Raw genomic sequence first — 72,089 nt, 5'->3', positions numbered from 1 at the left:
TTTGCTCCAGATGTCATCAACTCTGAATGTCTGTGAACAAAGGGCTCCGTTTGTTGTAGCGGAAAAATTCCTTGCATTCCTGACATCGGTTGGGATGTTTGCCAGGTCGGATGGACCGTCATATTAGGATCTTGGTGTGAGTAGTTGCTTGGATGGCTATGTGGTGTCATGCGACTACTCTGACCCACTCGATTCGTCTCTCGAGATGACTGCGGAAGCGTAGATACGGCAGGAATAGTCGATGGTTGTGTCGAAATGACAACGGGTTCTTGTGGGGCAGCCTCTACAGCGGTATTGTGATCTGCGATTGCAGTTAATAAACTAATCATTCGATCTCCAGCCGCTTGGCTCATATTCGTAGCCAAGACCTGTCCTGCCATTTGCACAAACTCACTATTCGACATCTCCATCTCAGTTTGCACTTGGACCTCCAATAATGGACTCAACTGTCCTGAAGGATTCGTCGAGCTGGGTATCACAGGCTGTGTACTCGCAGGCTGCGAACTCACAGTCCGTGGACCTCTTGAGTTCATACTAGTTGATCTGGTTGTAACTCCGGTTGTTCGTGATGGCTCTGACATGTTCTTGGTGTACCTTTAACCAGATGTTGGTAAAAAAGGTCCACCTTCACCGCACCAATGATAACTTGCCGGATTTGATTTGATGATCCTCGTCGTAGTTACCTGCAAAACAAAACCGGAGACAGGATCTCCGGAAAAACTCTCCGACGATCAAGTCAGTTTTATGTGGAATTCTAGTAGATTGATAATCGTATTGAGGAAAAATGTGAACTTACCCCTCTTTTGGCTTTCTTATCTCTTTTATAAGCCTTTCTAGGTAACCACCGAGGGCGGTTACTCTTTCTGTGCCACGTCCTCTACGTGGCCACAAACGTGGTCTCGTTTGTTTGAGTGGGTGGTTTAGTGCCTTGTTAGGATTTTGGGGCGGTTAGCCTCCTCCTTTATTAGGAGCCCATTTAATCTTGAACCGTGGGCCTAAGTTTAGGTTGGGCCCGTGTTTATGATCCGGCCCGGTTGGCTTCGCGGATCATCAATTAAGGATAATAATAATAACCTTATTGGATAATAATAGGAGTATATTAATCTAATTAAAACTCCTAACTTAATTATCTCTTAATTAATTTAATTCATATTCCTAATCTAATTAGGATTAACAAAATCAAATTAATTGTTCATGTATATCACTACATAAATTTCGACCCCCTTATGTCCATGGGCCTTATTGGGCTCAATTGGGCTTCTATCAATTAATTAACATCTATCTCTCTTTTAGGTTCCAAGTCTTATGTGTGATCCATTAGGTTCTTATTGCTTCTAGCCGTATGCAACGTTATTAAATTAATTTTCAAAGAATTATATTTAATCTTTGCATAATGGAATGATGTACAGAGTATGTGATTAGCAAGTCTGTAATCATTCTCCCAGAGCTATAAGAAGACAGGTTGATTCTGTCGTTAACCTTTCCGTATTAGTTACAGTATAATTCGATCCTTTATCAACTACATCCTTGAACTGAATCTTATGACTATGGGTGATGTCAAGTCACATATAGCGAGACGTTCGTTTTACTTGTACAGGCCGAGTCAACTCAAAAAGATAGGTTAAGTGAAATCTGTATTTCTTACTCTTAAGCTATCACCTTGCAAGGATTTAGAGTCGAGTCTTCCACAAACGATCCATGGATGTATCTCCCATTTATCGGGAGTGATAAATGCTCAATCCAATATATAACGACTCCGCAATTACTTCCTGTGATACCCAACATCTACTGTTCACACCCCAGAGTCATCTCTGTTAAGGATCGTGTTACAACAGAGTCAAAGCATCACATTCCGTAATCCAGAATACCAATTAATATTCCTTTGAGTCTGAGGATTAGTTATACCTATTAATACCAATGAGATGAACAGGTGACAAGGATGAATCTACCCATCTTGTTATCTCAAATCGGATCCCCAATCCTAATAAACAATGTTTCATCGGATCTATGTAACTGTCCAGATATCTATATATATGAAGCTTGTGAGATCAGCTTTCTGTCGGACAGAAGACATTGTTACATACAAGTCTCAACAGTGATATGTCAATCCCAAACATATCACTTGACTTGGGGTGGTTTTAAGTTTATCAGTTTACTATAAAGTTTTGTCTCACTTCATGCTTGTATGAACACTTTATAATCACTTTAAATAAACTTACGGATTTCCTTTTATTAGACTTTATTTAGTGCTTAAAAGGGATTGCCTTTATATAGTTATAAAACATATATCTCATTAAACAAATGATATAAAGAACAATTCATTTACATTAAGTTTGTATCCTAGAACAATTGTCTATAGGACACTAAACCCCAACATGACCATCATCAGCTGAAGTTCGGCCAGCTTGACCATGAATTCTTGCTTGGGCTGCTGAGAGACTAGAGATGTCATTACACTCATCAGCTCCTTGAGACCTTTGAGTTCAGTCAAAAGTTGCGTGATGGAGGAAAATTGAGTTGGCTCAGGATGAATGGACCCAGCAGCATCGGCTTGAGATTAATGAATCTCATGAAGTAGAGTTTGAGTAGATTGGATGATTCGTCTTCCTGACTCAGACGCATCCAAATAAGTGTAAGCATCATCAGTACGGCTCTTAGGGGCCGTTTCTTTGTCAGCACCAGATGTTGGAGGAGTTTGGTGCTATCCGGAAGGAGAGGTGCCAGCTTGGTCATTAGCTGCACTTTGTCTATTGAGGCCAGCAGCAGGAGCTGACTGGTCTATGAACTGCTCAATAGAGGATGGAAGTATTTTCTCAGCAGTATTATTAACATGCTCAGTGTCAGTCTGAAGTTGAGTTGGAGTGGAAGGTTGAGGCAACTCAACACTGTCTTTAACAGGAGGAGTTTCCTTTGCTAACTCGTTGGGTTGAGCAGTAGGGACATCGAGCACTTGCTCAGTGGAGGGATGAGCAGAAGTGTCGGCAGAAATTGGACCCTTAGTGGCTTGTTCCTTAGTTTGAGAAACAGAGGCTTGTTTTTCCTTTACTTGGTCTAGAGTGGGCTCAGTGATCTCTGTGAAGAACTGGAATTGGAGCCCAATCAAGTCTGTGATTGGGTCCCTCAGTGGTGATTCATCTAGCAGATCGATTATGCTGGGCTTTTGAGCTTTGCATTTGAAACGCTTGTCTGCACTGCTCTTTTGAGGTTTGGTTGGAGGAGAAGGGCCAACGACAGGAGAGTCTGGTGACTCAGAAGAGAAGTTGAGTCCTAAGCCAGCATAAAGGGTTTCTCCAACCTTGTCCTTTACTGGAGTCTTAACTCCTTGGTCATCAGACTGCTCAGTAGCAGCTGTCTTACTCAGCTCGGTAGAGTGTACCTTGTCAGCTCGAGATAGTTCTTCAGTAGAACCTTGATCTTCCTCCTGATCACAAGGTGTCTTTTCCAGGTCGATCTCCTGAGCTCGCAGGAAGTGAGATTCTTTGGGAATGACAAAGTCAATGGGGTTAGCTTCCAATGGTGTCATCCCAGAGGTCTTCTTCCTCTTTAGGGGTTGCTCAAGAGTCTCCTCACTTTCCTCAGGGTCAGCTCGCTTCTGTTTCTTCTCAGCTGACTTGGGGTTTTCTTGCGCTGGCTCAGTAGCAGCAGCTTTCTTTCCACCAACTAGCACCCTGATTTTCTTGGCAGTTTTATTAATATCCCTGGCTAGTGGAGTTGGTCAGCTTTTCTCTTTCTTTCCTGCCTAGTGCACTCAGCAAGTTCTGCCTCATCTACAACTTTCTTTCCTTTCTTTGACAACTCAGCAGTTGTCTCTTCAACATCCATATCATCCTCAACAGGTTCTTCTTCAACAACAGCCCCTTTTTCCTTTCTTAGGCTTGATAGGCTGACTGTGGGCTAGCGCGAGTAGGATTCCTGAGGTGATTTCAGTGCCCTCCATGTCAATTTCCTCCTTTAGGCTGACCTTGTGATCCTGAAGGATCTTGGTGATAAGGGAACCCATCCTGAGGATCCCGGTGATGCGTTGGAAAGCCCCGATGAGAAAGACGGGCATATTGAGCGGCTTATAGTTCAGCATATGCCAGATGAAGCACTGCTCAAAGTTTGAGGCTGAGGAGGAGGCGTTGACCTTGGGAAACAAGAAGTTGGTCAGGATATAGTGGGCTTGTTTTTGAGCCTGACCCATGCTGGTACTAGCGATTTCTCCTTTGTGGTTTTTGGGTTTACAGAACTCAACAACGTACTTAACGTGCATGTAGTCATTCGTGTACCTGAGTTCTGATCCTTCTTCCTTCAGCTTTAGCAGTTTAGCGAGATAAGAAGGAGTGATGGTGATCTTCTTATTTTTGACTGTAGTGACCATATAATCACAGTCATCGTTGTCCACTTTGAGGTTAGTGTAGAATTCTTTTACCAACTGCGGGTAGGTTTTTCTAGGAAGAGAGAAGAGAGTAGTCCATCCGTTCTTTGAGATCCACTCGCAGAAAGGTTTCTTAGCTTCCACAAAGCTCTTAGAGAACCAGCCGCAATGGAATACTTTGAGATTTTTGACGTTCTCTAGGACTTGGGAGAACGTCCTTTCCTTAGGTTTTTCGTTCTTTTTCTCCTTCCTCTTCTTTGATGAAGTTGGTTGGTCAGCTTGAGGGTTTTCGTGAGGCATGCTGACCTTGGAAACAGATTGGTCATGCTGACCATGGGTTTGTTCTTGAGACTCTGTGGAAGTCTCCTGATATTCCTGCTCAGCAGGAGATGGCGGATTTACATCGGAGCGATTGTCATCGTATTGCTCGCCGGAGTTGTTCTGGGAATCGCTAGACATGGTGTTCTTAAGGATTTGAGAAATACAGAAGATTAGGGATTTGAGAGATAGAGAGATCGAAAGCGATATTTTTCAAGCGTAAAGAGAAGTTAGTGGGAAATCATCCACTACTTATAGTTGGAGCGCGTCGATCTGATAGGTCAGAATGGCGGTTTGGTTTTTGAATCGTTCAACGGCTTTAAATTCTGACATTAATGACACGTTCGGCGCATGGGTTTCTAATCATTATGCTTACGTCATCCTAGATGGCTACTTAAAATACGCGTGCAAGCATTAAATTTTGCAATTTGTCTTACTTAGCATCTAGGATACTAAACGTTTGAGAGTCTGAGTATATAATTTAGCGTAGAAGGGATACTTATCATGTGTAGTAACTCAGCATCTAGTAAACATTCAATATATATGTAGCAACTTAGCATTCATGTTTACTCAGCTTATGATAGTTACTCAACATGTAATTGTCACTCGGCATATTATAATCACTCAATATTCATTTAGCTCAAAAATTTATTGAATAGGATTAGACATACCGATAGATTCCCTTAGTATGCTGAACTGATCACGAGCCAATGGCTTCGTGAAGATATCTACAAGCTGTTCACCTGTTGGAACATAGGTCAGCTTGATCTCACCCTTGAGTACATGATCTCTGATGAAATGATGCCTGATGCTGACATGCTTCATCCTGCTGTGTTGGATTGGATTTTTAGATAAGTCAATGGCACTCTTGTTGTCGCATTTGACTTCTATTGTTTTTGTTTGCACTCCATAATCATCCAGCTGTTGTTTGAAACATAGGACTTGTGCAACACAGCTTCCAGCAGCAATGTACTCAGCTTCAGTGGTTGACAGGGCAACTGACGACTGCTTCTTACTGAACCAAGACACTAGACAGCTTCCAAGGAAATGACATCCTCCTGAAGTGCTTTTCCGCTCAAGCTTGTCTCGTCCATAGTCAGCATCAGTGTATCCAATGAGTGTGAATTCATTTGTGTTTGGATACCATAAACCTGCATTTACTGAGCTCTGCAAATATCTCAAAATTCTTTTCACAGCTATATAGTGAGATTCCTTAGGGCCAGCTTGATATCTTGCATAGTAACATACTGAGTACTAAATATCTGGCCTACTAGCAGTTAGATAAAGTAGAGAGCCAATCATACCTCGATATAATTTGCTGTCTACTGACTTACCTTTCTCGTCAGTGCAAAGCACAGTGTCAGTACCCATTGGGGTAGATATTGGCTTACAACCTTCCATATCGAACTTTTTTAGTATCTCCTTGGCGTATTTGGTCTGGCTAATGAAGATGCCATTCTTTCCTTGCTTGATTTGGAGTCCAAGGAAGAAGTTTAGTTCCCCATCATTGATATATCGAACTCAGTCTGCATCTGCTTACTGAATTCCTTGCACATTGATTCATTAGTAGCACCGAAAATAATGTCATCTACATATATCTGTGCCAGCAGGGTATCTTTACCCTTTTTCTTAATGAATAAGGTTGTATCAGCTTTTCCTCTGACATAGTTCCTGGTCAGCAGGAAGCTGGTCAGCGTTTCATACCAAGCACGTGGTGCTTGCTTTAGGCTGTACAGAGCCTTTTTGAGTTTATAAACATGGTTTGGGAATTTCGGATCCTCAAACCCTGGAGGCTGACTACTATAAACCTCTTCATTTATAACTCCATTAAGAAATGCACTCTTAACATCCATTTGGAACAATTTAAAGTTCATAAAGCTAGCATATGCACATAATATTCTTATTGCCTCTAACCTAGCTACGGGTGCAAAGGTCTCACCATAGTCAATACCTTACTGCTGACTGTAACCTTGAGCTACAAGTCTGGCTTTGTTTCTGACTACGTTACCTTGTTCATCTAGCTTAATGTGAAATACCCACTTTGTTCCTATGGTCTTTTGATTCTTCGGTTTAGGCACTAGATCCCATACTTCGTTTCTCTTGAATTGATCAAGTTCCTCTTGCATAGCATTGAACCAGAATTCATCGTGCTCAGCTTCTGAGAAGTTTTTCGGTTCATGAACTGAGATGAACGCAACATTACTGAGATATCTTCTGAGTTGATTTCTGGTCATCATGGTGTTCTCAGCAGCATCAAGAATGGACTTCTCTGAATGTCCTCTTGGAATCTTGATCTCTTTTGGTAGTGTTGAGTTTTCAGGTGTCGGTGTTTCAACAATCTCTGTAGGACTATACTGGTCAGTAAAGATAATTTCATGTTCATTTTTACCTTTGGTCAGCCCCTGAGGAGGTGACTCAGTGGCTCCAATTTGGTCAGTGGAAGCTGAGCATGGGTCATCTTCGGTAGGCTGACTTATCTTTCCTGCAGGGTCAGTTTCATCGAACTCAATATGTACAGACTCTTCTACAACCTGAGTTCGTTTATTAAACACCCTATATGCTTTGCTGTTTGTTGAGTACCCTAAGAAGATAGCTTCATCAGCTTTTGAATCTAACTTAGCAAGGTTGTCTTTCGTATTAAGAATAAAACATTTACAACCAAAGGCACGGAAATATCCAATGTTGGGTTTTCGTCCTTTCCAAAGTTCATATGGGGTTTTCTTAAGTATAGGTCTAACTAAAGCCCTATTTAGTATATAGCAAGCTGTGTTGACAGCTTCACCCCAGAAATACTTTGGAAGCCTATTCTCACTCAGCATTGTCCTAGCTATTTTGACTAAGGTTCTGTTCTTCCTTTCAACTACCTCATTTTGTTGAGGAGTTCTAGGAGAAGAAAAATTATGGTCAATGCCGTTGACTTCACAGAATTCGTCAAACTATTGGTTTTTGAATTCTCCGCCATTATCACTTCGGATGTGAGTTAATTTTAGGTCTTTGTCATTTTCAAGTTTTCTAATCAGTGTTGAGAACATCTCAAAAGCTTCATCCTTGCTACTCAGCAAGATGACCCAAGTATACCGAGAGAAATCATCTACAATAACCAAGGAAAATCTCTTACCACCCAAGCTCAGCGGCTGGACTGGTCCAAAAAGATCCAAGTGTAGTAATTCCAATGGACGCTTGGTTGAGACTACATTTTTACTTTGAAAAGACTTTTTGGTTTATTTACCTTGCTGACAAGCATTGCATAATTGATCCTTCTCAAATCTAAGTTTGGGCAAACCCTCTACTAATTGCTTTCTTGCTAATTTGGCAAAGAGGTCCATGCTTACATGACCAAGTCTCCTATGCCATAGCCAGGAATTATCTTCCTTTGACACTAAGCATATATTTTTTGAAAACTTCTTTTCTAAACTCAACATGAAAACGTTGTCAACACAATGGGCAGTTAAAATCAAATCATTTGTCAGTGGCATCAAATACAACCTTTCTACCGCTGTCACACAGCTGAGCTACGCTCAATAGGTTATATTTAAGACCCCTGACTAGGGAGACTAACTCAATAGTAGGATTTCCTCTAATAGTACCTGATCCCACTATCTTACCCTTTTTGTTGTCTCCAAAACTTGCATTTCCACCTCGTTTATGCACAAGTGTGATGAACTGAGTTTCATCACCAGTCATATGCCTCGAGCATGCGCTGTCAATATACCATAGCTTTGACTTCTCCGCGCACCTCAGGCTCACCTGCAATTGAACTAGTTATCTTTAGGTACCCAATTCTTTTTGGGTCCTCGTTTGTTAGATTTAGCGGGTGATGCATCATATTTGATTTTGTGACGACATACATTTATAGTGTGGCCATCTTTCCCACAATAGTCACAAAAAAACCACCCTTTTAGGGTGTTTCCATTTTTGGTCAGCACGATAGTGGTGAGCATACCAACACACACTTACAGTGTTTCCTCTCTTTCCACAACAATCACACTGACTGTTCTGCTGAGTGTACCGTCTTTGCTGACTAGTACCTGAATACTCAGCTTTTGGATAGAACCTTTTCTTAGCCGATGAACTCAGCTGGTTTTGTATAGATGTGATGTCCTTTCTCAGCCTCTTAGCGTCTGATTGGACTTCAGAGACAAACTCGTGCATGATTTTCAAGTTTTCATCTTGCCTGGTATTGTCCTGAAGAAGATGTCGGAGGCCACTGAGTTTGACCTCTTCAATCTCATCACACCGCCTGCTGAGTGCTCTTATTTTCTTGTTACACTTTTTGATCAGTGTGTAGAGATCACTCAGGGCATTAACCATTTCATTTCTGAGCAAGGGTATAGATTTTAACTCATTAGAGTGTTCCTCATGATCAGACCCATCGGAGAGGTCAGCTTGCTCAAATCGGCAGTTGTCAGCAGCTTCGTCAGCCATAAAACAGATGTTTGCTGACTCAGTGGCATCAGCTTCTGATGAGGTTGACTTATCACTGTCACTCCATGTGGCCACCATTGCCTTTCTACTGCCTTTATTTTCTTTCTTCAGAGTAGGACAACTTGACTTGATGTGCCCAGCTTGATGGCATTCGAAGCAAGTAACAGGCTTGGAGCTATCGTTCTTATGTCTGCTGTCGCTTGACTCAGTTCTGTATTTATCACTTCTTTTGAATGGCCTTTTGCTATTTTTGTCATTTTTCCTAAACAGCTTCTTGATCTTCCTAGTGAACATGTCCATCTCCTCATCATCTGATGAGTCAGCTTCCGTTGAGTCAGCTTTCATGACAAGAGATTTTTGCTTCTTGTCCTCAGTCTTTTCTTTGGCCTCAAAGTTTTTCATGGAGATCTCATGGGTCAGCAGAGATCCGATGAGCTCATCATATTTGTACGTGGTCAGGTCTTGAGCTTCTTCAACAACTGTCTTCTTAGCTTGCCAGCTCTTGGGGAGACTTCTCAAGATTTTCTTCACCTACTCTTCTTCTGTAAAGTTCTTGCCGAGTCTCTTAAGCTCATTTATGATGTTGGTGAATCTTGAGTTCATTTCAGAGATGTCTTCATTTTCATTCATCTCGAATAGCTCGTATAGCCGCATGTGTTGATTCACTTTGGACTCCTTAACCTTACTGGTTCCTTCATAGGTAACCTCCAGCTTCTTCCAGATTTCCTGTACTGACTCACAACCTGAAATTTTATTGTACTCTGTACCATCTAACACACAGTGAAGCATATTGATAGCCGAAGCATTATTTTGTAATTTCTTAAGGTCATCATCTGACCATTTATCCTCACTTTTGACAGACTTTACACCATCAATAGTTTCATAGGGAACAAACGGGCCTTGGACTATAGCTAGCCATGCACTCATGTTTATTGCCTGGATAAAGTTTTTCATCATGTTCTTCCAGAATGTATAATTTGACCCGAAGAACAATGGAGGCTGACTAATAGATAATCCCTCGAGGAGTATCTGTGTTGTTTGATTTCCTGGAAGGAAACGAGTGCTGTTCTCAGCCATTACAGGGATCAGTGAAGCTCCTTCAAAGCTTTCTACCGAGGAATTACCAAGGTCCGTCCTTAAGATTAAGTCGCCGGCTGCAGAGTAAACAAGTTCCCTGAAAGGGATTTTTGTATCTCCTTTTATCTTTCCTTGTTTGTACTCTTTGATACAGTTGCCGAACTTGACTTATTGTATCTTGTGACAATTATCTTCGCCTTTAATAATAATTTAGCTCTTGTTTTGTTCTATGATTATTTTTCTAATCTCTGTCTTACGCTTTATTCAATTGGTTTAACTCATTCAAAAGCCCCAAAATCTAGTAGGCACATATTGCGAGCTGAATCTGACCTAGTCAGAGCCTAGGAGATTGACGACCTCTTAGTTGATTAAGCGCCAATTTACTAAGCCTTAGACCTAGTTTCGGCCTTAGGGAATCACGCGCTAGGAACCTCAGGAGGGTAAGTAGGGTTAATCGCCTTGAATACAAGTGACTCAGATTAGGTTTTTATTCAATAGACTTGATAATCTATCTTTATTATTATCGTTCATACCATGTTCCTTCGAATAGTTTCATTAATGAAAGATCAATTAGGGGTAGAGTAACTTAGTTAGGCGTAGAATAACTTAGATAATTTAGTTAGAATTAGATAACTTAGCTAGGATTAGTATAATTCAACCTAGGAGTAGATTAATTAAACAAACCAAACTCAAAACCCCCTAAGCCTAGATAACATCCGAGACCGAGTAGCTTGATACTTGCAGAAATAAATCCTGTGGACGATAACCTGGACTTAAACCAGAAATTTATTACTTGATAACGACGGGGTACACTTATCCCTTAGTGAGGTTTCGCAGAAACCGCATCAAGTTTTTGGCGCCGTTATCTAAACTTGATGCGGTTTCTGCGAAACCTTACTAAGGGATAAGTGTACCCCGTCGTTATCAAGTAATAAATTTCTGGTTTAAGTCCAGGTTATCGTCCACAGGATTTATTTCTGCAAGTATCAAGCTACTCGGTCTCGGATGTTATCTAGGCTTAGGGGGTTTTGAGTTTGGTTTGTTTAATTAATCTACTCCTAGGTTGAATTATACTAATCCTAGCTAAGTTATCTAATTCTAACTAAATTATCTAAGTTATTCTACGCCTAACTAAGTTACTCTACCCCTAATTGATCTTTCATTAATGAAACTATTCGAAGGAACATGGTATGAACGATAATAATAAAGATAGATTATCAAGTCTATTGAATAAAAACCTAATCTGAGTCACTTGTATTCAAGGCGATTAACCCTACTTACCCTCCTGAGGTTCCTAGCGCGTGATTCCCTAAGGCCGAAACTAGGTCTAAGGCTCAATAAATTGGCGCTTAATCAACTAAGAGGTCGTCAATCTCCTAGGCTCTGACTAGGTCAGATTCAGCTCGCAATATGTGCCTACTAGATTTTGGGGCTTTTGAATGAGTTAAACCAATTGAATAAAGCTTAAGACAGAGATTAGATAAATAATCATAGAACAAAACAAGAGCTAAATTATTATTAAAGGCGAAGATAATTGTCACAAGATACAATAAGTCAAGTTCGGCAACTGTATCAAAGAGTACAAACAAGGAAAGATAAAAGGAGATACAAAAATCCCTTTCAGGGAACCTGTTTACTCTGCAGCCGGCGACTTAATCTTAAGGACGGACCTTGGTAATTCCTCGGTAGAAAGCTTTGAAGGAGCTTCAATGGAGGTTGAGGAAGATGGAGAAGATGGAGAGGAATTACAAGGGGAAAGCTAAAATAATTTACAAAAACGAAAGATGTTTAGTTTACAATTGAAAATTCCTATTTATAGACGCGTCTCGGGCCTCGTTTTGACCTATTTTCGTGTCCTAGTTGGTGTAGGAAGACGTGGGGCCGAACGTGGCTTCGTGGGGGCGGAATTGGTCTTTTTGACCAATTCCCGCAGGGCTGCTCGCTGAGCAGGAAAAGCTACTCGGCGAGCAGGGCTGCTCGCGCCGAGCAGCCCCCTGCTCGCCGAGCAGGCGCCTGGTGGCCTGCTCGGCGAGCAGAAATGGCCCGTGGGGCCCTGCTCGCCGAGCGTTTTCGCCCGAAGCACGCTCGATCCAAGCTCGATGAGTTCTGCGACCTTTTTCGTCCGATTTCACACCTGCACACGCATAAAAACTCCGGAAAACATTAGTCCAAAAGCCAAATTGATCCGTCAATCGCTTATTTTGAGCAACCGCTTCGTTTGGTGCGACTTTTGATCGACCAATTAGCTTCAAAAGATAACATAATTCTAATACGCATGCTATTTCGGCCGTATTTGCCTAAATTGATTAAAAAACGAGCCTAAACGACGAAAAGTAAATAGAATGTTCTCAATTCCTAACTAACTCACACAAAAGCATTTAAATGCGAGAATTGCTCGCTTATTAGCCAAATAACCCTAAAAACCGTCTTAAAACCGTACCCAAAGATAGGGGTTTTTGACCCCTATCAAACCTCCTCGCACTTAAAACTTTACTTGTCCCCAAGTAAACTAAAAAACTAAACCCGCCATCACAAGCAAGCTAGAAAACTTCCCGGTTTGACTAGGTGCTTGACACAATTTCGAGCATCTGTAATTACATGCATTCGGAAATACAAAGTAGAGACACGATATCAAAAAGCCGCATTTCAATTATCATAGGTCATAGTTTTAAGCAAAAGGACACATGTTCAATTAAACGAGCTTGAGGGGATCGCTAAGTAAAACACCTCACCATAGGTAGTTCACTCATTTCACACAATTTTGGTGGCTAAAGTGTTTACTCTCGGCTTATGTTCTTGCTTAGGATTACGTTGATTTTGCACGTTCATCCGCGTTCCTCTACTATGCTATATGATTCCGATGATATCAAAAACAGCCTCTAATCGGGGTTGTAATGTGGTTAGAGGGTTAAAGGTACAACAAGGGTTATTAGTTCTAGCGCTACAAAAACAAAGTTTAAATGGCTTTAGCAAATGTAAAGTGACTGAGCTTTTTATTCATCCCTTATTATTTTCTTTTTGGGATGTTTTCTTCGAGACGTTTTTTTGATTTTTTTTCTAAGAACTGGGGAATGGAGTTCTTCCCTTTTGTTCGTCTCTTTTCTTTTCTTTTTCTTTTTCTGTTTTTCTCTTTCTTTTTCCCTTTTTTTTTCTTTTTGGGGTAGTGATGCTCATTCACTTTTTAGCCTTTTGGCTTGCTACTGAAATGCCATAAACAAAGATAAAGCGCTAGAAGAAAACAAAGGCTCTAACTGAGCTTTGTAAAAGAAATTGGGTTAAATAGCAAACCAAGTTGTGGTTTGCAAAAACAGGTTAGAACGAAAGAAAAATCTATAAACTACAAAAATATAGGCTCAAAGGGGCTTCCTAGAGTGGATGAAAAAGAAAAAAAATAAGGTAAAGAAAAGGGTTAATTCTAATGAGGCTGATTCATCGTTTATCATCTTCAAACCATTGCATGTAGGTTCAACACAGTATTAGGTGCAAAATCTGTAATCTTCCACAAGTCAAAGCATTCACACAAAAATATCAAGAAAAAGAGCTTTTTGATGTTCGCTCTTAGGCTCAAATTCAACTCACAATTCTTTGGGTTTCAATTTTGTGTTAACTAGTTTTCGTGTTAACTAGTTTTCCCCAAACTCAAATTTAATGTCACATGCCTTCAATTCTTAAGTTATCTACCTAAGTAATGATTTTAGCATTTATTCAAAAGTAGGGTCTAAATGCAAACTTTAGCTCATGCTTTTACAGATACAAGAGTTGTGTCCTACGCCTAAACTAGTTGTCATACAATTTTAGATTCGGTTCTCAGCCCTCAAAGACAAATAACGAAGTTTAGATTCGAAGGAGGTTCACGGTTTTAGGTCCTAAACATGCAAAACATAAATAAAACCCAAAAAAAGGCTAAACTAAACTAGACACGACGCAACAAAAATTTAAAAATTATACAATTTTTGTAAGTTTGTCTACCCCTCCTCCTCACACTAAAAATATGCAATAAGTTCCAACATTGCATCACAAACCATAGAGTACAAGTGCAAAAAGTTAGGGTGGAGAAGACAAATTACTGATTTTAGCGCAATCGCCAAAAGCTTGACGATTTGCGGTGGCAAATTTTTATTTTTATTATTATTTATTTATTTATTTATTTATTTCAGCTTCGTTCGGGAAAAAATCCCGAACCGCTGCTTATCTCGGCCGAACAGCGGGTTGGGCGCAGTGCCCAGCTGCGCGCCAGCGCCCAGCGGCGGGCTGGGCGCAGTGCCCAGCGGCAGGCTGGGCGCCAGCGCCCAGCTCGCGGCGAGCAGGGCCCTGCTCGCCGAGCTGGGCCTCCTGGGGCCAATTTTTTTTTTTTTTTCTTTTTTTTTAAATTTTATTTTAAACCTGAAAACTTAAAAATAAAAATAAAATAAAAGAAAATAAAAGAAAACTAAACAAATAAAAAAAAACATTTATTTATTTATTTATTATTATTATTATTTTTTTTAAACGAACACTTTAAAAAAAAAACATAAAAGAAAACTAAAAAGACTAAACTAAAAGATCAATGTATAATCTAAATAAAACAAACCTGAAAAGTTTTATTAGAACTTGGGTCGCCTCCCAAGAAGCGCTACGTTATAGTCGGTGAGCTCGACATAGAATTCCCGCCTAGGTGTATGCTTCTACTCGCGTTAGGAATTCAAATTCCTGAATAAATAATCCGTACCTGCAAAACGGATTATCAGTTTCAAAGAATTTTAATAAAAACAACGGATAAAATTTAAATAAGTTATGAAAAAATTTAGTTTGCTCCCTTTTTGATTCTCTTGGTAAATCAAAGAGAATGGAAATTTCTGGACTTGGAGCAAAACCGAACTCTTCTATTTTTGGATTCTTCTCTAGAGGCTCAATTTCAACTGATTCCTCAATTAATATTGAAACTTTCGGTTTCTCATAATTAGGGATCAGTTCTTCATTGTTAATGGGGAAAGATATTACCTTATCAACCTGACCTACCAAATTGGGTTCTTTAATTGATTCGTCCGCGATTGAATCCACTAGGATCCCTTTTTATATGCATAAATTTTTAATTGAGGCATACAAATCGTCAGTTTGATCTTCGTGAGTAGATAGAAAGTTAAGCAAATGCGTAATAGACTCCTTATTTCCATTGTTTCTAGCCATTTTCTCAAAAAAGAAGAATCATTAGAAATAACAATAAAAAATTAGAAACAAATATTCACAAAAAGAAAAGTATAAAGGATTATATATAAACAAGTATAAACGATTATAAACAAAGGATATTCACAATGAATGCCTAAACTAACAAATCGACCTTTGGTTCGATATTGCAGAAGAAATAAATCCCCGGCAACGGCGCCAAAAACTTGATGCGGTTTCTGCGAAACCTCACTAAGGGATAAGTGTACCCCGTCGTTATCAAGTAATAAATTTCTGGTTTAAGTCCAGGTTATCGTCCACAGGATTTATTTCTGCAAGTATCAAGCTACTCGGTCTCGGATGTTATCTAGGCTTAGGGGGTTTTGAGTTTGGTTTGTTTAATTAATCTACTCCTAGGTTGAATTATACTAATCCTAGCTAAGTTATCTAATTCTAACTAAATTATCTAAGTTATTCTACGCCTAACTAAGTTACTCTACCCCTAATTGATCTTTCATTAATGAAACTATTCGAAGGAACATGGTATGAACGATAATAATAAAGATAGATTATCAAGTCTATTGAATAAAAACCTAATCTGAGTCACTTGTATTCAAGGCGATTAACCCTACTTACCCTCCCGAGGTTCCTAGCGCGTGATTCCCTAAGGCCGAAACTAGGTCTAAGGCTCAGTAAATTGGCGCTTAATCAACTAAGAGGTCGTCAATCTCCTAGGCTCTGACTAGGTCAGATTCAGCTCGCAATATGTGCCTACTAGATTTTGGGGCTTTTGAATGAGTTAAACCAATTGAATAAAGCGTAAGACAGAGATTAGACAAATAATCATAGAACAAAACAAGAGCTAAATTATTATTAAAGGCGAAGATAATTGTCACAAGATACAATAAGTCAAGTTCGGCAACTGTATCAAAGAGTACAAACAAGGAAAGATAAAAGGAGATACAAAAATCCCTTTCAGGGAACCTGTTTACTCTGCAGCCGGTGACTTAATCTTAAGGACGGACCTTGGTAATTCCTTGGTAGAAAGATTTGAAGGAGCTTCAATGGAGGTTGAGGAAGATGGAGAAGATGGAGAGGAATTACAAGGGGAAAGCTAAAATAATTTACAAAAACGAAAGATGTTTAGTTTACAATTGAAAATTCCTATTTATAGACGCGTCTCAGGCCTCGTTTTGACCTATTTTCGTGTCCTAGTTGGTGTAGGAAGACGTGGGGCCGAACGTGGCTTCGTGGGGGCGGAATTGGTCTTTTTGACCAATTCCCGCAGGGCTGCTCGCCGAGCAGGAAAAGCTACTCGGCGAGCAGGGCTGCTCGCGTCGAGCAGCCCCCTGCTCACCGAGCAGGCGCCTGGTGGCCTGCTCGGCGAGCAGAAATGGCCCGTGGGGCCCTGCTCGTCGAGCGTTTTCGCCTGAAGCGCGCTCGATCCAAGCTCGATGAGTTCCGCGACCTTTTTCATCCGATTTCACACCTGCACACGCATAAAAACTCCGGAAAACATTAGTCCAAAAGCCAAATTGATCCGTCAATCGCTTATTTTGAGCAACCGCTTCGTTTGGTGCGACTTTTGACGGACCAATTAGCTTTAAAAGATAACGGAATTCTAATACGCATGCTATTTCGGCCGTATTTGCCTAAATTGATTAAAAAATGAGCCTAAACGACGAAAAGTAAATAGAATGTTCTCAATTCCTAACTAACTCACACAAAAGCATTTAAATGCGAGAATTGCTCGCTTATTAGCCAAATAACCCTAAAAACCGTCCTAAAACCGTACCCAAAGATAGGGGTTTTTGACCCCTATCAATCAGCTCAAGATAGTTTTATCTTGAATAGTGAGCTACTGAGCTCTGATACCACTTGTTGGTCCCGTGTAACTTAATATGATTAGTTCCAAGGGGGGGTTAGGAACTAATATAACTTTTTCGCTTAATAATGCTGACTTAATTAAATGTTTGATAATTTAACTCAGCTTTAGGTCAGCAAGGCTGAGTGAAGTGTGAGACAGCTTTAATCAGACACTGACTAGAGCTGTTTCAATTGTGAGTTGGGAAATAACACTTTAGGTCAGCTTCCAACTCAGTACTCTGATTACTCAGCGTCGGCTTGTACAAATTATATACTGAGTAATTTAAGCAAGCAACACATACATATATATCAAGAGAAAGGGTTAGAGATTACTCAGCAGTCTTATCCTGGTTCGGCCTCACCACCTACGTCCAGTCTCCAGAATCCCTTCGGGCTTTTTCAATCCACTACTGAGCTCTTTAAAGGTAGAGCACAAACCGTTTACAATAGCAACTGAGTATGTAAGAGTATCGTCCTCTATTCGTCTACTCAATCCTATCTCACACTGAATACTATAACCGAGTATCCAGAATTTCTCTACCACTGAGTACTATAACCGAGTATTCAGCACCACTCTTCTAACCTTTATAATTGATACAAGATTGTTCTCTCAAAACGAATAACACTTTAGATGAATACAAATTCACTCTAGAATTTTACACAATGATTGGAATTGGGTGTAAGAGCTTGCTTTTTGTTTTTAGACAGCTTCTATTTTGGATTTTCACTCTTGTGAAGATTTGCTTTTTCTGTCTCTTTTTAGTTGTATGTGTGTGTAATCCAAATGATGAACTTGTCTATTTATAATGATTTCTGGACTTCAATGATTTGAATTCCAAATAGTCGTTGTGTGTTAGAACGGTCATCTTTGTCATCACGTGGTCAGCTTCCAGAGCTGCAGGCCAATCCTGTCTTCTGAATTAGCAGGGGCCAGATTCGTCTTCTTGTGCCAGGTTTGTCTTTTTGCGCCAGGTTTGTCTTTTTGCCAAAAGTCAGACGGTCCATGCATCTCGAAAAGGTCTCTAGGCGGATTTCCGAGGCTCCTGAATTGTTGCAGACCTTTGTCGATTTTGTCTTCTAGTCAACGGATCATTGGCGCTGACCTGACGAATACACAACTTGATTTGATCAGCTTTGCCTTCAATCTTTTTCTTTATCTGGGCTGAGTTACATTCCACTCAGCTTCTTCGGTCGGCTTTGCCTTCAAGCGTTATTCTGAAGAAGACTTTTCTTTTAACGGGGCTGAGTTACATTCTACTCAGCACTGGCTGTGTGATTTGCTTATGCTAACTGTTCTGTCTTTCTTTTATAGATTCTTAGTTCCTGTTCCTGTTAGTTTATATACTCAACATTGAACAAACACATTAGTACAATTAAATCAAAGCACTTAAATTTAATTGTTTTAATCATGGGATTAACTTAAATAATTTTGTCAAATCAAAATCATGTGGAAAGGTGTTTCAACAGTTGTAATGTTCTTCCTTCCCTTTAGGTTTTCCACACCTAAACTTCGACATATGACATTGATAAGTGTACAATTCAACGTTCAAATGTCCACTTTAATGCTAGGTTATTTAATTAATTTGGTGTTATTTTGGGTATTATTGCTTGTTTTGGTTTGATTTGCCTCCACAGGACTCAAATGATTAAAAGAAGCAGAATTGGACTTAATTGAAGCAAATTTGGACTAAAAGGGAATTTGGAGCTGATTCAGAGGAGATGAAACGAAAATGGAGTTAGTCTTGCCCAAGACTAAGGATTTCGGGAATCGCAGACTCCAGAATTGATCAGGACTCTCCCTTATTCTATCAAGAATGAACCTGGACAGTTGGGAATGACTAAGCATGCACGAAATTAGGAGATATGACAGATTAGAAAAGATATTGATTGTATTTTAAAAACAAAAACTATCTTTTTGTTAGCTAATTTTTAGGAGAGGCTTTTCTCTACAAAAGGCCTGATTTACGTTCTTAAAATAGGTTCTTTTTAGGTTTTATTTTTCAGTATTATTTTGTTCTCTCTTTGAAACAGAAATATGTGTTCTTCCATGGCTATTCATAGCTAAACTTCTATATTCGGTTAAGGGTTAATTCAAAGGAGGTTTTTCTTCATTATCGTGAGATTGTTGTGCTTTAATTATTTTTATTAATCTACCGTTTATTTGTTCATTGTATTTAGGGATTTATTCTCAATTGATTAAACAATCTTCGAATGATAACTGCAGATCGTTCTTTGAATTGGATTGTCATACGACTGAATTGGTAAAGTTAGAGTTTTACCTAAATGAACCAATCATAGTAGCAATCGATAATATAAATTGAGTTAGTTTTGTATTTGAAAGAATAGATTCAGATTTGACAACCTGAGATTGTCTTCCATGTGACATTAATACAAAATTAATTAGGTTTATTTGAGTCGAATGAACAAGTAATTTAGTTTCTGAATCGTCTACGCTGAGTGTCGGTTGGCTAAGGTCGGGTTTTTCTAATTCATCAGGCTGTCAATAGATTAAATCTTGACCGCTAAGGCATGATTATTTATTGATTAGGAACTGGTTATACGCGCGTGCTTGACCAGTTTAATATTAAGGAAGAATACTCCAAACCGATCCGGTATGTGTATAAGAGTCTATTTTATCTGTATGTGATCGATACTGAGTGAATTACCTACCTGCGAACCCCCCTTGATCGGATTTCTCCAAAACGTTGTTTACAAATCATATTTACTCTTGCTAATTTTATTTTATTTGAAATTCTCAATTGGTTAAATCTCACAAATCAAAACCCCCTGTTTATTTACTTTGTTTATTTATCAAGTCATTATTGTTTTGAGTCAGTAATATTCCCTTGGATTCGACCTTTGCTTACCCTTGTTACAAATCCATATTTCGGTCAAGTAAAGTATTAATTATTTTTGGTGGATTTGACACCCATCAAATTTTGGCGCCGTTGCCGGGGAATATTCTAACTTGATTTAAAGCAATTTATGACCAGGTCTGAAACTTCCAGTTCTAGTGAAGAAGAGGAAATTTCCAGCGAAGAAAGTGAACAATCTGAAGAGGAGACGATGGCAGCCAGAACTTTGAGACAACTTCATGCACCTCAGGCTGATCAACAGCCCTTATGCGTCACATACCCAGTCCTAAATTTCGGCTTTTGAACTTAAATCGGGATTGATTCATTATTTGCCTAAGTTTCATGGAATGGAAAGCGAAAATCCGCATAATCATCTCAAAGAATTTCATGCGGTATGCTCAGGTATGAGTCCCCAAGGAATAACCGAGGAACAAGTGAAATTAAGAGCTTTTCCCTTTTCTTTGCAGGATGTAGCTAAAGACTGGTTTCTCAACCTACCCTCTGGATCCATCACAACATGGATTGGCATGACGCAAGCATTCCTAGAGAAGTATTTTCCAGCTTCTCGAGCAGCAATGATTCGAAGGGAGATTAGTGGAATAAGGCAAAAAGATATTGAGACACTCCATGACTATTGGGAGAGGTTCAAAAGGCTATGTGCAAGCTGTCCCCAACATGGGATAACTGAACATTCTCTTATTCAATATTTTTATAAGGGAATGTTAGGCATGGAAAGAAAGATGATAGATGCTGCTAGTGGGGGAAGCCTTATTGATAAAACACCAACTGCGGCTAAAGATTTGATCAAAAGTATGGCAGAAACTTCCCAACAATTTGGGAAGCAGCAAGATGGTCCAAGGAAAGCTTATGAGGTAAGTACTTCTTCCATTGAAGAAAAAATAAATGCTTTGACATCTCTTGTGCAAAATTTGGTTATAAGAAAGGTAGTTCAAGTTAAGGCATGTGGGATATGTACAGTTACTGGACATGCCACAAATGAATGTCCCACATTGCATGAAGGAACACCGGAACAGATTAATGTCGTCCTCGGATATCAGGGGCAACCTCCACATAAGTATGACCCATACTCAAATTCATATAATCCCGGATTACGTGATCATCCGAACCTCAGCTACAAGCAGCAAAATAATGTGCTTCAACCAAACATTCCCCAACAATATCAGCAAAGACCTCAACAATATAGACCTGTTCAAACAGATCCAAATTCAGGTATGCTGCCAAATCCTAATGACCAATCTGTTCTTTCTAACTTGTTGAAATTTCAGGAAGAACAAAGCAAGATCAATGTAAATGTTCAAGCAAATTTCCAAAATTTAGAGAAGCAAATGAGTCAGATAGCAACCATTCTGAGTGCAATACAATCCCAGGGGAAGTTACCTTCACAAACTGAGGCGAATCCGAGACAGAATGTGAGTGCAATCTCGCTTTGCAGCGGAAAAGCATTAGTCTTGCCCAAGACTAAGTCTATTTCCGAATCAGAACAACCTGTGTCAGAGAAATCTGCAAGTAAAGATCAGGTATATGAAAATGAGACAGAAGGTTCAGTTGGTAAGTCATCTGGAGAAAAAGCCACAAATCAAGACACACCCTTGGTAAGTAGACCACCTTTCCCTAGTCGGCTGGCCAAATCAAAGAAAGAAAAGGAGGAGAAGGACATCTTTGAGACGTTCCGCAAGGTTGAGGTAAATATTCCATTGCTTGATGTTATTAGACAAATCCCTCGATATGCTAAATTCCTTAAAGAATTGTGTGCTAACAAGATAAAAACAATTGGGTATGAAAAGATAACAATGTGCGAGAATGTATCTGCTGTCCTACAAGGAAAAATGCCCCAAAAGTGCAAGGACAGAGGTATGTTTGCTATTTCCTGCCAAATCGGAAATACTAGTATTAAAAGAGCAATGTGTGATCTAGGAGCGTCAATTAATGTCATGCCTAAATCAATTTATTCATCTTTAAATGCTGGTCCTTTAGAGGAAACAGGAGTAGTAATCCAACTCGCTAACCGGTCTATAGTTTATCCCGAAGGTTTGTTGGAAGATGTTCTTGTGCAGGTTAATGGTTTAATTTTTCTAGCTGATTTCTATGTCGTAGACATGGAAGATGAAGATCGCTCTTCGGATTCATCGGAAATCCTGTTAGGTAGACCATTCCTAACAACTGCTCGGACAAAAATCGATGTCCACAAAGGAACAATGACTATGGAGTTTGATGGTAAAATTGTTCAATTTGATGTTTATAAGGCCATAAAAATTCCTAATGAAGTGTCTTCTGTTTGTGGCATAGATATTATTGAACCCATAACCCAACATGATTCTGAGTTTTATAGGGAAGATGAATTACAGGTGGTTGTTGAAAAGAGCATCGAAATTGAAAGTGTTAGGAAGCTACAAGTACAGGAGCTTGAAGAGTTGAAGAATGAAGCTTGCGAAAGCCCGAGAATCAATAAGTTGAAAACCAAGAAATTTCATGATGATATGATTATCCAGAAACAATTTCGAATAGGACAGAAGGTATTTTTACACCATTATCGATTGAGATTGTTTTCCAGAAAATTAAAGTCCAAGTGGATAGGACCTTTCATGGTCATGAAGATTTACCCTCAAGGTGCTGTGGAAATTAAGAGCATGGAGAATGGGAAAGTGCAAAAAGTAAATGGCCACAGACTCAAGCCGTTTTACAAGAATATCCCAATTGGAGTCTCTGGAGAAGTTCAATATCTTGACCCATGAGACTAGCCTTAGAGTTCAAGAGTGTCTAGCCAAAGACGTTAACTAGCGGCGCTATTGGGAGGCAGCCCAAGTTGGTCTTGCTCAAAGATCCAAGTTATCCTTTATGTTTTGTTTTTGTTTTTGTTTTATTTTTTTTTATTTTATTTTTTTTAACTGACTTAACTACCATCATCTTCTTCAATAGGCATGTGTTTCCTTTCGATTTAATTTGCAGGTGTCAAAGAGCTTGAAAATGGTGGAATAAGCTTTTGTTTCTTGTTAAGTGTAAGTGAATTTTTCTTTTTCAATTTATTACTTTCCTCTTGTTTGCTGTCCTTCTCCCCTGATTGTTTGAATTCCGCATTGAGGACAATGCGAGGAGAAAAGTGGGGGAGGGATCTTTGCTATAGAAGTGTTTGATTTCATAGTTAATTTGCTGATTGTGATGGTTAATTTGTTGAAGGGCTTCTGACTGTTTTGAAAATTTTCTGCTGCTGAAATTTCCTTATTTTACTGCTGCAATTTTCTGGGTTTAATTTTATGGAATATGTGCTAAATTAGTGTGAGGTGTCCACCTCGAGTGAAAAAAACCCGAAAAATATGCTCGAGTCTAGTGTGGGGTGTCCACCCTTTGTTTTGTCCCTAGAAATAACAATGCTAGCTCTCAGTTTTGCACTCGGTTGAAACTAGGTTGCCAACTTAGTATTGAAACCCCTAAGTCTTGTTTTGAGTGAAGCTGTCGATTTCAAAAGGTCAGGATTGCACAATTGTCTTGAGCATGCATATGAACCACTTGATTAATTTTCCATTACATGACATGCGTTTTGAATGAAACAACACCAATTTACCCCAATTTTTGGAAAGTTTTTGAGCCTAAATGCAAGAACAAAAACATTACACTTTGTTCTATTCTTTCTGAGAGTTGTCCAATTCTAGTTTGAAATTCTAGAACTTTCCATGTTATGCATTTCGAGACCACACTGATGTATTCAAACATTAAAAATGATAAGGGCAGTAGGTTTCTTTTCTTAGCCATTTCAAATAAAATTCGAACCCTTAGTCTTGCTCAAGACTAACAAAAATAACAGTACCAGCCCTTAGTTAACCACATTTGAGCCTTTTCCCATTCTTGACACACCTTTGTTCGAGTCCCTTGGCCAGGGACGTTCTAGCCATCAGAGTTTGTACATTCTTTCATTTATTTCTATGTTTAGTTGTTGCTTTGAGCAATTTCCATATTCAAATTGACCAGAAGTTCATCAAAGTATGGGGATTTAGCATAAGTCCTTTAGTTATATGTGGTTACACTTCCAAAGGTGTCTCAATGGATATTAGATTACAAAACAGTAATTATTCTTTGTTAATAGCAATTTTAGTGCAGAGAAAAAAAAATAATGAAAAAGAAAGAAAACAAAAAAAGAAGAAAACAAAAAAAAGGGGAAAAGAAGTAGAAAAGAAAAGAAGTTTTTCTGCTCAATGTTTCATGAGCATTGTTTATAAGTCTGTTTGATTTTTATTTTGGCCATTTCCATTCTCATCAATCACGCTTCTCTCTCCTTTCCTTTCCAAAATTTATCCTAGCCTATGTTACACCCTATTTTAAGTCCCTTTGATTTAGTGTCTTGAATTCATACTAAGTGGTGGAGATTTGATATATTGGAAAGCTTATGGTAATTTCATTCTAGGTTGCGACTTGAGTGATTCCTTGAAAACTAATCATAGCCTAAACACTTGAGTGCAATGAGTGGCTTCCGTGAGGGTGTTGTTGATTTTAATTCATACCTTATGTACATGGTCAAAAGCTTGTTTGCTGAGATTCTTCAAGTAGTTACGTTGTGTGTTTAAACATGAATAATGTCTTGGCTTTGAGAGTTGATGGCTGATAATCTTCACATTATGAGGGGGGATTGGGAAAGGTTGGTTAACACGAAATCATAAGAGTAAAGAGCTGATGACATGATCTGATATGCTTGGGGACAAGCATTGGGTAAGTGTGGGGTATTTGATAAGTGTACAATTCAACATTCAAATGTCCACTTTAATGCTAGGTTATTTAATTAATTTGGTGTTATTTTGGGTATTATTGCTTGTTTTGGTTTGATTTGCCTCCACAGGACTCAAATGATTAAAAGGAGCAGAATTGGACTTAATTGAAGCAAATTTGGACTAAAAGGGAATTTGGAGCTGATTCAGAGGAGATGAAACGAAAATGGAGTTAGTCTTGCCCAAGACTAAGGATTTCGGGAATCGTAGACTCTAGAAATGATCAGGACTCTCCCTTATTCTATCAAGAATGAACCCGGACAGTTGGGAATGACTAAGCATGCACGAAATTAGGAGATATGACAAATTAGAAAAGATATTGATTGTATTTTAAAAACAAAAACTATCTTTTTGTTAGCTAATTTTTAGGAGAGGCTTTTCTCTACAAAAGGCCTGATTTACGTTCTTAAAATAGGTTCTTTTTAGGTTTTATTTTTCAGTATTATTTTGTTCTCTCTTTGAAACAGAAACATGTGTTCTTCCATGGCTATTCGTAGCTAAACTTCTATATTCGGTTAAGGGTTAATTCAAAGGAGGTTTTTCTTCATTATCGTGAGATTGTTGTGCTTTATTTGTTCATTGTATTTAGGGATTTATTCTCAATTGATTAAACAATCTTCGAATGATAACTGCAGATCGTTCTTTGAATTGGATTGTCATATGGCTGAATTGGTAAAGTTGGAGTTTTACTTAAATGAACCAATCATAGTAGCAATCGATAATATAAATTGAGTTAGTTTTGTATTTGAAAGAATAGATTCAGATTTGACAACCTGAGATTGTCTTTCATGTGACATTAATACAAAATTAATTAGGTTTATTTGAGTCGAATGAACAAGTAATTTAGTTTCTGAATCGTCTACGCTGAGTGTCGGTTGGCTAAGGTCGGGTTTTTCTAATTCATCAGGCTGTCAATAGATTAAATCTTGACCACTAAGGCATGATTATTTATTGATTAGGAACTGGTTATACGCGCGTGCTTGACCAGTTTAATATTAAGGAAGAATACTCCAAACCGATCCGGTATGTGTATAAGAGTCTATTTTATCTGTCTATGATCGATACTGAGTGAATTACCTACCTGCGAACCCCCCTTGATCGGATTTCTCCAAAACGTTGTTTACAAATCATATTTACTCTTGCTAATTTTATTTTATTTGAAATTCTCAATTGGTTAAATCTCACAAATCAAAACCCCCTGTTTATTTACTTTGTTTATTTATCAAGTCATTATTGTTTTGAGTCAGTAATATTCCCTTGGGTTCGACCTTTGCTTACCCTTGTTACAAATCCATATTTCGGTCAAGTAAAGTATTAATTATTTTTGGTGGATTCGACACCCATCAAATTTTGGCGCCGTTGCCGGGGAATATTCTAACTTGATTTAAAGCAATTTATGACCAGGTCTGAAACTTCCAGTTCTAGTGAAGAAGAGGAAATTTCCAGCGAAGAAAGTGAACAATCTGAAGAGGAGACGATGGCAGCCAGAACTTTGAGACAACTTCATGCACCTCAGGCTGATCAACAGCCCTTATGCGTCACATACCCAGTCCTAAATTTCGGCTTTTGAACTTAAATCGGGACTGATTCATTATTTGCCTAAGTTTCATGGAATGGAAAGCGAAAATCCGCATAATCATCTCAAAGAATTTCATGCGGTCTGCTCAGGTATGAGTCCCTAAGGAATAACCGAGGAACAAGTGAAATTAAGAGCTTTTCCCTTTTCTTTGCAGGATGCAGCTAAAGACTGGTTTCTCAACCTACCCTCTGGATCCATCACAACATGGATTGGCATGACGCAAGCATTCCTAGAGAAGTATTTTCCAGCTTCTCGAGCAACAATGATTCGAAGGGAGATTAGTGGAATAAGGCAAAAAGATATTGAGACACTCCATGACTATTGGGAGAGGTTCAAAAGGCTATGTGCAAGCTGTCCCCAACATGGGATAACTGAACATTCTCTTATTCAATATTTTTATGAGGGAATGTTAGGCATGGAAAGAAAGATGATAGATGCTGCTAGTGAGGGAAGCCTTATTGATAAAACACCAAATGCGGCTAAAGATTTGATCAAAAGTATGGCAGAAACTTCCCAACAATTTGGGAAGCAGCAAGATGGTCCAAGGAAAGCTTATGAGGTAAGTACTTCTTCCATTGAAGAAAAAATAAATGCTTTGACATCTCTTGTGCAAAATTTGGTTGTAAGAAAGGTAGTTCAAGTTAAGGCATGTGGGATATGTATAGTTACTGGACATGCCACAAATGAATGTCCCACATTGCATGAAGAATACAAATATAATGTAGAACATTACCTTAAAATAAGGCTAATAGCGTGAGCCTTCTGCTACTTCCGGAGGAATCTCTAACAAATCACTATGCCGTGTGATGATATCGAACGATAATATAACCTAATCATCCAACACCTTCCTAAAATACTTGTTTATTGTAGACATAGAATGCCTAAATGTATCGCCTACATCACAATAAGAAACTCCCTTGGCTAATATGTATAAACAAATGCCAACTTGTTCAACCACATATGTATTTTTACTATCTGCTAACAAATTTCTTTCAACCATGAAATTCACTAATTTTACGAACATATCTCTATCAAGTCGTAGCTGCTCTTTACACGGCATAAGAGTTTCATTCAACAATGTATGTATTCACCACCACTTTCTCCTTCAGTTCTGTGAGGTTGTCTTGGCGTTGATGATTGGAGGTGGTTGGAGTGATCTCCTTATTTCTTCCAATGCAATAATCATAATATACCATAATATAACAAAAAAAAATACCATAATATACCAAATATACTATAATTTTTCTAAAAATACCATAATATACCATATATACCAAAAAATGCAACAGTCAATATTTTAAGAACATTATTAAGGTCATATTTGGTACGTTAATATGAATATTGTAATGGAATATGCATTATAACAGAGGTTCATCACCATATTTCGTTAGCCACATTATTTTTGTCGTAATGGAATCATAAACACATCATTCAATTTTTCTTTACAAAATTATTCAATGCTCATTATGGAAAAAGTATACATGAATCTCCATTACGAGTAACCATTATATTTTTATCCTCAATTCTTATTAAACGATGAAAAAAAAACACTGAAAAAATTGAAAAGATAGAGAAAAAAGTTGGAAAAGAGAAAAACGTGAAAATATTTTTTTTAGCAAAAATGAGAAAAATGAAAAAAAAAAATAAGGACAACGGGGAAAACGAAAAAAAATCGTGAAAATAAGAAAAATATGAAAACATAAAAGGAAAAAAGGAAACATAAAAGCAAAGAAAAGAATGTACCCGTTTTTTTTGCTCTATTTCGTTTTTTTGTTTTTCTTATTTTTCACGTTTTTTCTTTGCTTTTCTTGCTTTCCCTAACTTTTTTATTTTTCTCATCTTTTCCGTTATTTTTGTTTTCCCGTTTTTAGTTACATAAATAAAATTCTATTACATTTAACTAAGTAAACATAAATATTATAATAGTAATTCATGTCGTGTAATATGAATAGCCTTCTAAAACCTCTTTCTTTCACCTGAAATGAGAATAACAGTTGGCTAGAGAGGGGCCGGCGTTCGACAAACCCGCTCTGATGCTTAAGTTAGCAAAGGTTGAAGAAAAGTTGAAAACAATAGAAATATTATTAACTGTGTAGTGTTTTACTTACCTCACGTGGAATACAAATCTTATTTGTTTATAGTGGCTACCAGGGATAACTATTGTATAATCTTGTGAATGTGTCTTAATGACACGTAAGATAGTGCACTTTGTCACATAGTAAATGTTCTGTGAAATGTTCTCATTTCATTGAACCTAAATGGTGTCAGATGACGTACTCTGCGTCCTTTATGCAACTGTTTATCCTCATTTCATTGGGCCTAAGGCTTTCGTGCCAATATGGTGTCATACGATGCACTCTATCATATGTACTCCACGTCCTTTATGCAACTGTTTATCCCCATTTCATTAGGCCTAAGGCTTTCGTGCTGTTGTGGTGTTAGACGGCGCACTCTGTTGTATGTACTCCACGTCATTTATGCAACCTTTTATCCTGATTGAACGGTTCTTTGTGCAAGATATTTATCCACATGGTGGAAAGATATTGTTCGCATCTTTAAAAATATTTGTTTCATTATACCTCGAACGGTTTCTATGATTTTTCTGATATTTGTTTCATTATATCTCGAACGGTTTCTACGAGTTTTCCGGTATTTGTTTCATTATATCTCGAACGGTTTCTGCGAGTTTTCCGAATCCAAACGTTGACAAAGGTACAAAAGGGTAGAGAAAAGACACAAGTGGTGAGTCTTCAGTAGACCTCGGCATGGGTCGGGGCTGTCAAGCTTTTAATAAAACCTGACAAGCCCAAGCCCAGTCCAAGCCCACACTAATTAGAGACGGGCTCGGACCTAAAAAAGGAATCCCAAACCCGCCTGCCCAAGCCCATATCTATATTAAAAAAATTTCAATTAAAATGAAATACTAACTTGTTTCATAAATTGGATTCATATAAAATGGCGGGTTTATATATTTGGCTATATTACAAAACAATTTATAAATCCAAAAAACATTACAAAACAGAACGGCCTAGAACTTCTAATTGGACTATATTACTTATTAAATATTATATATAAATATAATTTATAAATGTATATATAGAGAACGGGTCTAGTCCAAGTCCATCCATTTTCTAGGCAGGTTTATTCGGTCTTGAGCCAGGCCGGACCTGACACCAATTTTACATGTCCAGGTCCGGCTAAATGGATCTGGGCTCGGAGCGGGCGGGCGCATCGGCCCATGTCGAGGTCTAGTCTTCAGTCATAAACATAAACAGCAATGCACTAATTAATCTTAATTAACCATCCTTTGTCTTTTCTCCTGCAAGCCAACAAGATGCGTGGCTGGCTGGCTAGCTAAGCTACCAAAAACAGAAATATTGGAAATTAAACCCTTTATATATATTATTACTCTTTTGGTAGCTAGCTATCATTCCAAAAGATTATTTATTTGTGTATTACTTTATTTTTCAAAAATTAAAGGAATATTTAACAAGAAAAAGAAAAAGAAATACACCCCCCTTTTTTCCTACCAGCCTCGTAGACTAGAGATGGACCAGGCAGGGACAGAGGCAAAAACAGTATTATTATTATTAATAAAGCTTTTCCAGAATCTGGATTTTGGTCAAAGATTTTAGTACATCTCCTTCTCAGTGAAAAAAGCAAAGTTTTCTAATTATATACTTAAAAAAGAAAAGGACTTCCTTCTTCTTCTTATTGCTGGTGTTGAATTTGGATTGGGGAAAAAGATGGGGAAGAAGAGGCCTCAAAAGACAAAAGAACTTTCTGTAGCCATAGCAGAAGCAGAAGCTTCATCTGCTGCTGGAGATGAAACCCATCAGCAGCAGCAGCCGCCACAGACTCCGAGAAAAAGAGGGCGACCAAGAAAGATTATTAATAAAGAAGAAGAAGCAAAACTAGGCCAAGAACAAGGTTCTGAAATTCAATCAAGAAACCAAGAAAAAGAAGAAGAAAAAGAGGTAGCGAAGAACAAGAAACAAGAACAAGAAGAAAAAGCTCCACCACCACCACCTCCGAGAAGAAGTAGAAGAAGAAGAAAGAGCAAACCCAGAAAGAGCAGCTAGGTACTTGTTAATTAATTAATTAATTAATTTGGATCATTATTTTGTTTATATTCATAAACAAAAACTTGATTATATATATTTTTCTTCTGGATTTCTTCTAGGTGTTGCTTTTCTTTTTATGTTATGATTTTATGTTTGCTTTTTTCTTGTCAAAGAAAGAAAATGGTTTTGTGTTTTAAATTAGCTTAATTTGATTATTCCTGGTCGATTTTTTTTTTATCACGTAATACGATTAATTGATCATTGAAAATTTAGCAAAGAAGAAAAAATATCATCATTGACAATTGAAGTTGTGGCTAAACACCAAAGAAAGCTGAAAGAAAAAATCAAAGGAAATAAAGACAAGGGATATAATTACATGACTGAATATATCTCTGTATCCGAATTTTTGTTAAAGAAAATTTATCAAATTCAAATCAGTTACTTTCAACAACTTTAAGAATCAATGTCAATTTTTTTTTTTTCAAAATCTTATGTTGACAATTTAAATTAAACTAATCTAGATTTGAGCTGAAAGGTAATTTTTTTTTATAAAAATTAAACTAAGTAAATATTTTATCAATTTTATCTTTATTTATAATCATAATTGATGCAAATAATCATAATTAAACCTTAAGAAAAAATAAAGATAATTAATGCATATAATCATAATCAAACCTTAAGAGTCAGAATCTGGCTGGGTTAGTAATGGCAGAATTGCTGCTGGTGGAGTTCTTCGGGATGCTGATGGCGCCTGGCTGGCTGGGTTTACCCATAACTTAGGTACGGGCTCCTCCTTTACTGCGGAGCTCTGGGAGATCTTGTCTGGTTTTAAACTCGCCATTCGCATGGGTGTTAAAAGACTTTCGGTGGAGTCTGACAATTTGGAGGCTATCAACAGGATTTCGGATAGACAAGCTGTTTGTCTTAAGAGTCAGAATCTCATTAAAGCCATCTTGAGGCTTCGTCCTGCCTTCGATTCTCTTACCTTCTCCCATATTTATAGGGAGCAAAACCGCGTGGCGGATCGCTTGGCAGCTGCTGGGCATGGGGGGATGTTATGTGTTTCTACCCTTTCCGTTCCTCCTTCTTTTCTGTTACCTTCTCTTCTTGAGGATAGGATTGGGATCAGTCTTCCTAGACTGATCCCGGGTTAGGTTTTTGTTTGTTTTTTTTTTTTCTTCCCTTCTTACCCAAAAAAAAAAAAAAATCAAACCTTAAGAAAAGAGAATTTTTTTCATAGAAAATAGAAATTTAGGAGAAATGTATTAAAGGTAAATTAGTTATTTTAATAGTGTAACTAATGTTATATTCATCTTAATGAAAAACCTTAAACGGTTTAAAAAAGAAAATATAGGTAAATAGTTACTTAGAACACACTTAATGGTAGATTGAAGATCAAATTTACTTATACACGTTATTAAATTTTTAAAAATGCTAGTTTGATTGTTATTTAACTGTTATATCAAACTTTCTAACATCAGTTATGTTTAAGATATTGAAGGCGTTTGATTTGGGGTCTTTAGGAATGAGAATGAAAGGGTTTCATTCCCTTTGTTCTTATTTGTTTACAAAAAAAACTCATTCTTTTTACCCACTTTAGATTAAGTCATTACCCTACTTTAGATTAAGCCATTACCTCATACCTTTTAGGGAATTGGATTCCATTTACCTCATTCCCTTTTCTAAACATATTCAAACACATAGGTCAATTAATAGTTATTTATTTCCTTTAGTTTCCATTTCTTAATTCATTTTCCCTTACCCACCATTGTGAACCAAATGTACTAGCACCATTCCCACAAAAAACTTGTTAAAATGTTAATAACCAAGACTTACATGTATAAGTTAATTACTTTTTTTAAAATTAAATTGTCTAAAATGTTTAATCTATTACTAATAGAGTTAAACAAAACATTTACGAAAATACTTCAATTTATCGATAAAGTTGTTTGAAATGTTTAATAATCACAATTAAATAACTTCCAAATCACTCGTATAAATTTTCTATTAGACATGATCACTAAGATTTATTGTGTGTTGAGATTTCTTTAAAAGAAAATAGTTAAGGTAAATTTGTTAAATTTGTATTATTTTTACCTTTTGGGGTTAAATTTAAATTTTTTCGAAAATATTACTATCAAATTTGGGCTAAGAGTAATAAATTAAAAAAAAAAATTAAGGATGAATTTGTTTTTTAGCCAATTGTAAAGGTCCTGGATGAATTTTAGCCTAATTACATGAACAAATCAAAAAGACCAAAATGGAAGCCAACTCATAGCCTGTAATGACACGTGACACTCACGCCCTCCAAAAGGCCCAGCCGCCTCACTTGACCAATTACTCGACTTGATACTTCCAACATTTCCATGTCCAAAATGAGCGTGGAGTACACGCGATAGGTAAGAGCGTGTTCCGGAAACACTCATGGCAACTTGATATAATCAGAATATAAATAAAAAGAAAAGAATAAGGTAAACTAGAAACTTAAAACAGGGAAGGACAATGGAGATAAGACGTAATCGGGTACAAGCAAAGACAAAGGACGATTCAGTACAACAAACTCCTTAAGAGTTGTTTCTCACGCGCTCAATCCAGTGGGACCTTTTTCGTATATATTGGGTCCCACTTTGCATGGTGATGTTGTTTACCTCAAATTTTACACTAACTACTGTTCTATTGGAGTCTATAGTCTTCTTAGCATCAAACAGTTGAATCAGGTGCGTGGACAGGAGGGCCCCGGGCCCCGGACCCCTCCGGCCGTCGGAACACTTTGATTCTGGGTAGTTTTGGTTCTTTCTATCGCAAAAAAAATAATTTATCGAGTATTAATTAGACCTTTCAAAATGGCCCATTACATTAAGCTTGTCTAAAATTCAAAATTTCAATATATTGAACCTATTAGATACTCCCTAAATCCAAATTTCTAATTTTTTTTTAACACATTAGACATATCTAAATCCAAATTTTTAATTATTTTTTAGGCTGTTAGGCCTATATAAATCCAAATTTCTAATTTTTTTAGCCTTACGCCTCCTTAAATCCAAATTATTAATTTTTTTTGCCTGGTAGGCTCTCTGAAATCAATTTTTTTTTTAATTTTTTTACATGTTCAGCCTTCTATAATTCCAATTTTTTTTACATGTTAGGACTATTAAATGAAATCCAGTTTAATTTTGAGAAATTGTACATTAATATTTAAAAATTGGTTATTGATCATTCAAATTATAACATGTATATATACAAAAAAAAAATTAAGCAAGTTCGATTTAGTAAAAATATTTTTTTTATGGACGCATGTGTAAAATCAGCTCCCAACCAAATAATTGTGTGAGATTTGTCAATTTTAATTACTTTTAAAAAAAAGACAACAAGCATACATGGATCCATCTTCTTTCTTTTTCTTATTATGATAAGATGTCATCTTTTGACTACATTTTTTTAACATTTATTTACAATCTTTCAATGAATAATTAATTAAAAAGAAATTGATAAAAAAAACGTACGGAGCTAGAGCTGGATGAGCTTCCAGAAAGGTGAAGCATGTCACCAAGTCGATGATGCTCCTTATTCTCTCGTGTCCGTAATTGATCGGATTTCCATATTCATGTGTCTGGGAAAGTGGATTACCGTATGCGTCGGTGCTCTACTCTGCTCAACTGCACCATAGTGATTTTCGAAGTGTGCCATATTAATTAACAAATTACAATCACTTCTCAACAAAAGAGTCTGAAAGAACTGCGAGAACTTCTGCGGTAGACCGGGTGCAATGGATTCAACCAATGAAAGGAGAAAAGCATGTTACCTCATTGAGAGATGATTGGTGTAAAAAAAGAAAGTGCACAATTATCATGTTTCTATTGACAATGTTGGCAATGTTCAATGGATTGAGATCATAGTAGAATTTCTCAAGAACTGTTAGTCCAAGATGCAAATAGATAGGAATCAACTATAGTAGGATTAGATGGTGGGGTCAAAATTGGTGGTCGAAATTGCTTCACTAACAAAAGTAGAGGCGGCACGCGGTACAAAACCTCTGATATCATGTTAAACAATTAAACTCAAAGTGTTTGAAAAAGATAAAAAAAATAAATTCACTTGATTGAATAATATTATAGGCCGAGATTGGGCTAGAAAGTGTTATTATCCCTTAATTAAAGATAATTACAGATATAATTTAGGGTAATAATAAAGATAGATAAGGATAAAGGTTGAGAATTCAACTTTACCTCTAACATCCAACAATATTTACATAATTTATCAGTGGTGATAATTAGATTTAAAAAGAATGTGTTGATATATATCTGATATAAATAGCTGCCAAAAAACTTTCCGTCTTCTTCATCCAGGTTTTGTGGTATTTTCTTTCAATTTAGCCGGAAGAGAAGCTCTTCCTTTGCTTTTTTCTTTATTGAATAAAGTTTTTGATTGATCTATTTTGGTAGATTTAGTAGTTCTTTTTTATTTGTATTTGTTGTTCTTTCTCCCTTTATTAGTGATTGTGGTATGTCTCCATATATTGGTGATTGTTGTTTGTCTCCCTATATGAAAATTCTCATGTTTTACTTCATGGAAAATCAAAAGAGTTTTTGTCTATCATCACATAGATCTGACTCAATGAAAGATCATGAACGCATTCCTAAAAAAACAAGATTATGAAATCGGTTATAAGTGGTGTGTGTTTCTCGTCGTTGGATTAAAAACAGTTTCAAGTACTATCCATTATTACTCTATCACGATTTATAATATTAAAGATGCAAATTCAAACTTTTCTGATTTGCTTCTAATTTGCGATTGTTTATTTACTTTATGTTAAGATTTATTATTATTTTCTATTAATAAAACAATTATTTTTCTTTTAAAAATATGTTTATAATTAAATTAAGTTAAGATTGATTCGAGTATAAAGTGTTTTTATTTGTTTAACTTAGGGTTCCAAAATACGTACCAAACCTTAATTGAAAAAGTGAGCATCGATGATTGCGTTTGCGATCTAACAAAATTTAAAATAATTCATAAAAATAAAATTAAAAATAAAAGGCTTAATATATATTTGAAAAATCAAAGCCATAAAAAAAAGGATATATTTAAAATGTAGGGTAAATATATATAAGGATATTTATCAATATATATATATATAAAAGGATAATGACCAAGTTTAATCCTGATGTTTCAAGTGAAGTGCAAATTTAATTCTAATATAGAAAGTGACGTAAATTTAACCCTAACGTTTTCAAATAAGATCAATTTTAGCATTACGATATCAAAAATTTGAAAAAATGGTTTGACCGTTATTTAACTGTCATATCAGACATTCCAAATAAGTTTGTCGATAAATTAAAATAATTCCATATATTTTTTGTTTTTTTTATGAATGTTTTTTTAACTATATTAATAACACAATAATAATTTAGACAATTTGATAAAAAAAATTGTGATTAACTTATATGTAACAAATTTAGTTTTTAATATTTTAACAGAATTTTTTATAATTTTATTAATATTACACTAAATATTTTAATTGATAGGAAATTTCAGTCCGAAATGAAATTGAATATATATAAGTCCAAAACTAAAGAAATTGAAATGAATCTAAAGATTCATGAAAATGATTTTGTGTGTTTTAGTTTAAACAATGCTATAATTTAAAATTTGACTTTCAAATTAATATATAAAAAGGATTATTTTTATTGATTAAACCCTAATCTTTAATTTTCACATGTATCTAGCTTTTCATTGATGGTTTATTCAACGGAACCGAACTTAATATAAATGACCATTAAAGTTCATGGATTTAATCTGGAAAAATAAATGATTTAGAGGTTTAATTTTTAAAGGCTAAATACATCATTTGCCCTTTGAATTTGTCCAAAAAGTTTGATTGACCCTATGAACTTTCAAAGTATTCTGATAGCCTTCTTAACTTGCATAAAGTGTTCAGTTAGCCCCATGAACTTGCGTAAAATGTAATCAATTGATCACTCAATCGTAAAAAAAGTAAGTTAAATACGGAAGATGTATTCCACTCATCTTAAAATGTTATTACATAATTAAAAAAATAGATTAAAAATGAAATTATTACTTGTTGAATTATGAAACTTGTCTTCTCTAATACGAGAACTGCAAACCCGATCTTGGTAGTTTTACTTTTCTTATAATGCGTGCAATACATATTCCTCATTTATTTATTTTTCCAACCGAATGATCAATTGATTACATTTTGCACAAATTCAGGAGACTATCTGAACATTTTATGCAAGTTGAGAAGCTATTGGAACACTTTAAAATTTTAGAAGGCCAATCAAGCTTTTTGAACATGTTCAAAAAGCAAATAATGTATTAAGCCATTTTTAAAATTACAAAAGTTGAGAGACTTTATTATAAGTTTAGTAGAAAATCTTATTATGAGGTTAGTATTAGTCACGGATGAAAGTTATCCCTCCTTGTGAGCTTGGCTAGCCATGACATCTTATCTGACCATATCTCATTAGAGATTCTAATACTGTACTTAACAATGATATGCCAACGCCTTTTTATAAATCCTTTTATTTTCTACCATAAAATAAAGGATCCCCTCATCAAATCTGCCACAATAATTAATTAAGACTGCTACTCATGTGGGTCCGCAATATCATTTCTTCTTTAACAGCACTGGCAGGGCTCGGGGTGCTCCACCCCCGGTCATCGGCTTCACCCTTGAATAAAATCTGTTCGGTACTTAATGGTTTCTCTTAATTTTAGTCTATTAGAACGTGTTTGTAGTATTATTTTAATATTAAAATTATTTAATTAGTTAAGAAACATATTTTATTGTAAAAGGTCCTCAAACCTCTTGAGACTCATTTATTTATCTATAATTTAGATTTTCTTTCCTAGGATGACTATATTATTATTGATTACTTTCTTTATCTTTTTAACCTTTTAAGACTTTTTTTTACCAAAATTAATTTTTTAATTTTTGGAACTAAAAAAATTAATTTTTAAATTAAATTAAATTTTATGAAAATTATTAAAAATTTAAAAAAGAAAAAAGTGGTATAATTTATAAGAAATTAATGTTGGATTGATAAAACATTAAATATATCTACTTAAATTTTATGGTATTCAACACACCGAAACGATGAAAATTTAGAGGTCTTAATTTAGGAAACCAACAAATATATAGAAAATTAAACATGTCTAGGCTTTTCACTTTGGTCACTTTTAATTTTTTAGTCACCACACTAAAATGAAACTGTTTTATCATGCTAGAATTTTTTTTTTTTTTTTTTTTTTTTTTGCCTAATAGCCTGCCTAACTTAAAATACCTATCTTAAAATCATTCCCTTTTTTTCAGCCCAATGGTGGATTGCTTGCAGCACCACAGTTGAGAAACTTTAATATTTGAAAGTGTAAGTCATTCACTAAATTTAATATTTATATCTTAGTTCATTTTTTATAATATATTGTTTTATTTAATATTTACACTTATGATTTTTTTTATATATATTTGTAGATTCACACCAAGAGGAGAAATAAGCTAGCCCAGAAACGCTTGAATGACTTGGTATTTGTGAAATATAATCGGACGTTGAGATGTCAATATGAGATGCGAGATCGCATTGATGCGATCCCTTTGAAGGATATAGATGAAAGTAATGAATGGTTGATAGGTAGAACCGAGAGAGAAAAAACAAATGAAGATGATGCTTTAGTGTTTGAGAATGATGCTTTAACTTATGAAGACGATGCTTTAGTGTTTGAGAATGATGATTTAACTTGGGATGTAGTTGCTAGAGCTAGTGGGGTTGAGGAAGAAATATATTTATCTCGAAGCAAAAGTATTGCTTCCACCTCGTGGTAAGGCTAAGGGAAAGGAAAAAACAAAAACTCCTCGTCCTCGTGTGAGAGCGAAGTCATCTATGCTACTTAGAGCATCTCCAATGCAAGGTGCTTGGAAGGGTACTTGAAAGAGTGTCTTACATTGAAGTGATAAATGTTGCTTAAATGGTTATAGTAATGTTGTCAATTTTTGGTATTCCTTTGATACCCTTACTTTTTCCTTTTTTAATATAAAAAAACGATTTAGTTGTCTACTATTGGTGGAATTTTATGACAATATTTATTATTAAAATAAATTATATATAAAATAATGATTTGTGGGGCCATAGTGGCAACTTTTAGAGGTACTTAGTATTGGAGCATTGAAAAAAAAAAGTTACCAAAGGTGGTGTAGATGAAAAAGAAAAGAAAATAATATATTTTGAGATGATGTGTTAAGTTTTAGCAACTTTGAAGAGTACTTACATCGAAGATGCTCTTATGAAGGGTAAATTATTAGAAGCACCCGATTCTCCATGTCAAATGGAGGACATTCCATACATATTTTGACACGTGTAACATGGATCCACGTATATTATAAGAGGTCCCACTATTTTAATTATTACGTGGGGTCACAATACACGTGTCCAAATGTGAATTGGGGAGTCCTCCGAGTGACATGGAAGACTCAGTGCTTAATATAAGAACTCCTTATGAAGAGGAAGAAATTGGGGAGGAGGATGAACATGAAGAGGAAGAAATTGGAGATGAAATGATAGTGGAGGAGATGATATTAATTTGGAGGATGATTTTGATGATGATGATGATTAGTTTCTGTTATATGTTCTTTTTTTATTGACAATGAATGGTTATTAGTTTAGTAGCATTAGTTATAGTTAGGTACTTTAAGTTAAGGCGTTAAGTATATGTTAGTGTCTTTATGAAGTATGAACAGTGGCGAATCCAGGATTTGAGGGAGCGGTGGGCAAAATTCTACGTAAAAAAATTTTAAACAAAAAATGTAAAATTGTTCAATTTTTTATGACAAAAAATGCAAAATTGTTCAATTTTTGGTGACGAAAAATGCAAAATCGTTCAATTTTCATGCATTATTTTCATGATTTTTTTTGATAAAAAACGTAAATTATAATGTTTCCGACTCGTAATCATCCATTTCTGGGATTCTCGGGTTGTTACGCATCAAATATCCCTAACATTTTGGGTCAGGTGCAATTTTACCCCTAACATCTAAAATGGTGCAATTTTACCCCTAATGTTTGTAGCCAAGAGGAATTTTTATCCCTAGCGTTGATAAATTGGATCAATTTCAGATACTATTATAAAATACAATCACTTTTTTTCTTTATTTTGCACCCATTGCATATCAATTTTGTAATTTTGCACCAATTTTACCTCTAACGTTGATAAATTAGATCAATTTCAGACACTATTATTCATGATCGAGAAGACAGCTTGATGAATTATTTCTCAAATTGACCCAATTTATCAATGTTAGGGGTAAAATTGCTCCTGGCTTCCAACATCAAGGATACAATTATACCATTTTAGACGTTAGGGATAAAATTGCTCCTGACCCAACACATTATAGGTATTTTTGCACTTTAACACTTATTTTTGGACTTAAATTTTTTTTTTAATGGGGGGGGGGGGGGGGGGGGGGGAGGGGCAAATGCCCCCTTTGACCCCCCCCTACATCCGCCCCTGAGTATGAACATAGTTTATTGTTTTTGGCATTTATAACTTAGTATTATGTTTTTATGTAGTTTTATTTTATTTGTATGGTCATAAGTGTGTTTTTTTGGTTTACAAGTGTGTTTTTTTGATTTACTCTTAACTAGTAAAGAGTATATATTTTTGGTTTACTCTTAACTAGGCTCCAGGATCCCTTAGCGCCTTAGTGCGCCTTTAACAACCATGGGTATATCTACACTTTCCCATAACTCTGTACCTTACCCCTAACAAATAATATAACTGGGCTTCATTTATTAATCTATAGGCTGTAAGATGTGAGGGAGAATGGAACCATTTGTAAGAGGAATGATTGAAGCACATCAAACATGGAATCACAAATAGAAATAAACTACCAAGTAGGCAGCAAGGATATTATCTCATTCTCTAGAAGATGTTAAAACTTCAAAGTATCATCCTCCTATTCAAAGATGCAGAAATTCTTAAATCTAGGTGCTCAACCTCTTACAATTGTCTATCATCCAAACCAACAGTAATCACTCATCTACTGACCATCAGGAAGAATGTTATGTCAGCAGCCATGTGTCCTATATTTGATGTGTCTTAGTTATGTGTTTATGTATCCTGATTTTACGTCTTGTGAATCCTAATTATGTGTATCTTATGTCCTTGCCCATGTGTCCCTAGTGAAAGTGTGTATGTATGTGAAAGAGGCTTGTGCGTGGCTATTTATATGAAAGTATATCTTTTTCCAAAAAAGTAGTTTTTCGAGGTTGAAGGTTCTCTCTAAACGAGCCCAGGGGTGGAGCCAGGACCCAATAGTCGGGGGGCTAAATTGTGTGTAAGAAAAAAAAAATACATTCAAAAAAACAATTCTTCATAAATTGCTAATAAATAGTTCTCGTCACCTATAGTAAAAAAAATTAACGTTTCTTGACCTTCAACCGACTCGAAGAAGATAAGTAATGCTGAGAAGGTGGCAATTTATTCATTCGAGATGTCATAGCTTGGAAATTGCGCACAATCACTTCATTCTCAATACCAACAAAAATCCAATTTTCATCATAACACATCATACAATCTTCCAGAAAGTCATCACCCATCTTGTTGCGCAAATCCGTCTTAATAAGTTTCATTGCAGAGAAAGATCTTTCAACAGAAACTGTTGCAACTGGTAAGATCAAAATCAACTCAATAAGTCAGTATGTGAAGGAAAAAGAAAATGATACTTTAGCTCAATCATCTTCTTTGCAAGTACTCCAACATCATTCATACTAGAAAAAATTTCATTCGATCTCATTTCATAAATGAACAGTTTAAGTTCATCTTTGAGCTGAGATAGATCACAATAGGAAAAATCTGCTGAATATAACTCAGCAAGCCGAAGCACTCGTTGAAAATCAAAATTCTCAAATGAATTTGTAGGATCAAGACAGGACATGCACACAAGTAGTTTTGTATTCGATTCAGAAAAGCGACTATCGAATTCAATAATAAGTCGAGGAATAACCTTGCATTGAGTAAATATAAAACGTCAACAAAATATTTAATAATAGCTATAAGTTATATGTAAAAAGAACAAGAAAAACATAGTACCTCCACAAAAATCTCCTTGTTAAAATGACGAAAATAAGTTCTTGGTCCACCATCAAGTAACTTTCTAGTCTGATCATTCATAATATCATCCATATTTGACACTTCAATGTCATTGGCTACACAAAAATCACTGACTTCTTTGCATAACTGATTTCACTCATTCATTAAATAGTCTTTCAAATTGTCTTTTGTCATTTGGATCATTCGTAAAACATTAGCAATATTTTGATGCTTCATTGGTAGATATTTTGATAAAATATTTGTCATTCCGAGCATGCCTTTCATCATATGAGCAATGAAAGCAATTTCATAACTATACATTCTTCTAAGCAAACCACACACACTGTTTTTAATCTTACGATCAGTGGAATCAACATTTAAAACCTCAAGCACTTGTTTAACTGAACTCCACATAATAATGAAACGTGAAACAGTAGTATAGTGAAAACCCCATCGTGTATCACTTGGTCGAGCTAAACTCATTTCTTGATTTTTGCCTTTTCCTGAAGTAAGTTCTCCACTTTCTAAATACTGCACTACTTTCTCATGTTGAAGTTGATTGAGAATTTCTCTTCTTTTACATGAAGAACCAACGGCATTCACAATGAGAGATAGATAGCTAAAAAAAATCACCCACCATTTGGTTAACATCTGCAACAGCAACTACCACTAATTGTAGTTGGTGAGCAAAACAATAAATATAGTGTGCGTGTTTATTTTCACTTAAAACGAGTTTTTTTAGCCCACTAAGCTCGTCTCTCATATTCGAAGCTCCAGGTCGCGGATGCCTTAAAAGTAGGAAGACAGAGATCATAACCTTGACCTCTAAGACTAGAGAGAGATAATCCGTTCATTGCAAAGAAATTATCTTCTTTTTTCAAAGATTGTGCACAAGTGTCTTGAACATGTACTAGCCCAAGAAATCGTTCAAGAACTTCTCCACTTTCATTCACAAATCTTGCAACCAAAGACATTTGCTCTTTCACAGAACAATCACGAGACTCATCAACCAACAAAGAAAACAACTTTCCATCAAGCTCTTTTAAAATAACTTTGAGTGTTTCAGATGCACAACCTTTAATAACTTCTTTCTGAATTTGGTGGGAAGTCATTTGATTATTTTTCGGAGCATTCAAGTTCATAATATTATTCGCTTCTTCATTTTCATTGCAAAGAAATGTCAAAAGTTCAAGAAAGTGGCACTGTTCTAATGACTCCAGTGATTCATCATGTCCGCGAAAAGGTAAGCCTTCCTTTAAAAGCCATCGGACACATTTCACAACTGATGTTACTCGAGTGTGATAAGCAACCTCATTTGTGTCCTTTGATTTCGATAACAAGTAGTCAACATTTAGCATTTCCTTTTGAAATCCAAAAACTCGGTCTGTACCATAATGATGTAGACTATTAGTACCTCCTACATGATCCTTGAAGTTTTCATAAGCCTTTTTCAATTTCTAAACCCAATTTCTGTAAAAGTTTTATCACCATACCTATTTCCTCTAGCAAACAGATAACAATATAAACAAAATGCAGCATCTTTAGATACACTATACTCTAACCATGGATACGAATCAAACCACTTAACTTGAAAACTTCTGTGAAGTCCGGAATCTTTACCATAAATGGAGAGACAATCTGACGCACTGACCAAAAGCTATTGAAGCATGATCAAGATAGAAGAGACCGTGATCTCATTGGCCGAACACACTGAGCACTAAGGAGTGAAAGGGACAGTAGAGTTGTTTCCCTCCAACGGTTATTTTGAATTTCGAAATGACCGAAGGCTCAATGTATCACTATAAATAGGCCTTTCATTTGCTTCATTCAATGCAGATCTTCACCAAGTCGAAACACTGACCAAATTCCTACTTGAAGTTCTGTGCCAAAGCAAAGCAAAACAATCTTACACCCATTCTTATTCTTATGTAAAAGATTAGATTTTATATCATTCAAAGTGTTCTGTGTATTAGAACAAAAACCTTTATCAATTCTAAAATTGTTAGGAGACTCTGAGTTGCTCGGTTTTAGCACTCAGAGGTAGAATAATGTTGAGTATATGATATAGAGGAAGGTACTCTGTATACTCACTGACTATTGTAAGGGGTTTGTGCTCTACCCTAATCCTAGTGAAAAGAGATAATGTGTGGAATCCGATGATATAATGGGTGATCCGGGGGGGAAAGAAAGCCAATTATTATGTATGATAATGCAATTCAAGATGAATTACGGAGGCGGTATTTGTTAAAAGGTTCTTGTCAACCAGAGAGTCATGTATTTCCTCGAACCTTATTTCCGAACTTCACAGAAGTTTTCAAGTTAAGTGTTTTGATTTGTATCCATGGTTAGAGTATAGCATATCTAAAGATGCGGCATTTTGTTTATATTGTTATCTGTTTGCTAGAGGAAATAGGTATGGTGATAAAGCTTTTATAGAAATTGGGTTTAGAAATTGAAAAAATGCTTTAGAAAACTTTAAAGATCATATAAGAGGTATTAATAGTCCACATCATTATGCTACAGACCGAGTTTTTGGATTTCAAAAGGAAAGTCTAAATGTTGAGTACTTGTTATCGAAATCAAATGACACAAATGAGGTTGCTTATCACACTCAAGTAACATCAGTTGTGAAATGTGTTTGATGGTTTTTAAATAAAGGCTTACCTTTTCGCGGAAATTATGAATCACCGGAATGATTAGAACGGGAGCCACTTTCTTGAACTTTTTACATTTCTTTGCAATGAAAATGAAGAAGCGAATAATGTTATGAACTTGAATGCTCCGAAAAATAATTAAATGACTTCCCACCAAATTCAGAAAGAAGTTATTAAAGGCTGTGCATCTGAAACACTCAAAGTTATTTTAAAAGAGCTTGATGGAAAGTTGTTTGCTTTGTTGGTTGATGAGTCTCGTGATTGTTTTGTGAAAAAGCAAATGTCTTTGGTTGCAAGATTTGTGAATGAAAGTTGAGAAGTTCTTGAACGATTTCTTGGGCTAGTACATGTTCAAGACACTTGTGCACAATCTTTGAAAAAAGAAGTTGACAATTTCTTTGCAATGAACAGATTATTTCTCTCTAGTCTTAGAGGTCAAGGTTATGATGGAGCTTCGAATATGAGAGGCGAGCTTAGTGGGCTAAAAACACTCGTTTTAAGTGAAAATAAACACGCACACTATATTCATTGTTTTGCTCACCAGCTACAATTAGTGGTAGTTGCTGTTGCAGATGTTAACCAAATGGTGGGTGATTTTTTTAGCTATCTATCTCTCATTGTGAATGTTGTTGGTTCTTCATGTAAAAGAAGAGAAATTCTCAATCAACTTCAACATGAGAAAGTAGTTCAGTCTTTAGAAAGTGGAGAACTTACTTCAGGAAAAGGCAAAAATCAAGAAACAAGTTTAGCTCGACCAGGTGATACACGATGAGGTTCTCACTATACTACTGTTTCGTGTTTCATTAGTATGTGGAGTTCAGTTAAACAAGTGCTTGATGTTTTAAATGTTGATTCCACTGATCGTAAGATTAAAAACAGTGTGTGGTTTGCTTAGAAGAATGTATAGTTATGAAATTTCCTTCATTGCTCATATGATGAAAGACATATTTGGAATGACAAATATTTTATCAAAATATCTACAAATGAAGCATCAAAATATTGCTAATGTTTTACGAATGATCCAAATAACAAAAGACTATTTGAAAGACTATTTAATGAATGGGTGGGATCAGTTATGCAAAGAAGTCAGTGATTTTTGTGCAACCAATGACATTGAAATGCCAAATATGGATGATATTATGAATGACCGGGCTAGAATGTTACTTGATGGTGGACCAATGACTTATTTTCGTCATTTTAACAAGGAGATTTTTGTGGAGGTACTATGTTTTTCTTGTTCTTTTTACATATAACTTATAGCTATTATTAAATATTTTGTTGACGTTTTATATTTACTCAATGCAAGGTTATTGCTCGACTTATTATTGAATTCGATAGTCGCTTTTCTGAATCGAATACAAAACTACTTGTGTGCATTTCCTGTCTTGATCCTACAAATTCATTTGAGAATTTTGATTTTCAACGAGTGCTTCGGCTTGCTGAGTTATATTCAGCAGATTTTTCCTATTGTGATCTATCTCAGCTCAAAGATGAACTTAAACTGTTCATTTATGAAATGAGATCGAATCAAATTTTCTCTAGTATGAATGATGTTGGAGTACTTGCAAAGAAGATGATTGAGCTAAAGTATCATTTTCTTTTTCCTTCACATACTGACTTATTGAGTTGATTTTGATCTTACCAGTTGCAACAGTTTCTGTTGAAAGATCTTTCTCTGCAATGAAACTTATTAAGACGGATTTGCGCAACAAGATGGGTGATGACTTTCTGGAAGATTGTATGATGTGTTATGATGAAAAATGGATTTTTGTTGATATTGAGAATGAAGTGATTGTGCGCAATTTCCAAGCTATGACATCTCGAAGGAATAAATTGCCACCTTCTCAGCATTACTTATCTTCTTTGAGTCGGTTGAAGGTCAAGAAACGTTAATTTCTTTTTACTATAGGTAATGAGAACTATTTATTAGCAATTTATGAAGAATTTGTTTTTTTGAATTTTTTTTGAATGTATTTGTTTTTTTTTTCTTACACACAATTTAGCCCCCCCCCCCCCCCCCCCCCCCCCCACTATTGGGTCCTGGCTCCGCCCCTAGGGAGGCTGATGTTCGATCTTTTTTGGATTAAAGGGATGAGTGGGTGGGTTAGATTAGTGGGCTGGGGTGGGTTTGTTCTTTTGGGCCGAGCGGGAGAGTTTATAAAAAATATTTAATTTTAGAAGTCCAAAACGACGTTGTTTCATTAAAGTCCAAAACAACGTCGTTTTAGACTTTAATGACTTCAAAAAAAAAATTAGGTTGAAGAAGAGGGGACATAGTTGTGAAAGGCGACCGAGGCGATCGCCTGAGGCAAGAGGCGGCCCAGGCGATCAAGCCTCCGCCTTCTACGATGGAAGGCGGGCAAAATTCCAAAGGCGACCGCCTTTCCGCCGCAGGCGAGAGACGGTTCCAGGCGAGAGGCAGTTGCCTTTGATATTCAGGTGTAAAATTCTAGTTTACCTGTTATACAAAAAGATAAGCCAAATTTAGGTTAAAAATTAGAGAACAGAAACAAACAGTTCGCGATAGAAAGGTTTCTTCTATCCACTTCGAAGACTTCATCTCCTCCATCGCACGTCCACTTCGAAGACTTCATCTCTTCCAACAGCACCCCCGGCCACAACAGAACAACGTTACTCTTCCAATCCTATCTTACAGGTATGTACGTCTCTGTCTCCCTCTTCTATTTCTCATTCCATCTTTTCTTCTTCTCTTACTCTTCTGGTTATAAGTGTTATGCTGCTCAAATTTTTATGACTTTGTTTGTTCCAAATGTTATGCTGCCCAAATTTTTATGAAAGTTTATGAAGTTTGTACAAGTTTATTATTAGTTTTATTAAGTTTATAAAAGTAAGTTTATAAAAGTTTATTATTAGTTATTAATTACAAGTGTTATTGCCCAAATCTTGCAGGCTTTTGATCATGAGTATTAATAATTCTAATACATTTGAAGCTACAAAAAGAACTTATCATTGTTGGAAGTATGTGCAAGAGGTCAAGTGCATTACAAAGACGGATCCTTGATCATGAGTATTAGTTATTATTTTGTGTTTTACAACTTAGAAGTTAAACTAGCCAATTTGAGTTATGATTTTATTTTGTGTTTTCTAATTTTTTTATCGCCTCAAGTAGGGATGGCAACAGGTAGGGTACCCGCGGGTAATGTCATTCCCAAACCCTTACCCTTTTATTTTTTAATTACCCGTACCCATCTCATTACCCTAACGGGTATACTTTTTGCATCCCATACCCTTCCCATTTAATTCGCGGGTACCCGCGGGTACCCTTACCCGTAAGAATCAATAAATAAATAAAAAATATTACAAATTTAACAAACTATAAATTTAATAAATTATCAATCTAAAAATTGAATAAATTGAACTTTAATTAATAAGAATAAAGTAGCTTAGTGGTATCACTCAATTGTTGAAAAATAAAGTGTTGGGGTTTAAATTTCACGTCTTACATCTAAAAAACAATGATATTTATTAATATAAAAAATTTTTATGACGGGTACCGGGTACCCTAGGGGGTATTCCCATACCCGTCCCATTACCCTAACGGGTAATGGTTTTGATCCCATACCCGTCCCATACCCTTTTATACAGGGTACGGGTAATCCCATTAGGGTCGGGTAGTGCCGGGTACCCACGGGTACACTACCCGTTGCCATCCCTAGCCTCAAGTGTGAGAGACCGTCGCCTCGCCTCAAGGCGATATTTTGCCCTTATCGCCTCGGCTCACCTTTTGCCTTTCACAACTATGCCGGAGGGGCTCGGGCCATGGCAGAAAACTACCTACCCAGGGGTGGAAAACACCCCTGGTGATGTGTTCCGGCGGGCCGGAGGGTCAGGAGACCCTGCCCTACCCCCCTGGCTCCGCCCCTGAACGAGCCCTTGCATTTTAGTCACCATAAACTCTCAAGGCTGAAGATCAACCAAACCAGAAAATCATACCCTTCCCATAACTACATCCTAGTACCATAACAGAGAACTGCACACATTCTGGGATTGTATATTCACTCTCACATACGAGGTTATTCCAGATAGAACACACAAATGATATGAAAATCTGATAACTTTCACGTAAAATTTATTTCTGTAAGAAAAAGAACTCCACAATTCGAGCTACAGCATAAATTAATTTTAAGGGCAAAAACTACATCCTTTCCTCACTACATCCATTTCAAAAGAAAAAGAAAACAAATCCAATCCTAGACTAATAATTCTTCTCCTCTCTATAGACATAAATTATAATGCAAAATGGGTTAATGGGTATACAGTATATGTCGATAACCAAAAATTAACTAACACAAAGGGAAAGATTGCACCAACTCTAACCTTATCAGTCATTGTTTTGATTTATGATGTCGCTCCTTCTTGTATCGAGACTGATCCGGATCAAAACCACCTTCTGCTGCCCCATAAACAGCCCAGGATGGTGTGGCAACCATGTAATCATTGCTATTGAAAGGCTTTCCAGAAGCAACCTGTATTTTCAAGAAAACATGTTACTACTTGCCATGTTTTATAGAAATGGGTTGTAAAATAATTATCTTAACGCTGTTACCAACCAGATCATGGAACTTTTCATAGTCTATCCATGTGAACCATTGGCCATCGACTTTGAACTTATCAGTTTTTGCCAAGAGGATACAACATGAGTGGACATGCTCACAGGCAACCTCATATTCCCCTCCGCTTTTAATAGCTAAGGCCTCTGAGAAAGCTTTCACATCATAATGCCAGGGCACATTCTCCATTGTCAACTTTGAAGTAGCAGACCTATACGAGGGGAAAAGTCTAAACCAAGCATTTATTGGTGATAAAAATATAAAATAATATCATATATTAGAGCAACTTACGTTCCACAGTATGTAACACCTTTAATCTCAATAAAATCAGGCTGTCCAATGCTAAAGAGGTCATAATAAGCATCTATATCCTCTGTATTCCATCCTTTCACCAATGTTAAGCGATAAACGGTCCTTTGATGTTTCTCCCTAAGGGCTTTCAGAGAATCCTGAAAAGATTTTAAGCAAAGAGTAAATATTTGAATTGCTGACACTACCAAATGCAAAAATGCATTTAAAAAAACAGATGAGCCAACGTGAAAACTTTGCATACCTTGACAGAAAACCAAAAGAATTTGACAGAAAACAAACAACTATAAGCACCTAACACAATAGCTCACCAAATAAGATATTAGAAAATTACTTACATTAAATCGCTCCCAAAAGTCCCCAAATAATGGCCTATCAATTGCCTTCAAACTATCTTTTGTTGCAGCATCCACACTGACATATAACTGCATGTATCAAAAAAATAAAATAAATTTTATGTCCAGTAGCAAGAAACAAGGACCTTTGATGCCAGATTTATCTTCAACAAATAATTCAATGATGGCCTGCAGACCTGCGTTATAGGATTTAGCATTTTGATCTTTTCAGGAAACTGAGCATTTGTCACCAGAAAAGTAGATATCCGCCTCTGATGCAACTCATTCACAAGCGTATTGATCTCAGGATACATTATAGGTTCACCAACAAGAGAGAGAGCACAATGCCTAGGGGAGAGCCCCTCAGCCAATTTATCCAATGTAACACCTGGAACAGAATGTTGTAAGCAACGGCAGTACTGTTAACAGATAACCCATAAATATAAATAAAAATCCATGCCCCCATAGCCACACAACTGCAATATAGAGATTACCAGGAACCCCTTTCATCTGCTTTATCATCTTTTTATGCTCATCTATGGCAGAATTCACAATTTCTAGAGGATCGTCCATCTTCCACTGCCAGCTCTTTGCTACAGGATTTGTGTGATGCCTCCAACAGAAAACACATTTGTTGGCACAAGCCAGACTAGGAGTTGCCTCCATGCACCTATTTTATTCAAGTTTCCAACAGTTAATATTTCTAGACAAAGCAAAATGGTAATAGCTAAAAAGTTTACATGGAACTAATAAATAAAACAACGTAGAAAAAATCAATGAGGGAGACAAACTAAAAAAAACTGTGGGTAGTTAAAAAGACTGCAATTATGAATGACCATAAATAGATAAGTAACAAAATTTTGAAATCTCATATCTTCAATATTTTGGTTTTTCTTCCCTTTTCCTCTACCAGTATTACTTTAAGCAGGCAATGCATTTGGAGAAACATATGCATCATGCTAAAGATAGATACAGAGTAGCCAGTTTTCAAAAGCCAGGATTTCAATAATATGACAAAGAATTTAAGGATCATTGTTAACCAAAAATTCGTATATAATATACAAGAACGCATAGAACAAAACCAATGCCATGCCTATAAAAGAATCACAAAGTCCTTACCTATGACTTTCTATTCCATAAAATGAGTGCTTGTAGCAACCTCCTCTGCCTCTCAGTTGAGATTTGGTCCATCGACAAATTTTAACTCCACTGTGAGAACCAATAACCTTGTATCCCTGCAAAATTCATTGCAAGCTTCTGTAAATAGATGGAAAAAAAATTCAATGAAAGGAAAATATATATATATATAAAATGATTATGAAAGGCTACCTGTTTTACTAAGTTGGCCCTGATTACTGGAGTCACCATTTCTTTTTGACCATTTAATTTCCCATTAGTTTCAGGCACTGCACCAGACTTCCTTGAAGGCCCTTTACCTGCAATATCCTCAAGATCTATTATCCCTGAATCCTCCTCAACATTCTCGTCATCAGTAGTTTCATATTCATCAACTGCATTCTCGTTATCACTTTCATCACCAATAAACCCATTATCACAAAACTCTCCATTCTCAACACCATTTCCCTTCAAAACCTGAACAACCTTCCCACTCCATTTCTCAAAAACCCCATCCACTTCACCACCATCCACGTCACCTTCCCCAACATCCACAATCTCATCGGCACCTAATTCCCTCAACCGCCTGGAAAATTCTTTAGCCACCGCATTGAAATTGCTGCCATAAGCTCTACTTCCAACTCCAAAAACCGCAAATTTGCACTTAGAGAGCAGCAACGAACCTACTCGAAAATCTTCAGCGCTCTCAGCAAGCCAATTCACAAAGAAATTAGCTTCTGGAGGCGGTTTGCCATCTTCCCAAGTGGAAGCAACGATTAAGACTAATGTTTCCTTAGGAAGGTCTTCGGGCTCGTAGTCTTTGGGATCGATTAGGTCAAATGAGAGATCATTTAACTCCAAAATAATGTGGAGTCGTTGTGCTAGGGTTTTAGAAGTTCCTGTTTGGGAGATGAAGAATAATTTGCCTCTCGTAGAAGAAGAGCTTGGGGAGGCGGCATTAGGAGTAGGAGTAGGATTGAGGGAGAGCTTAAGGAGTTTGAGACGGCGAGACTTGTAGAAGCAGTAGAAGGTGGAGGCAGAGAGGATAGCAAGAAGACTTAATCGAGCGGGATAGGAAGAGAGGGGCATGATTGGGATTTGGATGTGAGAAAAGTGTTAGAAAGAGAGTACGGAGAGAAGTAAGATCGTTGTCGAGGAAGGTAGAGAAACTGCGTCAGCCATGGAAGAAGCTCGAAGAAGAGGAAGACAACCGGTACGGCGGAGCACTGAAGTAGAAGTAACTTCAGTTTCATTCATAATGATTCGCGTAAACGAATCAAAATAATCGAGCGCTCGGCGGTGATTCTATGGGGTATGGGCCTTCAATTTTGGCAGCAAGGCCAGGGCCGTCTTCATCGAACAATGGTTCATGAGCTAGAGAAAATTCAACGATGGTTCTGAGCATTAGAGCATCCGGGTGGTGTAAAAGATGATTTAATTAAGCTAGATGTCGAGTCCAAATCCTAACGTACGTAAAAGTAAAAATCTTTTTAATTGGAAAGGATCCATTTAAAATATACCTAACGAATCTCGAATCGAGAAATCAAATATAAATTATTTAAAATATAAATATAGTTGGATAAAACCAAGGTGGGCATGCATCTCTAAGATATTGCTTTATTAGGTTTAAGTTAAAATTTGAGGATTTTAGATTAAAAACTCACTATAATAGACTCTTTTCAAAATCAAGAAGAAAAACAACGAGAAATGAAAACAATGACTATGAATTCCTTTATTTGTTTGTTTTGGTTCCAGAAAGGAAATAATATACTGATGATTTATTTTGCGACTGTTTGCTTCAAATGAGGTGATAAACCAGAGTTGTGAATTGTTTTTAACAACAATTTTTATACATACGCGTGTATGGATTAATTAACTTATCACATGTAGATATAAGAATAAAAATCAATTACTTCAACCATTAAAATCAAAAGACAGTGAAACTGAGGAAACTAAAATAAAATTGGTCAAAATTAGTTTCCAAGGTAAAAAAAATAAAAATAAATAAGTATAAGGATCAAACGTAAAATTAGTCTAGGGGTGAAAAATTATAAATAAATAAGTATAAGAATCAAAAGGAAAATTAAAAAGTAAAATTTGTTCAAAAATATTTTGTTAGGAAAAGAATTAACAATATATAAATATAAGGATCAAAAGTGAAATTAATCTAAAAATTAAAAAATAATAAAAAAATAAATATATGCAACAAAACAAAAATTAAAAAGTAAAACAAAAACTAAAGTAGATTTCTGTGAGGATGGTAGAGGTTCAATGTAGTAAAACGAGGCATAAAGAATAGAAAATCTTAGGAGGTTTGATAATCAAAGATAAATTAGAGGAGTTAAAGGTAAATATGTAACTAAAAAAAAGTAAAGAGAATAATTAAATTAATGAAAGGAATAATTTTAAATTAAACTTTGTGATTATAAATTTTTGTGCAGATTTGTACCTGTGAAATTCTTGTTACAAACTAAACCTTTTGATTTGTGCCGTTAGCCGAATCAAGATAAATGTCTTAACTTTGCTAAAAGACAATGATATTTTAAGAAAAATCTTTTTTTTTTTTTTTACTTTTTCGAGTTTAAAAAGTCAAGAAGAAGAATGCAATATTTGCTAAACAAGAGTTGACTTGTCAAAGTCAACTTTTTTCCAAAAATATCTTGTCCATATCAGCCTTGTAACAGAGTTAAGACATTAGCATTGATTCTGATAACAACGCAAACCACATGATTTGATTTGTAACAAAAATACTTACAACTACCGATTTGCAAAAACTTGTAACCAATGGGTTTAATTTAAAAATTATCCCTTATTATAACAAATACCAATATAATGAATGAAAATTCACCATTAACTTGTCCTTTCCTAAAACCCCTAAAATAAACGTCATGTCTCTATTATTAGAGAGTCTCTCTACTCTTATTATTTTATTTTTTATTAATAATTTATTATTATGAAATCTCTCACTTCACACTGTTGGTAAATATAATAATACTTAATAATTTTAATGATTAAATAATAACTAAGGAGTGAACATAAGAAGTATTATTGGTCATGATATACATTAGTCATGTCTTCAAATCACTAAGAGTCAATTGTTTACATTATTTTTAAATAGTGGATTAATAATCTCTTGAAGATGGTCTAACACAATTGATTGCCTCCATCTTTGTAAACAAAGTGGAACCCCATATGAGACCCATAATTGGTTATTAAAAATTACACTCTCCTGGGGCACTGAACTTCTAAACATAACATAAAATTCACTGAACTCTGCACTAAATTACATCCATTATTTTACCTTCTTTCACTTTTTCTCTATTTTCATCTCGTTCACTCTCTCTGTTTCTCTCTCAATTCCTCTGCGGACACCAGGAGCTTCTCAAAAATCAATCGGACTGTGTCGGAGCAAGTGAGCATCGAGAAGTGGGAATTCATAGGAAAGGTGTGGGTAGATATGTTGTTTGAAGATATGAATCAGATCATCGTCGTCTTTATCACCGTAAGAGCCCATTGTTTTATACTAGTTAGATGAATAAGGTTTACGAAGAGAGAGATGTAAAGAGCAAAAGAGATGAAGAGAGAGATAAAAGGTTATATAATGAAAGTGAGGAGTAAAATAGAGAGATAGAGTGAAGTTAACTTGTTGAAGAATGAGCAAATTTTAAAAAGTTGAGTCTCAGTTACTTTTATGTTATGTTTTGAAATTCAGCAACCCTATCGAAAATAGACAAAGTTTAGTGGCCATTGACGTAATTTACTCTAAAAATTAGGGTGTTGCTATTTACCACCCTTATTTTCCCACTTACCGTCCTTATTTTACTTATTTGCCCTCAATTTTTTTAAAAATTTAGAAAATTTTCAATTTTTAAAAAATTTTCCGAAATTTTACCATGGCAGGTGAATGACCCGCCATTCCTAAAGGAGTGGCGGGTGAATCACCCGCCATCCCTTTAGGAGTGGCGGGTCATTCACCCGCCATTCCTTATCTAGTGGCGGGCCATTTGGCCCGCCAAGGCAAAATTTCTAGAATTTTGCCACCACATTTAAAATCTCCGGATTTTTGCCTTGGCGGGTAAAATGGCCCGCCACTAGACAAGGGATGGCGGGTCATTTAGTGGCGGGCCATTTGGCCCACCAAGGCAAAAAAAATCCAAAATTTTTAAATGTGGTGGGAAGGGGTTTGAAATTTTTTTTTTTTTTTTCAAAATAAAGGAAGAGGCTAATATGTCTTTTTCCAGGCGGTAAGTGGGAAAATTAGAGCGGTAAGTAGCAACCCACAAAAATTATGCACATGGCCGAGCGTAGGCCTGGCTCGGGCAGCCCACACTCAAGCCCGGCTCGGCACGGGTCCGTTTCGGACCCGTGACAAATTCGGCAGACCCCTCATGTGGGGCCCTCACTCTATTTTATTTTTGAAAATAAAATAATAAAAATAAAAACAACAAATATAACCAGAAACCACCCTGTTATTTTCTATTCACGCGGAATTAATTAAATTGCCGCTTTAATTAATTAGGACTAAACATCTCGGCTCGGTTAAATTATCGTTTTGGATTATTTAATTAATTCGATCAATATTCCGATTTATTTAATTAACCATTTGAACAATTAATTAAGTCGGAATGAGTTTGGATTTAATTAATTAACAACCTGGTTAATTAACTAAACACATTTTTTATTTTATTTCTCACTGATTTTCCGTTTGGTTTGGATTGACAGATTCCGATCATTTCTTAAAAGCTTTTCTTCATAGGTCCTCCGATCCCAGTATCTACAACTGTATAAATTATAGCTTTGATGTATATATATGTGCATTCTCCTTCAATTAATTATATTCATACAGTATCTTAATCTACATGGAATCTCATGTATGCGTACGTCCATGCTCGGTGACATACTAGAAATGATGGAAGTGTTATATCATTGAATCCAATTAGTTGCAGTTTATCATTGTACTACTCTACAGGAGGCAGCAAGAAGAAAAAGTAAAACTTGCCTCAAATCAATCTTCTAACTCCTCTAATATACAGAGTTTTTAAGGCCGCCACATGGTTTTTTGGGCACATAATATCCCCTCTTTGTTCTGAGTATAAGTCATCCGAATCTCCCAATGCAAACTCCTCAAGATTCCCTCTAATGGATCTAATATCTCTACCTTTTCTCTTATAATAACCCATCCACCTGGCCTCAATATTCTGTCCATCTCCACCACAATTGATACCGGTTGCTTACACCTGCAAAACTTTACATTTTCAAACACATAATCACAATGAATAGAGAGTTTAAATAAAGTTTTTAACCTGTTCTTAAGCCGTGAAAACAGATGATCAGCGTGCAAAAGGTCATATGATCTCGGATATGTGCCAAAGGATTCACACCAGTCATGGTAAACACCGGTAAGACCACGTTCATATATGATTGGAAGTGTGTCTGGTGCGTGGACTGGAACTACGTTCATCACCCAAACCTTATGTTGCGAGAGAGCTGCCGCAAATCTGCATTAAATACACCATTCTTATGAGCTAGCATTACAACTTTGAAAAGGAAAGTAAGGGTATCAATGCAGTTGTTAGCATAAGTACCCTCCAAAGACGGCTTTCATGTCCATTACATTGCGGATGTTTGACCAATCGATACCGATTCCAGTCAGATAAGACTTTTCGACTATAGCTTTCCAATGATTGGTGTCTGCAATCAATTTTTCTTTATTGTTCATCCAGTCAGGATAAGTTTCTAGCCTCTGCGGCCATTCTTCAGGCCATTCTGTTCCATGTTGTTCAATTGAAGATGGAATAATGTGCAAGCAGGTTTTCATAGGAACATACCTAGTATGAGAAAAGAGCCGTGACCATCGAATTCAAGTGCATTGTAAAGTAGAAAATGGCAGCTAGCAAGCTAAATAAGAAGGCATATTAATTTAATGATCACATATAAAACATATGAAATGCCAGAAGCAAATCTTGATGCTGAGCATAAGCATTGATGCTATCATGCTAAAATGAAAAGATTTGTTTTTCGACTTACCAGGCTGCATCAGGATTTTCATTTTCCTTGCACAGAGGTGGATTTTTCTTTCTTCTCAACTTGTATATGTCATTTGACTCGGGTTTCTGATAGATTTTAACACCCACTTCGCTTACTTCATCAGTTTTATGTGCTAAAACATTCCAGCAGATAGATGCTGTCAAGGCGATCATGGCTGGAACCAAAGAAGTGTCGAGGTAGATAAATAAGGGAAGCTTTTTTCTATGCTTAATGCAAAACAAAAATTAATATAAAATGGATCACTTAGAAGACGAAACTAAATCGAAATATAGCTAATCAGTCAACTTTTTTTATTTTATTTTCCATGTAATATGGGATTAGGATTCTGAAACATATCAAAGAGAAATTGCTGAATGCAGTAAACTATGATGCTACAGAGAAAGATGAAGATCACTTAGAAGGGGAAAGTTTAGAGGGGACCAGGTCCTCCCAAGGACCCCCATACAAACGTTTTATGTCTGGGGGGTCCTCCAAGGACCCGCTCCCCTGTAAAAAAAAAAAAACCTCTTTAGAAGAGAGGGTGATCAATAATAAGGAGAATTCAAGAAAGAAACCAAATCCTTGACTTCGTAAGTGAAGACTAGATAATGTTGGATACAACTTAACACTGGAAGTTCTAGCTAAAGGAGATGACTGTAGAGGTCATGTAGATGGTCTAGAATATGGTTCCATTTTGGAAAAAGCATCCTAAGGCTTCTCATCATTTCCATTTTGGTGGATTGAGCCCTTATCTTTTATTTCAACACTTCAGACCTCTTATCATTTATTTTTTTTGTCATATTAAGCCTCTGCTTAGGGCGAGCCTTGGTGCAACGGTAAACGTTGTTGTCGTATGACCGAGAGGTTACGGGTCCGAGTCTTAGGAGCGGCCTCTTGCCAAAAAATTTGGCAGGGGAAGGCTTGCCCCTAATACACCCTTGTGGTGGGACCCTCGCTTAGCTAGGACACGTAGTGCACCGGGCCGCCCTTTTTTATGCCTCTGCTTACCAAATTAGCTAGTTGTGAACAAAATTCATCTGTGTCTAAAATTGTATATTCTATTTTTTACAGTTTGAAATAAGGTTTCTAGAGTTTCTCTTTAGCCACATCACACATGTAAATAACTTCTTTCGAAATGTTAAAAATAGAAATTTCAAATGCTCTGTTGAAGGAGTTTTATGTTCAAACCTGACTTCTGATCATCAGGGGCTTAATGTGACCAAAATAAAAGATCAAGGGTTTATAAGTAAAAATGAAAGATTAGGGGCCTCAAATGCTTTTTGCCTTCCATTTTATATGTATAGTTTGCATATATCCAGACAAATACAATACCATCTTCCTACTATTTAGAGAGAACCAGACCAGTAGAAGTAACGAAGGGTCTGCTGAGTTAAAGAGGTGATAAAACAAACTTCACAGCAAGTTATTTAATAAGTATAAAAGAATGGAATAAGCATTTTTGTAAGATAAGGTCACAAACCTTCCTCCTCTTCGACGTTCTCATGTTTAGTTGACAAAATGAAGTATCCGCCAGGCCTTAAAATTCTGTTCATCTCTAAAAGAAGCTTACCGCCTAAAACAATGTAAAAAGTCATGATACAAATCCAGCAAAATAAAAAGAAAATAGATCCTTGACAAAAAATAATAAGGAACGAGAAAGAAAAACATTTGAATAACAATGACATAAGAATGAAAATACCATGTGAATGCCAAGGAATGCTGCATTCTCCACAATGAATAGCATCAAAAACACCACTAGGGAAAGGAAGCCTTCGAGTCCCAAATGGGCTAACTACTACTGGAAAGCCACGCTCCAGGGCAATTTGGGCTAGGTCAACTAGATCATCCTTCAAGCCAAGGGATAATGTGAGTACGTCCTTGTCAACAAGTGAAGCTAGAAAACTTGAATCTCTACATCCAATGTCCAAAACTACGCGAATATTCTTCCCCCATTCGATGTCTGGTACCATCTAACATACCAAATTAATTACAGGGATTAGCTGTATTCTGCTCTAAAATAGTTTTTCCAATGATATTAATTTCATTCTTATATACTTGAAAACAAGTTAAGTATAAGTTGAGGCGGCACTTTCCTGTTCAAGGGGTGGAAAGCAACAAAAGATGAGTTTCATGAGGATGTTGCATCACCCTCGTTAATAATGGAAGAAAATAAATCCGGCTTATTTCCTAAGCATACACTACATAGTTATCAAAAGCGCGCTTCACGCTCAAAGTCAAAGGGCATTAGGCTCTAGGCATGCCACCTGAGAAGCCAAAAGGCGAGCCCTGTTCAAGAGGCACGCACCTCTTGAGCTGTTGAGCGTGCTTTTGTGAAACTGGCAACTTCCTAGAGGCGCACCTAGGCGCAATTTTATAAGCTAGACAAATTTTTTTCAGGGTTCCAAGTTAAAAAGTGGTTATTTCAATCTTAACCCTTCCCAATCTATATCATCTATTGTTGAAAAAAGTTCTTATCGTACGAGAGTAGGAAAAAAGTGCTAAGCCTAGGCCAAAGGAGAAGGCTAAAGCACCATCTTCTAGTGTTGGAGAAAAAATTCCTACAGTTCTTAGAGATGAGGAGGAAGAAGAATCAGGCTTTGTAGATGAGTACCTTGAAGATGAAGAGAATAAGATTGAGAATGTTGAAGATGAATTTGATCTTGCAAATGATGATAGTGGCGGTGATGACTTTGATCAGTAATGAATATGGACTATGAAGACTCTAGTGTTGATGAAAAGTAGTTACTAGACCTATTGGTTAATTAACTTAAGATTTGGTTCAACTTTAATCTTTAGATTTAGAATCTATCATTATGAATTAGGATAAAGGAGAGTTAATAGCTAATTTGGAATTTATTTCATGCTAGATTTCATGATTAAGATCATAGATAATATGATTTAGCATTTGACTATATGTTGTATTTTTGAAATGTTAATTGTTGTTATTTATGATTTTATACATTATTTTTTTTTAGTGAATCTTGTGCCACGCAGGCGCTCGCACTGTTTGATAGCATCTAATCCTCCTATACTTGAACATAAAAAACATGCATATTGCTCTGAGTTCAGATGTTACAAACAGAAAAACTCACCTCTTCAATGGATTCAAGGTAGTGTTGAACTCCACCCGTCAATTCAGATTGGTTTTGAGGAAAAGTAAGAAAATCCCCTGAGTGAACAAGCCAACTATTTTTCTTAATAAATGTGTCAAGTTTTGGATGTGCTATATTTTTGTACAATATCTGCAAACAAATAAACAACCATCAAACAAACATCAAACCTCAAGAACACCAAAATTCAAGAGGAAAATAGGTAGCAGACCTCTTGATTATGGTTTTATTATACCTTTGACTTGCTCTCAGGCCAAGACACTGGAATGCTGTAACCCTCATGAGGAAGAGGAACAAGACACATTGGAGATGATCTCGGACAACTTCTCTCAGTATGCCTATAATTTTGCACTCTTCCAGAACTAGTTTCAATGTCAATACAAGGAATGTAATTGTGCTTGCTTCTTGTGCTACAAAATCTCCAATTATAATGTGCTTTTGGATCAAATAAAGGCCCCTTTATCTTTGTCTTCTTCCCTGCACTTTTTCCCCTATCACTCTCTTCTTCTTCCTTCTCTACAGCTTCTTGATCAGTTGTTTCAATCAACGAGTCTTCTTTTTCTCCATTTTCATTTCCTTCAATTTGATCATCATTTGCCTCTTCCCTACCATCCACTACTATCCCTTCCTCTTCTTCATCCTCTTCCTTTTCCAACTCTTCATTTTCAGCCTCCTCTTTAATAGTACTATGTTTCTCCACTCGATTAGGCAATTTTCGAGGACTATCTTTCACTTTTTTCTCTTTCTTCTCATTTTCCCTAGATTCATGCCTCATCCCAGACAAAGGAGTTGTCCCATTTATCTTTTCCCCAATTTCACTAGACTCTAAACCAGGTCGAGAATTTCCTCTGTGATCTCCTCTACTAGATTCAAGCTTTTCTGGCTCTTTTTGTTTAATCGGTGACTTAACATTGCTTGCCCTGTGGTTTGCTGGAACTGGTTCCGCGATATCGTCGAAGCTCTCTCTTTGAGTTGTTACAACAGAGGAAGAAGAAGAGAACACAGACCAAACAAATATAAAGCAGAGACCCATAACCGCTACTGCTGTCATCTTTGCACATAATCCATAAGGTCGTTTCGCATGGCGAACAAGCCTAGCTATGGCCATTTTTCTCCAACTCTCAATAGAAATAAAGCAATTACATAGAGCTACATGAATCAAAGATTTAGGTAAAAGACAAAAAGAGAGGATGCAAATCTAGAAAAATCATAAATAAGAAACTGAATCGGAGGAGGAAAAGGAAATTATTACCCTTGTGAAGTAAGTAAAGCAAGTTTTGAAGTGTGTAAGATGAGTAAGAACAGCTAATCACGAGCTTTTAAGAGGGTCAATCGGACCCATCCTATCCAACTTAGAAAAATGGCTGCACTGAGAATGGAAGAGAAGGTTGAAAGGGCGTTTTCAATTTATAAACGTTTGTTTGTCTTTTAGTTCATTTTTTGAATGGTGAAAGCAGCTTTAAGGTTAGTACAGAGCCGCAGTCACATCGGCCTAGTAGGCGGCATGTTATCCGGTGAACAGTAATGAAATAAAAAAACAGAGTGCGGAAGAGATAGCTAAACCTGGCGACAGCTGCCGATGTTCCCTGTTCGAGTTTGGTAATTGGCTGCGTAATAATTGGGCAATAACGAACTCTAGCATTGCTTTGCAGGAATCAACTAGCAAATAATAGTTGCCAATTAGTAAGCTTGTTAAATGTACCATGGTTCCGCTTGCCAATAACGAACTCTAGCATTGCTTTGCAGGAATCAACTAGCAAATAATAGTTGCCAATTAGTAAGCTTGTTAAATGTACCATGGTTCCGCTTCAATCGCTTCAATTTGGAATGTAAGAAAAATCATCTAAATTCACTCCTATTTACTATACTCTTCGATTGCATTTCAAAATAAATAAGATTTCCTAATTACACACCCTCACCTAAATAATTTCTTAAAAGATACTACCTCCGTTTCATATTACATATCTTTCTAGAGATGTTTTTTTGTTTCATATTACATGTCATTTTACATGATCAGTACATGTTAAGTCATCTTTTTTTCTGCTATAAAATGCGTGTTTACGGAAATTAATTATAATAATCGACTTATTATAGAATATATAAATATTAGAATCAATAGATAAGGGGCAATAATGTCTTTTTTCCAATATCCTTAATTTCTATACAACTCTCTAAAATGACATATAATATGAAACGGAGGGAGTATATAATTAGTTAAGATTGGGCATGTTACTCTAAGTCGATTATTTAGAGATTTGGAGTGTTTTGGTAACTTCAGCCAAGATGGAGCAAAACACATAAAGATTGTTGGAGGTGTGGAGTCCAAATGCTTCAAGAAGTGCGTTCCCTCAACCAATTTCTTAAAGAGTGGAATGACATATAGGACGATCGGGGTAATAAACCTACATATAAAAATAGAAAAAATCATTTTCCAAAATTTCTCGGCCATTAACGATAATATTTATAATGAAAATAAATATTTTGAATACAAAATAATTAATAACTGAGATATGAAATTTTCGGTAACCGTTCCTCTGTTGTTCTCCTCCTGCGCTGGGATCGGTTCGTGAGAACACTCTGCGTTCAAGTTAGTACCAAGAAGATATAACAAAGGTTAATGACCAATGAGAGTAAGAGAGAGATCAAAATCTTTTTACCATTAATAAGGTCCTACTATTTATAGGAGCTGGGAATCTAGTCCATTGTACATAGTACCTTTGAGATATGGCTTAGTAGGCCAAATTTCTGCTAGACTTGCCTTTTGAATGAGCTTAGAAAGCTATATTGGGTTGTCCTGGCCTGCAGACCCATATCCCTCATCAATTAGTCTCCCTCCAAAAAGTATGTGGTGTCCCAAATCATTTGATGTGAGGCTGGAAAGGGACAACGAAGTGCTTTGGAATATGTTGCTAAGATGTTTGTGCCCATTGTTGTGCCTTTTTAGAAAGTCACTTGTGGGAGTGCCACGTGTCGTGTGTAATGTTGTTATTTATACGTAACTGATGATGAAGTGAGCTCTATATAGAGCATGCGTCATTGAGAAGTAAGAAATGACGACTGTGTCAGAGTGACACGTTGGACTAGTTGGCTTAAGTGGTAATAACGAGTGTGACTCTTCATCTTCCTACCCTTTTCTATAAAAGGAAAAATTTCGCCAGTCAACAAATTTCTCCTATTTTGGTTGAGTCCACCCGCATATCTCTGTAGAGCAGTGGATAGCTATCTTTAGGGTGTGCCTTATTGATGTCAGTTAAGTCAACATATAACTCCATTTTTTGTTAGCATTTTTTACTAACACGACATTTTTTACCCATTCAGTGTAGTGAACCTTTCTGATATGTTCGCACTCCAAAAGCTTTTTTTTTATTTCAGTTGCAATTGCCCTCTGCCTTTCTACCCTATGGTTTTGCTTCGTTTTCTTAACCTACCCAACCTCTAGATCTACACATCCAAAGTGTAGGTCATGATCTCAAGATGGATACTGGTAATATCCGAAAGGGTCCAAATAAAGGCCTTTATTTTCCTTTTTAATGTCTTAGAATTATCTTCATGTACTTTGATTAGGAGCTATGTTGCTATTTAGACTGCTTTTCCCTCTGTCAAAGTGAGTATTTCGATCTTCCCTTCGAGTTTCTTTCTCCTCTTCTACAATATTTAGCTCTATCAGCTTGGCATGTAGTATGTTTCTTGAGCAACCTTTTTTATTACCTTTTGCTATTGCCATCCCTTTCTGTGTAGGGATCTGCCCAGCTAAGTGATGCATGGATAAGGCTTTGATATATTTTGATAGGAGGGCTCGGCTTATGATGACATTGTAGTAAAGTGTAGTGTCAACTACTAAGAACTCAGCTTTGGTTTGCCACTTCTGGTGTCTATTCCCTAATTCAACTTTCATTATAATACTCCCTAAAACGGATGGGGTGTATGTTGATTCCTAATAGTGGGGTCTCGATTAGTATAAGCCTATTTAGGTCCAGCCAGAAAGCTTCATAGGCCTTTCAACTGATGAGGATTGTTGAGCTCCTAGTGTCAATAAATACTCATTGGGCAGTGAAATTCTCGATCTGTATATGGATTATCAAAGCATCAACATGTGCTTGTCTATGGGTATTTTTTTAGGTGGTGGTAATTGAATTCCAACTCGTATTCATGCATCATATGACAGTCACTGGGACTTTATTTCTACTTTGCATCTCTATCACTAGTAGGTCCTCTGACAATTACATTAATTACTCATCAGGGGGCACATGTCGAAGGTTGGGAGGCCTTTTGATCTTGCGTAAGTGTCTTCAATGGATTTTTTAGAGTGATTTAGCATTCCCTTTTCAGCCAACCTATCTAGTTTGAGGTCCAGTTGTCTGCAATCTTTTGCATTATGCCCTTCACACTTATAGAACTCATAATAGGTTTCATTGCTTAGTTGTCCGGTCCACTTGATATTGGGGGATACTCAATATGTCTTTTTAGCCTAGAATAAGACTTCTTTACAAGGGGCATTGAGTGGCACAAAGTCATGCTTTGATCGCTCTCGTGGCCTCTATCGATCGTTCTCCGGCTTAATACGGTGCCGAAACTTATGGTCTTCTTTAGTGGCATGGTCTCTCAACAGTGGGTTGAGGCAATGTTCATCCCACTTGATAAAGTCTCTGGCCCATCTCACGAGGCTCAAAAATGACTGAGGTCTTTGTTTAGTGAGATCCTTAGACAAGTCCTTGCTTTGGCATTTGGTAGTCATGGCACCAACCTCCACATCCACGTTTAGATGCCACACTTGGATGGCAGTCTTCTGGAAGTTTTTCACCCATTCTGGCAGATTTTTAGTCAAATCATGGACCAAATAGTTGAGGTCTTTCATACTCTTATGCTTTGGTATGAAGGTTATGAAATGCTGGACAAACTTAGTGGCCATCTAGTTGAAGCTCCGGATAGATACTGCAGGGAGCTGTTCGTACCAATAAGTATCGCGTCTTTCAACGTGGTGGGAAATATCCTGCATATTAGGTGTATGTAGTCGTAGTGGTTTCCAATAATCTCTGAAAGTTTTGATGTGAACCCCAGGATCCCCCTAGTGAATTACACTCCTTAAATGAAGGGTATTTGAATCCATAAAACATCGGTTCTTCCAAGATGCATGCACAAAAGGAGAAACTAGTGTCAGCGACCTTTGAGAAGCGAGTATTGATGCCCGCATCCATCATGGCACTCTTGAGTCTACAATTCACCTCACTAACGAGGTTGACCATATCATATTAATTAATTGAGATCTAAGAGTTTGTTTGGCATTTATGACGAGTCTTCTTACGAGGGTACCGACCTCAATGAGATCAGGGTTCCACCGATGCCTTGTGATGGGTACGTCTTTTTCAAGAGGGATGAACTCTTTTGGCTAACTCTTGGGCATTCTTGTAGGGAGAACGGCCTAGGGGAGATCTAGGTTCAATTGATGTCGTGCGATAGGTACGTCTTTTTCAGAAGGACTGAATCTCCTTGTATGATTCCTTTCATCTACCCTCACTGAATAGTATCATAGGCGATTTAGAGTGTTAGTGTTTTATAAGACTAAAGCTAAAAGTTTTAGATCACAAGAATTTGTGTATTAACTAATCAGATTAGATTATAGAATCAAAGTAATTAGTTTTATTAGAGTTTTGTAACCAAAAACTTTTCTATATCCATATAAATTTTTAATCAAATCTTTAGTTTGCAGCTTAAGATATAAAAGCATATTTTTCAATTTAGTGTTTAATGTGTATCCATGGGAAGTTTTGATAGTACATATATCTAAAAGAATCTAGTTGAAATAGCTTGTTATTTTACTAAATTTCTTAAGATACATTGTATCAATTCAATGCTAAAATAGTATTACCAAAATCCAACTAAGTCTATAAGATATTAAATGAAAGTCATGGATACGGATCAATTTGAAAAATAACTAAAACTAGTAATTTAGCAAACTATATAGAAAAATACCCCATATCTTCTTCCCCATTAAAGATCCAAATGAGTATGGTAAGCTATTCAAGTATAAGCATAATACAATGACTTAAAATTATCTATTTAGCAGGTTGAAATAAAAAAGATTTTGTATTAATCTTATCAAAGCAATGGAAGATAATTAGCATTCTATAAAATAAACATCATTGTATCTAAACGGTTATGATTGAAGAAAGAAATAAAGGAAGATATAAATCCAATAGTCGAAATTTCAATACTAGTCCCTTCACCCAGATAATGTTACATTAATAGTTGGATTGAAGTGACATTATTTGAGTAGAAGGATTGTAAAAAAATTCATCTAATGGATACAAGTGATAATATACATTATATTGGTGACACATTATAAAAGTTTATATCAAGAAGACTAAGCCAATATTGGAGACTCAGAGCACAAGTTAAAAGAAATATTTTGTGCGAATTCAAGAAAGTTGAGCAAGAAGAAGAGAAGTTAATCATACTTATTTGGCAAAAAAGCATTGCGAGGCTTAATCCAATTTTTGGTTCATTAAGCTTGTGATCTTTTATTTAGATACATCCGGTCTCTATTTTATTTTTTTTTCATATTAAGATTCTAGTGACAAAAAAAAAATTGAACATAAAATTCTGTTAACAGAGTGTTTTCCATTTTATCTGCATTTGAAATTTGTAATTTTTACAATTCGAAAGCAGTTGAAAACAGTTTTTGATATGTGTCGTGTGGGTATATAGAAACTGTAAAACCTCGTTTCAAACCGTAAAAAATAAAATTTCAAACGCAGATGAAATAAATAACGTCTTTTTAACTGAACTAAGTGTTCACAGCTAACTAATTTTGCAAGCAATAACTTAATGCAAGAAAAAATAAATGATAATTTAAGCAACTTAAAGAAGAAGTAAAGGAGCAGTTTGATGCAAGATGGGAAGGTGAGAATGTGTGTGGATTATAAGGACCTGAATCGAGCTAGTCCCAAAGAAAATTTTCCTTTACACCCTATAGACGTGTTGGTGGACAATACCCCTCTGACGGATGGTTTTTTAGGATATAATCAGATATTGGTAAATGTCTTAGATTGAGAAAAGACTACTTTCATTACATACTGGGGAACCTTTTGTTACAAGGTTATGCCTTTGAGACTTAAGAATGTTGGGGCCAATTATCAAAGGACGATGGTCACACTTTCCATAACACGATTCATAAAAAAAAAATAGAGATATATGTAGATGATATGGTTTCTAAGTTCAAAAAGAGCGAATCCCAAACATATTACAATCACATAGGGTAGGAATCCAATGAGAAATCATGGTTCTACGATATCAAGAATTACACCTAGTATAAGGTGTACCCATCGCGGGACATTTGAAATAAGTAATAAAATGATGAGACGAATGGTAATGAATTTCATCCTCAATAGAAATGTTCTTTATAAAATAAGCTATGATGTGTCATTTTAACCTTCAAAGAAAGCGATTGATCGAAGAGGTTCACGGAGGGTTTTATGGAACTCACTTAAGCAAACTCTGTATACAACTTTTACCATTAAAGATTTAGAACATGCTATCTTTTTTTTCCTTAATATTAAGTTATCTCAATCTAAAGATGGTATTTTACTGGAGCAACAAAAATATATCAAAGACCTCATACATGATATTGGTTTACAGAACTGTGGATCTATAGACTATAATCAGTCTTTTTCCAATGGCTTAATACATCATTTGCCTCCTGAACTTGTCCAAAAAGGTTGATTGGCCCCCTGAACTTTCAAAGTGTCCCGATAGCCCCCTGAACTTGTATAAAATGTTTAGTTAGCTCCCTCAACTTGCGTAAAATGTAATCAATTGATCACTCGGTCGCAAAAAAAGTAAGTTAAATGCGGAAGATGTAATTTATGCATCTTAGAATGTTATTACATAATTAAAAAATAAATTAAAAATAAAGTTATTACTTGCTCAACTATACAACTTATCTTCTCTTATATTATAATTGTATAGTCCAATTTTGATCGTTTTATTTTTGTTAAGACTCGTGGAATACATCTTCCGCATTTAACTTACTTTTTTTCGACCGAGTGGTCAATTGATTACATTTTATGCAAGTTCAGGGAGCTAACTAAACATTTTATACAAGTTCAGGGAGCTATTGGGACACTTTAAAAGTTTAGGGGATCAATCAACATTTTTGGACAAGTTCAGGGACCAAATGATGTATTAAGCCTTTTCCAAGTGATGTAACTTTGATGATACATCTTCATATCACTAGATTTAAGTTAATAACTCAAAGCTAACCACACGATGCGCGGTTGAATTTTATGCTTTTTCTTTAGTATTTTGTGTTTTTTTTGCGTGCTTTCTTTATACTTGCAATTATTGTCTTTTATATATGTAAACTTTTTATTTAAAATATTAATATATTAAAAATTTAGGAGAAGATAAAATATTAAATTTTTTTATTTAATTAATTTATAGATTATTATGAAATATCTGTCTTAATTTTCACTAATTCTAGAATAAATAATTATAAGGTCCGTATGTTTTTATTTAACACATTAATAAATCCATCATATTATTATAAGGTCCTTAAATTTAATCTTAATCAATTTTTTAATTTTTTAATTTTTTTTTATGAATGAAATTTAATTATGGCCTCCTTAAAATCGGCAATTATTAACCAAACCTAAAATTGCTATGTAATTTGGCAATGACTAACATGGAAAAATTTGACCACCGTTAACAATACAAAAGCATATACATAATTCATTATAAAAATGGTAGATACATGTATATATATGATTCACTGTTACACATCTATGAAAATGTTTAGTTACACGTACCAAGAGAGGGTTTATCTTCCTTAGGAAGCCATAATTACAAACTTACTCTAGTTTGCTTGGGAGTCAAAGTTAACGAATAATTTGAGTAATAGTCCCTATAATATAGGGAAAACAAATCATTACAATCAAACTTGTGTATGTAAATCTTCAACATTAGAATGAAATTGCAGTTTCTTATCAAAGATTGTATTGCTTTCATCTTTTTTACTCAGCATTAGTTCCTCAATCTTCAACATTAGTTCCTCAATCATGGCTGGTAGCATTTGGCTTATAATTGCATCTTCATTTCTTTCATTTCCACTTTGTCCGTGTAATTGTCATCTGCAATTGTAGAGGTTCAGAATTTGATTACACTTATAAACGTAGGAATTTATGTCTAACTTTTTCAAAAGGTTGGAAAAAAACAGGTTATTTAATTAAATTAGAGAAGGAATTATAGAACATAAAATTGAGCCAATGTATGTCTCATTTATAGCAAATGAATATTTGAAGAACAGTAGCTCCTCTATCAAGCTGCAGAAAATAAAATCAAATTAGGATAATTAAATAACCAAGAATAGCATTCATATCTCAAATTCAATAGAATTTATGAACAAACTGCCCTCTTGCTAAGCTATGTTTTGCTAAATGAAGCTTTAGCTTCTGCAGGGAAGAGAAACAAATATTTGTGTACATTAAAGTAGCAAGTTATGTAAATATATATATATATACCTTCTCGAGATCATCTTGAATCTTTCGTCACATACAATATCTTCATCCCATGTTTGATTGGGAAGAAAAATATGAAAATTAGAAAGCTATTATTTTGAAAAGTACACAAATATTTTAAAGAAAAAATAAATATCTTACATCAAGCAGTGGTACTCAAAGAAGAAAAGAAGCACAAAATCTTATGAACATCTCATATTAGACACATAAGCTTCTCATGGCCAAAAAGAAGCACAACTTTATCAGTATAATCAACATTTCGTTATAATGAGAAAGCATCTCTAAAAGATCAGAGTTTTGGTCCTCTAAATCCAAAACTAATTTTGCCAACCAACCTTGCCAAACAATCAACAATGGATTTTGAATGTTGATTAAATTTAAAAAAAGAAAACCAGGAAGTTAGTCTAGAAGTTAAAAATCAGGGAACTTGCATTTCTCAATTTTCCGGACTTGGCTAGGGAGACCAGAAAATGTCATCGTCCCATCGTGGAAGTCGATTTGCATCGGATGATTTGTAATTGAATTTTATTGGAACCTGCTGGTCTCGTTTTCCCTAGTTTCTCTCTTTTTTTTTTCTCTTTGCTTTTATAATTTGATTTCTTCTTAATTCAAGAGATCATTGCAGGTGAGGATTCTATAGAGAGAAGGAGCCCTGAACGTAAAAGAACTCTTTATTCTAAAACACAAATAAGATAGGATAGAATAAAGATAAACAATGGAGAAGTGATTCAAAAACACACAAGCAAACTGACCCACGCAGTAAAACTCGCACAACTATTATATAATTTGAGAAAATTAGAAATTCTATTAAATTGACACGTCAATCTCCAAAACTTAATATTATGACACGTGTTACTTTTGTTCCACACTTTATATATATAATAGATGTTAGTCATAAGATATTGGACATATTTGACAAATAAAGTTTAAAATTTAACGGTTAGCAAATTATTTTAGCACTTGGCATATTTGACTAGCTTCTTGAGAAATTTGTTTGATAAAATTTAATTGGTTGCTAATACATAATAACTAATTGAATGTGTAAAAAAATAAATAAAGACATTGTTTTTTATAACCATTATTTTCTTCTTTATTAATTCATATTTAATTATTGAATTGCTAATTGATAAATATAACTTTGTGTAGAGGTGTGTATCAACAGGATTACAAACAAATTTTGCAAAATAAAATTCTATTAGTAAAATATAACTTTAACTGTTAAATTTGAAAAAAAAAACAATACAAACAATTGGGTTTTTGATAATATCTTGAAAAGAAATTAATGAATTGATAAAAGATAAAAAAAATTATATATATGTATATATATATTAATTGTAGATTTAATTAAATACATGATGAGAATCAAATTTACAAAAAATTTTAATTTATTTTAAAAAATAGAAATTTAATAAATATCGTATATACTGTATATACTGTATTCAAAATTTTCTAAATAACTCTATTAATTAAGCTGTTTTGATTTGAAATGTGAAAATTATTTTTATGTTTATAAAATACAAATAATTAACATAAATTATAAATGATAGAACCATTTGGACATAAATTATAATAGTAATAATTAACTTAAATTAGAATAGTTCAAGTGGTACATCAAAGGTAAGTAGGGATAAAAAAAGTATTTTAATATAAATGTTTCAATCATCTATTTGAAAAAGCTCTTAAAACTAACATTTTCCAAATTAGCGATTTGAGTCCAATCTATTTTCCATACCGTTTTTCACCAAACACTATTGCTAGAAGTTTTGACTAGTCAAACCTGTAAAGTGGAACAAACCTCTAATTTTACACCAAAACTCTCACAAACAAACAAGGACATTGTATTTTGCTAGGAGACGGTTTTTTGAAAGATATTAGGAGACAATGTAATCTCATAAAAGTTTAAAATGCAAGCTATCGAAACTATGTCAACTACTAGTTGTAAGCTCAAATGGTTGTCTTATATACTTAATTTCAAAATTAACTCAAGGTTAACTATCCTTTAAATTGTGTAATCAAGTTATATATATATATATATATAGCAACGAAATATGTGTTTCATGAAAGAACAAAACACTTGAATATCGATTATCATGTAATGAGTGAAAATCTATCAGACATGTTTTTTTTCGACTCTTTTATGTGTCTACTCAAGAGTTTTTCTAACCAATCCTTTATCCAACAATTAGATGCACGCTGTTATTGACAAGTTGAATTTGCTTCGGGTTGCCCCTGTTGTAGTTTGTATTTAGCAAGAAAATGACTAGTCTCAATAAGCTTGTATAAAAAGGAATAATACTGCTTAATAGTTTCATAAGAAAACGAGAATGATGTGTAAAGCGACTCGAGAATATTGCTGACATATCTTTTACCATAATTTCTGAAAAGATTTAATAATGATAGAAAAAAAGAGAACATCACGTGTGGATGAATATTCTTACAAGACAGCATATTGATAAAATATGATAGCTGTTATACAACGAATATGATAATTGCAACTGTAATTATTCTACTGCAGATACGATATGCCTCATATAATTATACAATTTTGCCCATATTAATCCTTATATTATAAGACAGCATATTAACCAAATAACAACCATATGCCGTTACTGTAAACAAGGTTGCTGAGCATGCCGAGTGATCAATTCCTACGTGTATCCTTGTAACCTGATCTAAGTTAATGAACAAAGACAAGTGTTATTGATCCTTCAACACTTCTTTGGAATTTCGATTTGTTGGTGAGCCGGCCAATAAAGGTCTACTCGAGACCGAAAGGGTTGATGCCGAACCAGTGGATAGCATGGATGCTGGTGTTGCAGTGCCTGCAGCGGAGTTGCCATTGGCTAAGGGCTCTGGAATCGAATTAGAAGCCTTTTCTTGAGAAGCATGCATGT

The 72,089-nt window shown here is 35.8% G+C and overlaps 3 protein-coding genes across 9 annotated transcripts in view; all 3 read right to left on the bottom strand.

Annotated features, from left to right (window-relative positions):
* Window positions 1-48,272: 48,272 nt before the first annotated feature.
* Window positions 48,273-51,948, bottom strand: LOC136235921 (S-adenosyl-L-methionine-dependent tRNA 4-demethylwyosine synthase). Its single transcript, XM_066026005.1, has 8 exons — window positions 50,760-51,948; window positions 50,550-50,665; window positions 49,925-50,100; window positions 49,628-49,818; window positions 49,434-49,520; window positions 49,078-49,235; window positions 48,787-48,997; window positions 48,273-48,702 (listed from the first exon to the last, which is right to left on the bottom strand). Exons 1-8 carry the CDS (start codon window positions 51,633-51,635, stop codon window positions 48,562-48,564), a joined length of 1,956 nt encoding a protein of 651 aa, XP_065882077.1. The 5' UTR covers window positions 51,636-51,948; the 3' UTR covers window positions 48,273-48,561.
* A 3,496-nt stretch (window positions 51,949-55,444) lies between these two features.
* On the bottom strand, window positions 55,445-61,383 carry LOC136235906 (probable methyltransferase PMT28). 4 transcript variants are annotated; one of them, XM_066025992.1, is made up of 10 exons: window positions 61,247-61,383; window positions 60,936-61,052; window positions 59,919-60,832; window positions 59,666-59,815; window positions 58,273-58,543; window positions 58,054-58,146; window positions 56,574-56,748; window positions 56,132-56,374; window positions 55,850-56,044; window positions 55,445-55,783 (listed from the first exon to the last, which is right to left on the bottom strand). In XM_066025992.1, exons 3-10 carry the CDS (start codon window positions 60,789-60,791, stop codon window positions 55,585-55,587), a joined length of 2,199 nt encoding a protein of 732 aa, XP_065882064.1. In that variant the 5' UTR covers window positions 60,792-60,832; window positions 60,936-61,052; window positions 61,247-61,383; the 3' UTR covers window positions 55,445-55,584. The 4 variants fall into 4 exon arrangements, with proteins under 4 accessions (XP_065882064.1, XP_065882063.1, XP_065882062.1 ...); XM_066025991.1 differs by having other exon boundaries at window positions 59,919-61,052; XM_066025990.1 differs by having other exon boundaries at window positions 60,936-61,323.
* A 10,241-nt stretch (window positions 61,384-71,624) lies between these two features.
* LOC136235728 (DUF21 domain-containing protein At1g47330) overlaps window positions 71,625-72,089 on the bottom strand; it is a 6,327-nt gene continuing 5,862 nt past the window's right edge. For 3 of the 4 annotated variants that reach the window (XM_066025631.1, XM_066025632.1, XM_066025633.1), the window contains one exon: window positions 71,625-72,089. This exon is cut by the window's right edge and continues 11 nt beyond it. In XM_066025631.1, the coding sequence (XP_065881703.1) occupies window positions 71,893-72,089 (197 nt within the window). In that variant the 3' untranslated portion in view covers window positions 71,625-71,892. The other variant, XR_010691914.1, reaches the window with a different exon arrangement.

The sequence above is a fragment of the Euphorbia lathyris genome, chromosome 7 (genome assembly GCF_963576675.1).
Source record: "Euphorbia lathyris chromosome 7, ddEupLath1.1, whole genome shotgun sequence".
NCBI classification, from domain to species: Eukaryota; Viridiplantae; Streptophyta; class Magnoliopsida; order Malpighiales; family Euphorbiaceae; genus Euphorbia; species Euphorbia lathyris.
Note: the sequence above shows the minus strand (reverse complement) of the source record. Positions and strands in the feature narration are given on the sequence as shown.

Coding starts and splice junctions, on each gene's coding strand:
- LOC136235921 (XM_066026005.1), bottom strand. CDS start 51,635: ATGCCCCTCTCTTCCTATCCCGCTCGATTAAGTCTTCTTGCTATCCTC. Junction 48,998..49,077: donor GGTGTTACATACTGTGGAAC/GTAAGTTGCTCT, acceptor CCCCTCGTATAG/GTCTGCTACTTCAAAGTTGA. Junction 48,703..48,786: donor ATGAAAAGTTCCATGATCTG/GTTGGTAACAGC, acceptor TTGAAAATACAG/GTTGCTTCTGGAAAGCCTTT.
- LOC136235906 (XM_066025991.1), bottom strand. CDS start 60,791: ATGGCCATAGCTAGGCTTGTTCGCCATGCGAAACGACCTTATGGATTA. Junction 59,816..59,918: donor GGCCTGAGAGCAAGTCAAAG/GTATAATAAAAC, acceptor ATTTGTTTGCAG/ATATTGTACAAAAATATAGC. Junction 58,147..58,272: donor CATTCCTTGGCATTCACATG/GTATTTTCATTC, acceptor ACATTGTTTTAG/GCGGTAAGCTTCTTTTAGAG.